Genomic DNA, 62,181 nt, shown 5'->3' on the forward strand with positions numbered 1-62,181 from the left:
TCCTCACTGAACCATTTGGGAGCCTTCTTAAAAGACTCCCTTCTAATGTGCCATGATAATTCAAAGTACTCAATAAACTTTACAGCTTCTATACTGAATCCTATGCCTTAAAATAGGGATAGGAAAATAGTGGCTCCCATATAGCTGAATTACAAGTTTCAGCCTCCTTCACTAGAGGCAATGTTGATAGGGAAGCAAGAGGATAACAACAATGGAAAGGCTACAGGGTTCTTATCCCCAAGCCAAGTAAAATCCTAGATTTGAAACCCATGATGGACAAGCATAGAGATGCATGTATTACTTTAGACAACTAGGGATGGATGTCATTTATGCCTGGTCTCATGAGTTCTTCTAGATTCAGGACAGTGGAAGGCACTGAAAAGCTAGTATAAAATGTTCTGTAGGATTGTTCATGTATCTGTAGTTATCCTAATTAATTACTGAGTGATTGTCATTATATTTACCTCTCTCTTCCCACATGACCATCTGGAATTTCTTCTGAATATTTCTATCATTTACTTTAAAGGTGAATCCTGTTTATACAGTTTAGCTAGAGTTATCAGTGCAATGATATAATTACTATTCAAAATAAGCTATCCAGAGTTTATGTGGGTTTATAACCATATTTTTCTTAGCTTTTTTTTTTTGCTGGTAGCACAGGATAAATTTCCACATTTCATCTACTTTTTCACATAAACCAGAAATTAGAATTCAAGATGAGGCCTTCAAGAGGTAGCATTTGCAATAAGGTAAATTTGAAGCAGACTTATGCCAGTTTCAAGAATTTCCCCCCACTTTTATTTACTGATGACACAAAAGTTTCCTTCTCCTTCTCCTCCTTCTCCCTCCTCTTCTTTTTGAATAAAACTTGAGTCTTTTGGCTTTCTTTACCCATTTGAAGAACTAGCCAGCCAGCCAAGTTGTTACCTAATAGCTGAATTCTGAGCCCTTCTTCTAAAGAGAGGCAGTTCTGTGCAGACAGATATATTGGTTTATCATATTATTTATATAGACACAGGAAAATATATGTTCAAACAATTTGCTTAGACCCCCTTATTGAAGAAATTCAGAAAAATATGACAAATGCCAAAAGAAGAAAATTGTATTTTTGATAGTCTGTTTAGTTAGCTGCTATATATAAACAACATATCCATCATTAATGTTTAATCCTTTAATTCATTAAAATACAAGGATGCATGAACAATATAAAAATCCCGAATCTCTTTTATATCATGTAAACTAAAAATTCACTGATAAATATCCACATAAAAGGCAGGAAACCAAATGAGACATAATGAACTGCTGTCATAAAATCTCTTCTTTTGTGACTTTTATTCACTCCCAAATCTTTGGAAGAGTAGAGTTTATCTTTAGCTTAGAGGAGTATTTGAGCTACATATGGTGAATGAGTACTTGCTATAGCAGCCAGCAGTGGCAAGTCATTGGATTCAATCCTAGAAATGAAAATGAGAAAGTGTTAATATTTAAGCTACATAAGTTATTTAAGCATTCTATACATATTCACCTTCTTGAACATTATGAGTGTTTTTTCTTTAAAAAATTACGTTTATATTTTTATTGATCTGGGATCGTAAATATAAAGAAGATATTCACATTTAAATGTTCTAAAGCGGGGAACTCCAACTCCCGGTCCACGGTCTGTTGGGAACCAGGCCACACAAGTGGCTGGTGTGCAAAACCATCCCCTCCCCCTCCGTCCCTGCCGCTGCTGGTCTGTGGAGCTGGAAAGGTTGGGGACCACTGTTCTAAGGCTTTTCAAATTATATCTCTGTACCAGTAATAGAGTAGAGAACACATACTGGGGAAGAAGTCAAATTGACCCATTAAACCAAGAACAGACATCTTGCAGCCCACTCCCAGACCACTGATTCTGTTTATGATTCTGTTGCCAAATTGTTGTTTTTAAAGTGCTTAGGAATTAAACACACAGGAAGCGATCACAATAATTGTATTCAATTAACTTATTATTAAAAGTCTAACTAAATTAAAAATAAATCAAGTTTAGGATTTATGTACGGAGGAAGACTTCATGCTGATGATAGAAAATATTGTTGATGTGGCCCGATACTGGGCTAATATCATTTAGTTTTAACCCTATTTATATTACATACTTTTTACACATGCTTTTATAATCTATTTTATATCTATTTTATTTTCTCAACATTGAAGATTATATATCTACAATTTGACAGTGTTTCTGACATGAATAAAGCATTTATACTGGCACCACTCACTTTTTTATGGGGGGTGGTGGAGGTGGCCTTTTGGGATACTATATAAAGGTCAAGTAAATATTGGGCTTCCAAGTAAGGACTGATGGCAGGTTAAGCATTCCTATGGGAAATGCCATAAGTGGGAACGGCATTGTGGTCGAATTGCCAGGCAGGTTCTGGTGGACAAAAATCTCTTCAGAGGAAGGAGAGATCATTGGAACAATCTATTTGTACTCTGAAAGAGCTGCTCCGGGTGAGGAGACCACAGGAATTCAGCTGCTTATGGTCCATAGCAAGTTGAGCAGCTTGGGAGTCGAGGGATTTACAATGTGTTCTTAAGTGCTGTGCAGCCTCAATAGAATTTGACTGGCAAAAGTCTTTCTTAACCACTTTTAAACTTAATTACTTGATAACCTAAGAAAAATATTCCAAACAGCAGTGAAGATCAAAGATACATGGTGAATGTATTTTTTTTAGATTTGAAGAAAGGGAAAAAAAATATTTTAAATAATTGTAACTTAAAAGCAAAAAACTTAGCAAAACTGGGATGCATTTTTTTTAAAGAGATAAAGGGGACGGTGTAACCCCCCCACAAAAGAAATAACTTTTTGTGGTGAAAATGCTTTTGAAAATAGCAATAGCAATTAACTTAACAGACTGGACCTTTGTGGGAATGCCGATAGGTTATTAAGGACAGTACGTCCTCAATTTATGACCACAATTGGAACCAGAGTTTTGGTTATTGAACAAAGCGGTCATTAAATGAGACAGCCACATGACCGCTTTACTAAATGACTGCAAGAGTCGTTAAGGAGGCAGAGTAAAAGAGCTGCCTGCTAAAAGAGGGAAGGCAGCTTTCTTCTGTGTGCAGAAGGACCTCTTCTGGTGGGCTGCAGAAATGAAGCTCAGATTTTTGGGATTCAAGCTTTGTTTCTGCAGCCCCCTGGAGAGGTATCCCTTGCCTGTGTGTGGAAAGGAACATGCGCACTGGGCTGGAGAAACAAAACTCAGCTCTTCACAATCCCTGCTCCATTTCTGCAAGAACTGCAGGAATTCCTCTCCTCTCCTCTTCATCTGCAGCAGGAAATTCAAGTGCTGGGCTGGGAAAAAACAAGCAGGGTTCCTGAAAATCTGAGTGTCAGACTGGCCACAGTTCACTCCCTAGGAAAGAATGACCCTTGACTTCATAGATGTTGCAGAAAAGGTACTTTTACTAGAGATACTGAGTGCAGCGTGAGGCAAGCTCCAAAGAAAAACCACGCAAAAAGGGGCATCACATATAATGAAAGCAATCACCAACGTCCAAAGCCCTCCCCCCTGGCCAGAGTAGCCCAATACAGTCCTGGCCCGATGTTTTGTGAACCTGGTGCCTCAGGTGCCGCAGCAAACTCCTTTCCCAGGGCTGGCATCCTTAAGGGCAGGCAGATGGCTCGGTTTGGCACCTCTGGTTCCTGTTAGTGTCCATACTCCCCAAATTCTCACAGCATTCTTTCACGCCTCCAGCGCTCTGCCCGTTCCAAATGTCCCCTCTCCCCTGGTTATGGCAGTTGCTAACAAGCTTCAAAGAAAGCGAAGTCAGGCATCTGACACTGAGCTTCTTTTCTGTAGCCTGACAAAGGATTTCTGCTACCACCACCCTCAATACGTGGAGGGGAAGGAAAATTCTTTGGCAGGTGGCAGCAGCTTGCAATCTTCCCTGCCAGAAGGGAAACCTGAAGATCAATTCTTGATCCTCTATTGCACTGAAAATATTGTTAGTAACCATGATTAAAATTATTCCTCTAAGATGGTCTTAGGACAATGAAAAGAACATCCTGCCCTTTTAATTATTCAGAAATAAAAATGCAGCAATTATTACTTCAGTCAGAAATATAATGCTATCTGATGAATATTACACTACACCTACATCTCCTGACATGCTTAAAACAAGATTTCCTGATCTTAAAGACAGAAATAATTAAAATTGATACATTTCCCCTTCTCGATCCATTTTTTAATTTATATATTTTAATTGGTTATACCTATTGCCTTGCATGAACAGTATTGATCAATTACAAATGAAGTAATGGGACCCTCCAGTGGTCATGAGCTTTCAGATTAATAGTCTGTGATCTAATTATTTGTTTTTTTGATGTTTTGTCAGCAATTGTGCTGGCATCTTCAGAGGTGAAAGTCACCTGTTCTGTAGTGGACTTGTTGGCAATTCACAGGCAACTCCTTCCTCAATTCAATATTGACAGAGTGATCTACATATGAGAGAGTCCTTGAGAGCATCTGCCTTTTAAAACTTCATTTTATTCAGAAAGTAAAGGAGGACCAGAAATTTCATTTAATATAACAGCCCAGTTTGATTTCCAGATGGTCAATGCAACTTATACAGATATATAACCTAACCTTAGGTTTTAACTTTAGCAGTACTCACCCCAATACCACTCCAAGCTCTTTCACATGAACTCTTGTTTGTCCTCGCAAATATTTAGATAGCATTGTGCTTTTATGGTACATTTCCTGTAGGCGATCCTCAAGGTGCATTATACACTGTAAATGGAACGGGAAACCCAGAGATAAAATCAAATAGTTTATAATAAAGTCTGCAACTTATAAATATAAAAATACTTTGTTGAGGCCACACTAAAGTTCAGTATTTTATTGATTTAGAGGAACAAGCTTCTAATGAAGCCAAGACTAATCAAGCACTGCCTAAGCATCCTAAGAATATGACCACTCACATGCTCCATCATGTGAGGGCTCCTTCTTTTCAATCTTGTCATTTAATGGGACCGAGGAATGATTGCCCCATTCTCTAGAATGATCTCTCCCCTGTTCTCCCCACACACACACACATACAACAGGCCCCAATACTTCTAGTCTTTAGGGAAGTCATTAAGATCTAGTTCTTCCCCCAAGCATTCAGGGCCAATTGAATGAGAGTCCCTCCTTTTGGTTGTTCTGTTATGTGCTTGTCACCATTTTATCTTTATATACTGTAATGGCTTATTGTTACATAGTGGGTTTTTTCTTTTTGATCTATTGTTTTTTTTATGCTTTATGCTATCCAGAGTCACATTGTTATGAATGTATGTGTATGTTTGTATTTAGGACAATATTCAGTGGCTGAAACTATTTTCCTTTCATTTGGTAGCTCATAAGATATAAAAGATGTGGCCACCACAGGGCTAATGTCAGAAAAGTTCCTGAAGAACAGTTATCAGTTCTTCAACAATTGCCAAGGTGAACCTTTAGATTAACATAATGAACATGTAGGAAAAGAAAGCATTAGTCACCACAGTGCCTCATCTAAGTCTGAAAATCAGTGCAGAAATACATGCAGTTCAAAAACCTGGAGCACATCTTATCTTTTCTCTTTATCTATATTTATTGTACACGCACGTTTGTAAATGAGTACTTACAAAGTCAGCAGAAAGATTAAGCTTGTAAAGTTGTAAAACAGACTGCAATAAAGATGATACTAGGCTGGAGACAAGGACATCTTTGCCTAGTTTTATACTGTCAGTCATCTTTTTCTGGCTAGTAGCCACCTGAACTGTCCATTTATCAGCATCTGCTATAATGTAAACAGCTTCTGCTATAGATTCATCTAGTACAGGATGCTGTAAAACACACATAACAAAACAAAGTGAAGCAAGACATTTTATTTATGTATTGTTAAAAAAATTATATAGCTGCCATTATGTCAAAATCTGGAGGCTCCTGTTTTCAGAAAAAATGCCTGTATTAAGGGTCATTTTGAATTCAAACTTAAGAATAAAACCTACATTCTATCTAGCATAATAGAAGAAATATTTGGCAGCCTGTAAATATACTTAATTAGTCAGCTGTTATCTACTGTTTCTGGAAAGAATGTGCTCATAGCCAAATGAAGTGATAAGCTTGAGAGTAATTTATTCAATGATAAACCTCTATCGCCTAATAATAGATTAATATAGAAATATGCTTTTAAAATTAGATTATTTTTTCAGATATATTTTGTGCTAGAAGGTTTGTTTCAGTGCACAGATTAGATGCAGATATGAACAGATTCCGTTTAATTACACAGGGCTGGAAATCTACATGGATATGTAGTGATTTCTGGACAGTACAGAGAGGGTAAATGCAGAACATACAGCTACACAGATTAGAAAGAGGCGCAACTGAAAGCATGCTTTCTAGGCAAAAAGGAATTTTTCATTTTCTAGCTGCTCCAATTAGAAAAGTGAGGGATAGGAAGCCAGCTACATTGCCACAAACCAGTCACGACAACATTAGCCTAAATTAATATACACTTTGACTTCAAATAATTCACATTCTGATTCACTTAAACTAAATCTCAATTAATTTTAGTTAGACTAAACTGCAAACTTTAAAAAGCAGGTTTGGATTATAAAGGGAATCAGTGGTGCCTTTCTTCACTTGATCCAGTTCAATGTACTTCTAGGCGCAGAGAAAGTTGTTCCAAAAAGTTTGGAATCAAGGAGTTTCTTGATACTTTCCTAGAGAATTTTGTACAGAGATGCATTCTGCATTATAACTCTTAATATGACCGAATTAATATATTATCACTTAATATGACTGAAAGGCAAGGCAGACATGCTACATCTTCTAGGAGAATTCCTCCTCCAAATTAAATTTTGGAATCTGAAAGAAGTTGATCTTCATTATTTGTTGCCAGTTATAAGGCAGATACCTTTGCAAGGTCACAAAGAAGGGCCTGAAGGCAAGTGACTTTACTAGTTTGTTTCCAGCCTAAAAATATTCTTTCTTTCTCAGAGATGAAGATTTTATTTTGACTATAATTGATAAAAGTAACTTGCAGACCTATTCTATATCAGGTGGTTGAATAATGTAATCAATATTTTATTTATTCATTCCTGAAATTTATAGACTGCTCAATACATCACAATTCTGGTGGATTACAAAATAAAATGACACAAACAATATACGTACATTTAGTAGACCATAAACAGAGTGGATCTGAAATCTACTCTAACCCAAGGTCTGAAGGAACAGCCAGGCTTTAAGAAAACATTTAAATAAGGTCAGGATGAGAGCCATAAAAATCTCATGAGAAATGATGTTCCATAGTCATGGCAGAGTTGGCACCCGGAGCATGCCAACTATGTCAGAAGGTATGGCATGGATAAGAACTATTGACGAAAGGCAGTCCTTCAAAAAACAAGGCTTATGCCACGAAGGACTTTAAGGTGATAATCAGCACCTTGAATTTTGTTAATTGAATTGAACCAGTGCACTTCAAAAATCAGAGGTGTTACATGAGCATACCATGGTATAGTTATAAGTGCCTATGCTTGCTGCATTCCAAACTGCCGCAGCTTCTGTGTGATCTTTAAGCCTTATGTAGAGTGAATTATAAGATTAACTATAAGATTTACAATTATAATGAAATGACTGCAAGAAAACAAGCAAGCTGAGAGAGCACCAAGGACTCTTGAATCGTAAGAGCCCAATTATGATGTAATCAGAATGTAAGTATTCTTCTATCTACAAATAGCAAAAATTACAATTAATGTTACTAATGAAACAAAACTAGTAAGTTTTCCCTTCATGTTCTAAACATTACTCTTAAAGCTTTCCATAGAAATGGACAGACTTACATTTATGGCGTGATTCAACTCAGCTGATAAATGTTGCTTAAGTTGTTCATCAGAACTTATTCCATGCAGCACTAGATCAGGCATATAAGAGGTACAATAGCCCCCCAAAAGTGACCTTCCAAAATGTATCATGCTTTGAGTACTAACTGTGCAAAATCTGAAAATCAAGAATTTACTGTTTACTGAAAACATCTCAGGGTCCTACAAAAAATAATCAGTATGTGCAGTTATACTGGCAAGACTGTAACATGATCTGAATGGATGACATTATGATCTGCTTTGTTTTTCAAGGTTACAGCTCAAGAATGGTGAAGAAATACCATTCACTCTGATATATAAACTTCTATATTACTGAATCTTTCTCACAGAAAACTGAACACAATTGAATAGAATTCTAATGACTTAAACAATGTCTCCAAAGTTCAGTCAGATCCAGCCTACATGGATCACTGTAACAGTATGTGTATATACAACAGTAAGTAATTCCATTATATAATTAGATTTAATCATAGAAGTAAATTCAAAGATATGTATCTTTCATGTGAGAACACGGTTACTTGCTAATTACCTGAAAGGTTCATCCTTTACTATCTTCTTTTCAGAAGAAACTAATGATTAAACAAATTTCACACAATGCATAATGCATCCCATTACAATTACATATTTTAAAATATACCTCAGTTTCTGAGTTAGTAACAGTACAATTTCTCTATCTATCTTCAGAGCCTGTTAAACAGGCCATAAATCCAGGAAATGTATCCTCATTTTTATAGTAAAAAATTTTAACGATCATTTGAGACTATTAACAAAAAATGGAAAAATGTAATATAAAAACATGTACTTGAAACATATTTAGGAAAGGTTATGTCTTATCAATGTAGTGAAACACTCCCCCCCATATACACATATATGAACATGCACAATTATAAACATACAGAATAAACTTATATTAGTATTTTTTTGGGGTCAAACAAATTACATTCAGACAGCAAATTTTATACATGGTATATAGGTAGTCCTCGATTTATAACAGTTCATTTAGTGACCACTTGAAGTTACAACGGCTCTAAAAAAATTATGTATGACCGTTTTTCACATTTATGATCACTGCAGCATCCCCAAGGTCATGTGATCAAAATTCAGATGCTTGGCAAACTGACTAATATTTATGACGGTTGCAGTGTCCCGGAGTCATGTGATCACCTTTTGTGACCTTCTGACAAGCAAAGTCAATGGGGAAGCCAGATTCGCTTAACAACCATGTTACTAACTTAACAGTTGCAGTGATTCACTTAACAACCATGGCAAGAAAGTAAATACAATGGGGCCAAACTCACTTAAAAATGTCTCAATTTACAACTAAAATTTGGGGCTCAATTGTGGTCATACATTGAGGACTACCTGTAATAATAAATTAAAACAATTTTTAAAATTACTTAATAAATATTATTTTAATAACAAAAACAAGTAATCCTGAGTGCATATCGGTAAACTATATATACTTCCTAATAATTTGATGTGAGGATCATTACATTGGCTTGCAAAGCCTTTCCAGATTGGGCTGATTATGATGAGCGTCCTTGGGGTAAAACTGAGTTTTGGTTACACTACAGCCTACTAGTCAAAATGTACTAAACTGACTAATACTGGTCTTACCATTATGTGGAAGGGCTGCATGTGGCATAGACAAAGAAGACTGGTCTACACTTTCAGTTACTACAAAGTATTTTGTGATAACCTCAATGACCAAAGCCATGACGTTGATACCAATAACATCTGGTGAATTTCATTGCATTTGGAAGAATGGATCGTGAAAAATTAGTAACATATGGGAATTAACAAATGAAATGCAAGAAGGAAAAACAAGTATAAATTTTCATGTAGTGTATGGGAATAAAATAAAATTTAATGAAAAAGAATTAAGGTAGAACTTGAGTAATAGAGTTGATAAATACATGAAGGGAAAAGATGGTGTAGATTTAATTGTATATGAAAAATTTAAATGTATGTCAGAAAACATAAATGGACATTCTGGCCATCATAGGTAGGTATGAAAATAGGAAATCATAGATAACCTTGCTGAAATAAGTGCAAATAACTATGTATAGGAGTGAACTCTGCTTACTCTGTTATGAGGCAGTGATGGTTAGATGTCAGGAGAAACATAAGTCAGTTGAATGTAGAGAGAAAAGGGTACCTAGACAATGTGTGTGATAATAAAAGAGATAGTCAAGAATACTTGGGAGCTAAATGTATGTGGATCAAACATAAAAGTGAGTGATCAGTAAAAAAAAAAGGATGTTGATCTGTTTTGGACATATACTATAGATGGAATGAACATATGAACAAATATATGAAAGAAAACTAAATGTGTCAAGAGGAAACAGAAAGAAGTGAATAACTGGATAAAGAAAAGGCAATGTTTTAATCTGTATAAGGACTTACTGAAAGTAAAGACACAGAATATGGTGAATTATATTAGTATAAAACAGTCTCAGCAATATTATTTTATTTTTGTTCCTGTCTTTGATTTCTTTGGCTTACTAATTGTTCCTTCTTTTTTGCACTTGATACAAACGTTTCTTCTCCAGAAAGGAAATAACAGGATGGAGCAGCATGTATGTAAAAGTAACAATAATAAGCATACAGCTTCTCATGTTATTAACATTGGTATATATTAAAAACTGTTAGTATGTTACTCAAGTAAATACACCTTTCCACAGCTTAAGATTGAAGTTTAAGATTCCATTGTTCTGGCTAAGAATCAGTTGAAGATGATAAAAAAAACAGGTTACATCTTATTACCCATGCATCTCAAAACGGTGCAAGAAACAAAAACTAAAACAGCCCTCAGAGGTTCTGGTTATTATTTTTTTCTTTACCTTGGCAAAGCAAGTTCCACTTCTAAAAATTCTTCAGGTCTACAGTTAACAACAGTGATTGACTGCTCGTCTGGAATGTACATGCAACCTTCATCATCACTGTCCCCAAGAGCGCTATCAGAACTTTCGTTTCTAGGAATGTTCTCCTCCGTTCTACAATGGAATTTGCTTTCGACATCCCCACAGGGGATTTTCTTGGTAACTGCTTGGCCAGACCTCTGTACATCAGTAGAACCTCCTGAATCATAGTCAAGAGAATTTCTCTCAAAGTTTTCACAGCTTGTATTATAAACTTGATCTGGTTTTCCCAGGTTTACCATTCTGTCAAGAATGACAGATTGTGGAACTGACAGCAGCCAAGGTGCCCCTGACATTTGTGTTTCACTAACTTTCTGGCTAGTGCAGGTTTTAAGACAGAAGTCAGATTTCTCTTGTGAGACCCTAGATGTTATATGTAATGGACTTGATAGAGTACATAGAGATTTAGTTTTACTTCTGCGTTTCTCCAGAGTTTTGTTTATTTCCATTCTTTGGGTTTCAGAATCAGATTCTGGTGAGGTGGAGCTTCCAATTTGGAAGGTAACTTTCTCCAGTTGAGAATACACCTGGGCAATCTTCTTGGAATGTGGAACAGCTGTCAGGTTTTGAAAAAACTGCCCTGTAACACTGTGCTGCTTGTCCTCGTTCATTCTTGCAGTTAAATCCTCTAATAAACCATGCCTTCCACATGCAGTTTCTGAATTAACTGAAGTTTTCCCTTTCTTAATTTCCCCTACAATTCCTTTTGGGGAGCTAACTCTGGAGAAGCAAGGGGATGCTTCAGAACTGCACTTGGCATTCAGCCTCTCATGCTTGCCCTTGAAGCAGGCAGATTCAAAGCAGCGTTCATGTTCTGCAGCAACATCAGCACCACCACCACCATTCTTTCGAGGCAGGACAGGAGGTACAAGAGCAGGTTCATTTTGAACTGTGACAACTACATAATCAGATTCTTCAACTTCTCCCTTTTCTAGAGTCTTTATGATTTTCCTTCCATTCACAGCTTGCTCTCCTTTGCCAAGCTGCCCATTCCAGAACAGATGATTCTCTTGCAACTCAGAGCACCGTAAGAAATAAGTAAGGACATAGAGAATGCGCTGAACAAAATCCTTACGTTTTCCAACAATTACTGTCCTTGCCATTCTGACTGGTGAACCTACAGCACCATATAAATCACCTAAATAAACACAGTGAGCAAAGAAAAAATAATTATTAATTAAAAAATTAATATACATCAAAGGCCAAGGCCAAATATCTAATCTATTTGTTTAACCTAACTATAGAAAGAACAAAATCATTAAGATATTATTACTTCATCTTAAATGATAAACCACACCTCAGTAAAATGATCCACTTTAGTAACTCAATTTTATTATATTTATTTCAGTAGAGGAAGATTAACACTCAACTGAATTTAATTTTCTAAAAGTACTTTTTGTCAAATTATGCAAAGAACTGCATATCTCACAGTTATGGCAACAAGATGAGACAGCTAAAATCAATTGTCAGCAAAGCTATTATGGTAGCAATTTCTAACTGCTACTAAAACATAATCTTCTGATTTAAATACTAATAGCATATCTGTGAAATTGAGTTCTGGAAGATCTGAACAAGTTTATCTAGAAATGTTGAAGATGAAATATATTTGATATCCATTTACTTTAGATAATTTATGATCAAGCTACATAATTTTAGACTATTTACAGAAAAAAGCTGAAGTCTTGTCAGGTATAGTGATTGGATGTTCCACTGTTTAATTTTTGCACAGAAACATCCTTTTATTCTACTTTTATAAGTATAAAAATTAAATGCCTAGTCCAGATTGGGAGAGGGGTAATTAAATAATGTGACTTCCATTTAGGATCCAGAATGATCTAATGTATGTCACAATGCTTTTACTGGGCTCTGAGATAAATTATTAATACAAATCATGGCACTTATGTGATTCAGATTATGTCTCTCATGAAAATATGTTTTTTGCATTTATGTTTCATTAATAAGGATGTCAAAAGAGAATTAAACCCAATTTTGTAGTGTGCAAGCTATTTAGTAACCACTAAAGAGCATGCATCATGATAGCAACAATCTGACTCACAAGACAAACCTACTTTTATAATTTTCTAATTGGAAGGAACAAGCCATTATATTTGATACTAGATATTTGAATTTTGTTTACAAAAAAAAAAGTCTGGAAAAGTGATTTATAATTGTTCAGTGGATTTCTGAATGATCTTCTGGAATATCACTCATAATAATCACTTATTACAGGTACATGCATTATCTACTTTAAAGGCATTTATTTATTTATTATTAAATTTATTGGCCTTCCATCTTACCACAGGGTAACTCTTGATTATCAAACCAAAAAGACAATCTTTCAATTAAGAAATTGATTAAAAGCCCTGAATGTATGTTTGCATGTTTTTATGGCTGATTCTATTTATTTTTAATGTTGCCTTCTGTCATGAACATTTCATGGATTTCTAACTGCGGAAAATCCCACAGGATTTGGTGCCATTACAAATTAAAATAAATCAACATTTGTGCATATGAGCACATTTCTGTCTGGGAAAAGAAATCTTCCATGCCTAAAGAGTCATCTTGATTTTAGATATAAAGTTTTGTACTGACCAAGTTGTGCCCAAAGTGGATTGTACGGATGTGATTTTGCCAGCATGTTCACAGATGGTGAGGCATGTTTCTCAGAGAAAACACTGATGGAGAGATGATCAACTGGCATCACAGTAGGGACCCAGGCCAAGTGATAGGTTAACACTGCTGTTAACAGAGCAGCAAAAAACCTATAAAAATAAGAAGCAGAAACAAAATTATATCTCTGCAATAAACCACCCGTTCAAACTAGAGGAGTAACACAAAACAATATTACTCACTGGTTTTTGCTGCTCTGTTCTATCAAAATAGCAAATTCCTTGAGAAAGTGTTGGCATAACAGGTCCTTTTCTGAAGCACAGGCCATCATAGTAAGCCACATAGGTTCTGCAATCCTTGGAACTGTGTATAAATTCCATATTGTAGTTCTACCAAAAGAAAAGGATCTTGTTAGCTTAAACAAGAGGACATGGTTCAAATATAAAAGTATTTTGCCTGCTGTTCTTCCTCTTGATCTATTCACTCTTCCTTTGTATATGTATTTTGCAATGTATCATCATTCATTCTCTCTGTATAACCAAAACACCTCAATATACTTCTTTCATACCAGCCACTCACTTTTCAAGATTTATATTTACCGGTATGTCTTAATTTGACTGAAGCTTGACATTCTTGCCAAATGAATGACATTCTTGTCAAATTCTTGCTTTTCTTTCAACTCTAGTAGCTTCCCACATTATACAAGATATATATTTTGTGCTCAGCAGGGTAGAGACCCAGATTGATCTAGTGGTTTTGGAGCTCTAGCAATGCAAGTTTGAATGCTCTATCTACCACAAAAAGCAGTTGCATAATGGAAAAAATAGGCAGTGCTGTGGATATTGCACAGTGCTCCTGAAGAAAATGTGGCATATAAATTGTTAAGGGTAATTAGTGACCTGTGACCCACTGGATCATAGTTTCAGAGACATTTTCTTGGCAAATTCCTCAACACTGGCAGAGTTTCTAATATACTGCCTTTGCTGCAAAAGTTTATAAAAATTCAGGGAGATATTCAGAGAAGTATCTCCCTGGAAAATAGCCCACATTAAACTATATAGCATGGTCAAAAATCAGGAATTGACCATAAGAAATGTTTTATGAAAGTTTGTATTGTGTGATGAAATGTTTTATGATAATATTTAGGTCATAAAACATTGTATAAAATTTGCCTGGATTTTGGACACATACTGTAAGTTATCCATTTGAGGAACTTTGATTCAAAAATTGTTTCTTTATAATGCACCATTTTGCCCAGTTAAAAGTTACCCACACACAAACAGGAGAGTTTTAGTAGTATATAGATTTGTATTAAAAACTAGCTGTACCTGGCCATGCGTTGCTGTGGCTCAGTCTGGTTAAATGGAAAAGAAAGAGTTTTTACCTGTCACAAGTGTGACATCTATATAATAGTAGGTATATAAAAACACGCACATATTCAAATGCAACGTTGTGTCAAAATTTCAAAGCAATCGGTGAAGAGCTTTCGGAGATTTAAGATTTTGAACAAACGAACATTTACGGTACATTTTTATTTATATAGATTACATTTACACTAGTAACAATTAATACAATGGAAAAAAAATAAAAAATTAGAATGTGCAGAAAATAAAAAACAGAAAAAAGAAAAAAGAATACAGTAAAGAAAAAGAAATATAAAAAGTGACCTTTCTCCTTCATTACAAGTATAAACAATTTTAATAACTTATCACCTTCTCTTTAAATACAGCAAATGATCTTTTCTTCCCATGTCCCATCTATGATCTATAAATAAATCCTTAAAACCTCGTTTTAGTCCTGATCATCTAAAGACCATTAAAGATTACCAAAGAGAATAACATATCTACTTAAATCTTGATTAAATAATCCAATTTTATATTCCTTCCTTTTACTTCTAATTATCTTGATCTTTAGTTCCTTAAAACTATTTATTTAAATATGTCCTAGAACTTGGTTTTTCACTTTTTCTCTGTCCCGTCTCACAAAGAAGAGGGAGTCAAGCTATTCTCCAAGGCGCCTGAAGGCAGGACGAGAAGCAATGGGTGGAAACTGATCAAGGAGAGAAGCAACTTAGAACTAAGGAGAAACTTCCTGACAGTTAGAACAATTAACCAATGGAACAACCTGCTTCCAGAAGCGGTGAATGCTCCAACACTGGAAGTTTTTAAGAAGAGACTGGACAGCCATTTGTCTGAAATGGTGTAGGGTTCCTGCCTGAGCAGGGGGTTGGACTCGATGACCTCCAAGGTCCCTTCCAACTTTATTATTATTATTATTATTATTATTATTATTATTATTATTATTATTATTATTATTATTATTATTATTATTATTATTATTATTAATTATTATTATTAATTATTATTATTAATTATTATTATTATTATTAAATGCTTCAAAATTTCTAACAAGCCTCTTTTGGAAATTCAATGTACAAAAATTATCCAGGTCATTATCTTGGTTTGTTATTTATATATCCCTTTTAATTATAAAAAACATCAGTCACTGCACTGCAACATTTTTTTACATGTCATTCTTATGCACTGCAACATTTTTTTACATGTCATTCTTATAGCTTGACATTTTCAAATCAGTTTCGATCTTGTCAGGTAAAATTTGTTCCTCTTCCACAATATCTTTTAATCAAAGTCTTATCTCAGACACTCTTAAAGTTAACTTCTGGATCCACTATTCACAAATATTCTTCAATATTCTTCACTCTGTAATTGTAAATTGAGTTTGAATGTTCTCCTTTAATTGTAATTTTTAATTCTCTCTAGTTTCCAATTTTTATCTTTAATTTTTTTAAAAATCAAAACAAAAACATTTTCCTATGGAAAGGATACTTTATAATTAATTCCAAAATCTTATTTCAAATTTATCTGAAATCTTAGTCCATTTGTAACTTTCTAAAATCAAAATCACTATTTTGTTTTTTATCCCAATTTTTTTAACTTGTGAAAACTTGCAGTTAAAACTTCTTTCATTAAAGATTGAAGAAAACTCATTGTCAAACTTGTTGATCCAAAGGTTCCTAACAGCTAAAAAGCAGTTAAAAAGCAATTTCTGAAAGTGACTAGAAAAGTATGCAAATTTAATGTCTTTTCAAAGGTGAAGACCACAGTTTGAGCTACCGTAGATGGCTATTTTCCTTGACTCCCAGAGCACTAACTCCACTGGAGACTGCGGTCTTGCGGAAGCAGCTGTCTGGAACACTGTGAACTCAAGTCCTCTCCTTGTCTGGAGAAGAATTATCAAAGACCCAGTCTACTTGCAAGCTCTTCATTCAACTGCAGTCATCAGCTCTGCTTTTCATTTTCAATCCATCATTTGTTTCCTGAAAGTTTCAGGAACATATCTGTGGAGATTCTCAGTCATCCAAGTCATAGTTATCTCAAAGGTGCTTTTTTTCTTCAAAAAGAAATTGGACTGGATTGTTTTTTCCTTGGGGAAGAAGAAAAAAATGTTTCGCTTCTCATCCAAGAAGCTTCATCATCACCCCCCCCCCCCATCAGAACTGACAAAGCTTCTTGGGTGAGAAGCTAAATGTTTTCTTCTTTGTCCTCAAGAAAAAAAAACAGTCCAGTTGCCTTTTGAAGAAAAAAGCACCTTTGAGATTTCAGGAAGGTGGCATATAAATCTAACCAGCAGTGTGATAACTTGAAAAGTTACAATTACCCAGCTGCAAGTTACTATTATTAAACATGCTACTGAAGAATTCCTAATCAACTATTTAGTCACAAATACTACTGGGCTCTATTTTATACAACTGTGTACTATTTATTTCTGGGACCATAATGGCCTAACCAATGGCTTAGAGCATGCATCTTGGGAAATTCTGGAAGGTGAAGTCCACACATCCTAAAGTTGCCAAATTTGAAAAACAATGGCTTAAAATACCGTATATAAAGTAAAAAAAATGTTGACAGTGATCCCCTGACACTGAAGCATTTATCATAGTATAAATACATAATGGAGATACTTATTATAACCAACCAACCAACCAACATATATTTAAAGAACAGCAGCTTTAAATCTTACTTTAAAAAATTCTATCCAATAAAAATAGGAGCATCTGACAGACTCTAAAAAAGCTAAACAGAATTGGACCTCACTAATACCTGGATGGGAAACCATTACAAAATCCCAGGTATATTGGTAAGTAATACTCAAAAGTGGCAATGGCAAACGACTTCTGTACTGCCACAAAGTAAACGGCATGGAAATATCCATGAAGTTATGAGGGTTGAAGTCAACAAGGCAGATTGTTTTTTTAAAAAAACTATTCTATCCTGATATATTATAAAGTTATGGATACTCTGCTATAGGTAAAGGCAGTGGCATGCTGATATTTAATAATCAGTTCTGGTAATTCCATTGCTACTGTACCATTTGTTGCCAAAAAAATATATTGCATGCTAGATATTGGGGGTCAGCTTTGCTTTTAATGCCTAAAACTTTAACAATCAGCTCTCATAAGCCAATACTCCAGAATACCACTGAATAAAAGATTATGTTTCTGAACTGCAGGTATATGTTGTGTGTGTTTCAGGAACAAAAATGACATCACCATCCCATAAATCACTATCCACAAATGATCTTTTGCCTCTTTCAGAAAGTAATGTTGCATATAAGATCATTTCTAGCATAAGTTAGCCTGAAGGATTTGAAGAAAAAGAGAAGGGGGAGGTCAACAAATAAAAGAAGGAATTCTCTATTTATTATCAACTTATTACAGAAATCAAGTTTGAAATATTTTCATCCTTAGTACCTGCACTGTGAATGTTTAGTTTCAAGTGAAGGAGATTCAAACAATCTTCATTAAAATCTACACAAATATATAGTTAGTCCTCGACTTACAACAGTTCATTTAGTGACTGTTTGAAGTTATAACAGCATTAAAAAAAATGACATGACCATTTTTCACATTTATGAATGTTACAGCATCCCCAGGGTCATGTGATCAAAATTCAGACTCTTGGCAGCTGGCATGTATTTATGACGATGGCAGCATCCCGGGGTCATGTGATCATCTTTTGTGACCTTTTGACAAGCAAAGTCAATGGGGAGTCCTGATTCACTTTACAACCATGTTACTAAGTTAACAACTGCAGTGATTCACTTAACAACTGTGGCAAGAAAGGCCATAAAATGGAGCAAAATTCATTTAACAACTGTCTCGCTTAGCAACAGAAATTTTGGTTTCAATTGTGGTCATAAGTCGAGAACTATCTATAGATTAGTGCAAGGACAAGAGTAAAAAAAAGAACAGGATCTGAGTTGTGAAATAGATTAATCTTAAGAACAGATACGTATCTTGTCCATCCCAATAAAATTTGATGTAACAATAACTCACCTAAATTCATCCAGTGCATCCATAATACGGCTAATGTAAACTTGCACTCTTTGGTTTGTTTCTGTTATTTTTCTACATGTAATCATAGCCTTAGGGGGAAAAATAAGAATGGGTTAAAAATAAATGCAAAGGTGGTTCTTTCTGGATGTCTATTGAGACATCAAACCTGAGATACAAGTTTTTACACTTTCTTCCTTCTGGTATTTGCCTACAAAGAAAAGAATTCTAGAGCAGGTGCGTGCAACCTAAACCTTCAGCTAAAATGATTTTTTTAAAAAATTCTAGAGCTCTTTTGAAGCAGAAAGTATCCAAAACTACAGAAGTAGGCTACCCCCCCCAAATGAAAACAAAACTAGAAAATTTCAGCCCCACCCACAAGTATGATACAGGCTCAACTAATCTGCATCGTTCCCTTAACCCTCTCAGTACAGCCCTTAGAACCTTCCCCTCCCGTAAAAAAGAAAAAGAAAAAAGAAAAAAAAAGGCAAGTAAAACATTTGCCACCTAAAAGTGGACAGTCAGGTAGATGCATTGAAAAGTCTGTTCAGGAAGCACTACCACAAGTCATGCACTCAAATAAAAAGGCTTTAAATAAACCTAAGTGGAAGGGAACACAATAGGACTTATTTAAAAATGAGGAGGAATGCTGGGTACAAATTAAACCTCCTTCAGATTTATCACCGATATATTGTATCAAAGCACAGGATAGGGGTATGTCACCAGCCCAGCCCACTGTCCTATTTTTTAATGGCTACAGGTACAATGCACCCATCTAGAACAAATGTTTTGTAAAGCTATAAATTTCTAATCTAGAAATTTGCTTGCATAGGAAACATATTGAGGGAAATGCATGTACAGTTAATTCTACATGCAAACCCTTCTGTCAGTTATTTGGACTATATTCACAGCATTCAGGAAGTACAGGAAAAATAGATACTGAAATTCTTAGAAAGATAATAGTTTTTGGTAATTCAGCATGTAAACTTCTGAAGAAGATTGAGTTACAAAATTTCTAGAGATAACCTAATATGTTATCTCTCATTCTTACTCACTTAGAGGTTGTAAGCACAGAAACTAAATTTGTTCACTGCTTTACCATTTCAATTGCCCTTTTCAGCTTGCCCATATGTGATTCAAATAAGGGGAAATGAGAGAAGAAGAAATCCTGGAAATTTCTCTGGGCCTCTTCTTTCTCAGGAAGGGTGAAAATGATGCTGATGGCAATTTTCTTCCTTCGAATCAGTGCAGGATTGAGGCCACAGCTTTCATCTGCCATGCTGAACGTTTCTTCAATTGACCTATTGGAGAAGAAAGTTGCACTATATGTTCAGCTGCTAGCAAACGCCTTAAGTGTTTTAATTGATGCATAATAAGGTGATACACTCAAGAATTCCATTCAGTCAAACAGAACTGGGTCTTGATAAGCCATTATTTGTCTTAGACATGATTCATTCAATAAAGACTAATCAATAAAGAAAAATCATAAAGGCTAGGGTTCCACATATAGTAAGCCAAAACCAAACAAATCACAGAGTGAGCTTAGAGAAACATGAACCTAGCTGGAACTATCTCAGCCCTGTGAACATTTCAGTCAATTTCAACATTTCAGTTTATCTCATTTTCTTTTCAATATCCTTCACAAAAATGTATTTTCCTCTTCTTAAAAGCAGTGAAGAAATGGTAATCTGATCCCCATTCCTTGTCTAATGAATGGTCAATAAGGAAAAAAAGAATGGGGCACCTAGGACTGAAAGGACAGCTGATGCCACCTGCACTTATTCTGTAAATAAACAACCTTTCTTAAGATAGGAATACAATTTAGATGTTTAGACCAAGTTCAGAAACAAAGGAGGATATTTTTTCCCTTTCATTTTTTTAGAAGACTTACCTGTTAGCTCATACAAACTATTAGTTATTATCCTGAGATTACAAAAAAGCATTTTATAGCAAAAATCATTTTATTGATTTTATTTTATTATGATTGCCCTGATGTCTGTACTGAGTGTAGATAAAAATCATTTTAATACTTTTGCAATATATATAATTGAATATATAATTATAATACCGAAACCAATGAGACTATACAGTACATATTGAAATGACTGGTATTATTAAAAAATACAGTGTAATCACAATTTACTAAGACCATCAGCATACTATGATTTCCTTAAGGCCCTAATACTAAAACATTACTGCATTTTATATTTTTATGGAGAGGTATGTCTACCAAATTCCTCTCAACCAGTTATTCAGTATTTTGTGTGTTTGAGAGACTTACTAAAATAATCAATCCCATAGATTACTACCCTTTTCTTCTCTTTCATTAGGGATGAATGACACAACAATAAACCTGAAAATAATATCAAGAGACTATGAGCAGCTCTGCAAGAAAGTTAAGTATTAGGAGCACAAGTGGTGTTTTCATCTCTACTTCTAACAAAAGGTCAACATCAATGAGGTAATAAAGAATTTTAGAAACAAACCACTGGCTTAAGGGATGGTGCCACCAAAAGAATTTTGGATTCCTAGACCATGGTCTGCATTACCTACATAAAGGATTTCTAGCAAGAGATGGGTTGCACCTCACCAGAACCGGAAAGAATGTATTTGGAAAACTACTGGCTCAGCTTATCTGAAGGGTTTTAAACTAAATCTGAGGGGGGAGGGTGACTAATGTTTGGGATCTTTAGAACCTAATCCCAAACATAAATCCCCAGAGAACCAATCAAACAAGGAAGTAGTGAGTGATGGGAAGGGAGAAAAACTCAGATATAAAACAGGAGATGTAGGAAGCATACCCAGGGTCAGCCATAAAGGACTCAGATGCCTATACACAAATGCTCAAAGTCTGAGGAACAAATAGGGTGAATTTGAAATACTGGTACATGAGGGCAGGTATAGTATACTGTAGTTGCCATTATCGAAACTTGATGGGATGATATGACTGGAATGTACTGCTGGAAAGATATAAACTGTTCAAAAGAGACAGACCTAACAAATGAAGAGAGGGAGTTGCATTATATGTAAAAGATCACTATACAATTACAGAAATGCATAAAACCAAGGAGGAAAGCCTTTTTGAATGCATATGGGTTAATGTAAAAGGAAAAAAGAATGACATTGCCATAGGTGTATACTATAGGCCACCCAAACAAGCAGAAGAAATAGATGAACTTTTTGCTAATCAGTTAACAAATGTATGTAGGAAACCTACCACAGTAGTAATGGGGGACTTTAGCTACCCTGACATCAACTGCGAGATAAACTCTGCATCAAGTGGGAGATCAAACATGTTCCTTATGATCATAGCTGACAATGTTGTTATCCAAAAGGTAGAAGAGAACTAGAGGGTTAGCTATACTGGACTTAATTCTTACTAAAGAGAAGAAATGATAGAAGGAGTTGAAGTTGCAGGAACTTTGGAGGATAGTGACCATGTCACATTGGACTTCAATATAATGCAGACATAACAATAATCAAACTAGTGTTTTAGACTTTTAAAAAGCTGATTTCAATAAACTTATAGAGAGCTTGGGAAGGATTCAATATATGAAAATCTTAAAGGGGAGAACAACTAAAGAAACTTGGAAAACTCTGAAAAATATTATTATAAAAGCGCAATCCAGCACAATTCTTCTGAAAAAGAAATATAGGAAATCCAAGAAGAAATCAGGATGATTGCACAAAGAACTATCTGATAAATTGAAAGACAAAAAGGATAAGTATAAAAAATGGAAAGAGGGACACATTACTAAGGCAGAATACTAGCATACAGCATATAGTCCGAATTTGCAAAGATGGAGTCAGGAAAGCTAAGGCTCAGAGTGAACTGACTTGCAATAAATGTCAAAAATAATAAAAAGTTTCTTTCAACGTAAAAAAACAAAAAGTCAAGGAAATAATTGGTCCACTAATGGGAGAAGATGGCAAGAAACTGATGAGCATCAGGGAGAAAGCACTGCTGCTTAATTCGTTCTTTGCATCTGTCTTCACACAAAGCAAAAATAGCCCAACCTACCAAAAATAGAACCGTAAAATGCAGACTAGGTATACAAATTAAAATAGGCAAGAAAATAGTAAGAGAACACCTGTCTACTTTAGACAAGTTCAAATCACCAGAATCAGATGGATTACATCCCAGAGTTCTAAAGGAGCTGGCAGACATGATCTCAGAATGACTGAACCCTATCTTTCAAACATCATGCAGCACAGAGGAACTAACAGAGGACTGGAAAAGAGCTGATGTAGTTCCCATCCTCAAAAAAAAAAAGGGGGGGAACAGATCCAGGAAACTACAGACCAATCAGCCTGACATCAATACTTGGGAAGATCCTGAAAAGATAATCAAGCAACAGATCTGCAAAAAACTAGAAGCAAGCAAAGTTATAACCAGAAGCTAACATGGGTTTGTCAAAAATAGATTATGCCAAATAAATCTTATTTCATTCTTTGACAAAATGACTAAATTTGTGGATCAGAGAAATACTGTGGACATAGTATATTGGATTTCGTAAAGCATTTGACAAAGTAGACAACACCTTGAAAAATGTGGGATAGACAGCAACATCACTAAATGGATTTGTAACCGGTTGACAAATCACACTCAACGGTACTATATTTACATGGAGGGAAGTAAGCAGTGGGTACCACAAGGCTCCGTCTTAGGCCCAGTACTCTTCAATATCTTCATAAATGACTTAGATGAGGGAATAGAAGGGGAACTAATTAAATTTGCAGATGACACTAAACTGGCAGGAATAGCCAATACCCCAGAAGATAAGCTCAAGTTGCAGAAGGATCTCAACAGACTTGACCACTAGGCCCTATCTAACAAAATGAAATTCAATTGAGAGGAAAGTAAGGTTTTACATTTAGACAAAAAAACTTCCAAATATACAGGTACAGAATAGGTGAAACTTAACTCAATAGCAGTAACTATGAGAGGGATCTTGGAGTTCTAATGGACAATCACTTAAATATGAGCCAGTAGTGTACTACAGCAGCCAAAAAAGCCAATGCAATCCTAGGCTGCATTAACAGAGGGATAGAATCAAGATCATGTGAAGTGTTAGTACCACTTTATAACGCCTTAGTAAGACCACATTTGGAATACTACATCCAGTTTTGATCACCACAATATAAAAAAAGATGTTGAGATTCTGGAAAGAGTGCAGAGAAGAACAACAAAGATGATTAGGGGGTGAAGGCTAAAACATATGAAGAAAAGGTTGCAGGAATTGGCTATGTCTAATCTAGTAAAAAAAAAAAAGATAGAGATGACAAGATAGCAGTGTTCCAATATTTGAGGAGCTGCCACAAAGAGAGGGTCAATCTATTTTCCAAAGCACCTGAAGACAGGACAAGAAATAATGGATGGAAACTAATCAAGGAGAGAAGCAACCTGGAATTAAGGAGAAACTTCCTAACAGTGACAAGGTTACCCAGTGGAACAGTTTGCCTCCAGAAGTTGTGGGTCTTCCACCATTGGAGGCTTTTAAGAAGAGAGTGGACAGCCACTTGTCTGGAATGGCATAGGGTCTCCTATTTGAGCAGGGTGTTGGACTAAAAGACCTCCAAGGTCCCTTCCAACTCTGCTATTCTGCTATGTTAATCAGAAATTCCTGATGGGATGATAAAAACAGAGATAAGACTCTTAAGCTTTGAATAAGGGATTTGAAATAAATTGATCTAAAATGAACACAATTCTAGCTGAACAAGTGAAATGACTACAGAGAATATTGGCAATATCACCCCATTTTAATTAAGTTATTTTTTGTTGAGTTTTTCCACTAACTCATAGAAGATTCCAAGATAGTGTTTGCATCTCAATACATGATTCAACTAATGACAGGCTAACATATTTCAAATGAGGGTTGAGTTTACCAGGAATATAATAGCAGAAACTTCATAGCAATTGGGTGTTAATAATTACACATGAAGCATATGAAGCACATTTCACTAAATGTGGAGGTTTCTTCTAATATTCAGGAAGCAATTAGTGGTATTTCTTCCCATTAGATTATTCATAGAGCTATAGGGTTGGAAAATAGATCTTTAGAGGTCTTGTAATCTAATTACCTGCTAGAATCTCATTGCATCCCAGACAAATGACTGTTCAACCTTTTCTTAAAAACCTTCAGTGATGGAGCATCCACGGTTCCAGGATGGAGACTATAGCTCTTATGACTAGCAAGTCTGAATCCTCTTCTACAAAGCTCCACCCAAGTTGATGGTTTGTTAACTTCTTATGTATTGCATTCCTTATTTATCTTGAAACCCGGCTAATTTCCACTGTGTCAGTTAAGCATTACTAATTAGTTCAAGGCAGAACAATTTACTAGGTCACTTAAAGTTCTATTAATTAAAAGGTTCTGTTATTTATTGCACCCACTCAAGTATCTTTATAACCAGAGCCTTTCAATCACTGTCAACATATTTATTTGTAGCATCTTGTGCTCAGAGGTTCAGTAACCCTAAATCTGGATAGTGAGAAAACTTGCTGAAAGACCAAAAAGCACTGACCCTATCTTGTTTAAATGGAGCTCTTCTGTTACCAAGTAGTGCAATTCCTTAACAACAGAAAGGCAGCTTTACACTACTGAACTATGGTCCTTTGCCATAAACAAGATGAACATAAAATTTTCATCCTTTCTTCTGCCCCTCCCTTCTTCCAGGGTGGATGGCTCTTTAGAGTATTTTTGCATATTTTAGCCAATATATGTGAACTTTCATGTAAACCCATTTAATTAGAGACATGAAAAGGAAAATTAAAAGTATGGTAACTATTGTGCTGGTTTATATCAGTCCAACATTGAGACCTATTTATTTTTTTTAGACTGCAAATATAAACTACATACATCTGTATTACAAGAAGAATGTTTATGTTAACCTACCTTCTAGGTGTAGGTGTAATGCCATTTTCCAAGCTTGTGGTTTGACTTCGAAGCCAGCGGCGCTGGTAACTAGAGGAGGAGCTAGGAGATGGTAATGGAGTCATCAAAAGACTACTCAGAGATGCTGTCAACAAAGCAAAAATGTCAGTAATTTTGTCAGAATGTAATTTCTTCTGAACTTGAAGGTGGCCGAGCCATGTTTCTATTATAGATAGCCAATAGAATTTTTATTTTATAGACTGAACATAAGAGATAGAAAGAGAGAATTGAATACTTATCTATAAAGGCAGTTCTTTATGTGGATCCTGTGAATTTATGCATATAAATTAGGCAACATGGATTAAACATTCAGGAAATATAGCAATAGTTTCTGAAAAAAATGAAGGTCTATTAAAGAAAATAGCCAATATTATTTCCTGATGTAAATGAAAACTAGGGATTGACCTGGGAAGGGAGGAAATATTTTTGCTGAAGGAGAGATATCTCTTGACATAGCACTGAAGCTATCTTAGAATCTAGCAAGCAGATAGGTGTAGCTTAGACCAAAATTCAAAGCAGTAACTTTAGAAAACATCAAAAAGAATCCAGAGGTTATAGAAGACCATATACCTTGAAAACAATAGAGTAGGACCTGAACTATTGGTTTGGGGAGCATATCAAGGACAACAATGCTGCCCTGAAAACAGCAATGGAAATAGGGCAGAAAACCCTTTCCATTTCAAATACACACACCTGATGTATTTGTTGAACTGAAACCACAAGTAGTTCTGAAATGAAGCACAACAGCTACAGACTTCAAGTGCAGTCTGTTGAGTAAAAGTTATGAACCCTATCCAGTCTTATTGCTAAACAAAATATCCTCGCAAAAGGATATTAATCTTAGCTTCTTGAAAAACCAGTAGTACAGAACCATATGTGGTGAAGCAAGTTAATGGAGAAATTGTAACTTTAGGTACTGAACTAGCTGCTGAACTAGAAATAAGTTGTTTCTATCTGAAAGATGTCCTCTGGTAAATGAAAGAGAGAAGCCTTCTCCTAGAAAGAAAGACTGATAGTGAGCTCCTGAAGAATGAAGTTCATATCCAAGTGTCTAATCTGCAACTCTATGTGCTGATTCAGAGTACTGTTGATGATGAGAACCAGATTGTGATGTTTCAGTTATAATAGTGTTCCAGGCTTGGTGCTGAAATAACAGAGATATTCCTCTTCTTTTACTCTATGTCTCTCAATGCAATAAGAAGTTAATAGCACCCAGCCTTTTCTTTGTGGGTGGAGAGGATTTTGATCAGTATTTAAAAAAAGCAAATACTGTAAGTCTCATAGCAGTCCTGGAATATAATCTCAAATTTAGAATTAGAGAGCTACAATGGCTTTAAAGACAGCTGTCTTTAGAGCTTGTTGCCAGAATGGTTTGCAAACAGGAAGAATGGCTAGAGCAAGTCTGCTTCATAAATGGCTAAATGGCACATTCAGAAATTAAAATTTGTTCCTACAAGGTAGGCATTTGCAAATGGGACTCTTTAAGATCCAGGGTGAAGGCCCAATTCCTGCAACAAGGGGAAAAAACACGACTCCTTGCAGATCCAGAAATCTTAATAACAACAGAAATGATTATAAAAGGAAAAGGAATAGTAGCCACAAGAGATCTAATATTAAAAGAAAGAAAGAAATGGAAATAAGAGAATCATGACCATGTAATTCTGGGAACTAGAGTAAATGAGTAACAATTAAACCTATATGCATTGCAGCAAGAAGGGAAGATTACTATAAATAACAACGTAAAGTCTCATTTTGTCTTATGTTGCCAATATTCTAATATGCTTATAGCACTAAGAACCTGAAGGTGGCATAATGATGACATTTACATTTATCTTAAAATCAATAAACTGTGAATAGTAGAAAATCAAGACTGGCAAGTCTCAACAATGAGCTTGGAAAATATCTAACAGCGGACATCACACACAAAAAAAGATCAAGATACTTTTTGATCTATACTAACAACAAAGTGACAAGCAAGTAATTCCTATTTCTAAATACACTATCAGTATTCAAAGGAAGAATGTATGAATTTCATCTCAAAATTAAATCTGAATCTACTGAGTGATATTTCATTACAGTATTTGATTACACTTCTGAAAGGAACAAAGAAAAGGATAACCACCTGATCGAGCAATGCCACTGTCTCTGTCTTCATTTTGACCTCTACTCGGCATGTCAACAGGAGTGCTGTGTGCTGAATTAAAAATATCAAAGTTAAAGCATATATCCAAGTTATCTTTTCAAAAGGTAAATCCTACTAGCAGTTGGATTCAAAAGTACTATTTTTAAAGCTCCAGAACTTTAAAATAAAATAGATAGGACTGGTCTATTAAGTAGCAAATAATATACTGAAACTAATTTACAACAGTAGGAAGTGTCATTTGAAATATCACATTTATTATGTTCACAGGGTTGAAGTGAGAAGTTCTTTGTGCTTGGTTGTTTGCTTGCAGATGTTTCATTACCCGACTAGGTAACATAATCAGTGCTAGTGGGCGTGGGAGTAGCTCCTTGTTTATGTTTATCTACACTGGCAGGGCAAGCTATTGTATATAGAAAATTAGTCTATAGGTTTGTAAGTCTTGATACTCAGAAAGCATCAAAGGCTCCAGAGAATTACTAATTTCAATGCCTATGCTGCCTCAAAGTTCTGTGAAGTAATAAGGGGGTGTTCACTACCAGTGAATTTCAAATTTCAAAATTGCTTTGACAGTGTAATCCATGAAAATTGCAAATACAAGGGTCCCCTAGATATATTTTCATGGAACGAACCTTAAGCATGGGAACCTGGCTACTAGTCATGGTAGCAATATATTGCCTTTAGGTTTCTCTCACAATAGATAAGACAGTGCACTTACTGTATGTTATCCACAGAGTCTACACTTTGATATTTGTGGTTAGCTACTGGAAGGGTAGTCTTTGGTTTGATCCAGCAAAACTAAAAGATGTATCTTCCTCATCATCAACCACATTTTAGAAAAACAAATGCTGGCCACTTTCAGGATTTACAAAGTTTCTAAAAGTTCATAGTTAGAATCAATTACTTTGTTCAATTTATCAATTTATCTGCATGGAATACTGTTTAGAAGGAATATGTCACTTTACACTGTTCTACAAATGCTTTAATGTGGTGTTTTTAATAAATTCTCTAGAAATTCTCACATTTTAACAAAAGTTGCAAGGTTGAAAAATATAATTAAAATTGAAAACAAATTCTTAGGGCATTATAGCACTTAGCAGAATTAAGATATTTATTGAAGCAAAGCCTTTCATGTATGGGTTCACATATAACCTTTTATTTATAAACTACAAAAATGTACATGTTTAGGGAAAATTATTTAAATTAAATCCAACATTTTAGATACTATAGAATGTTAGCACATTTGCACTCTGTAATTATCTATTTTCAAAAAGCTTCTGGTTTAATAATCAATGTTAGCAGAGCAGCAAGTTGCAACACCACATGAAATAAATAAATAAATATAAATTGATATTAAAGAGATTACTAGATTTAGAGAGCATATAAGATTTGTGATCTTTCTAAGATTAAGTCACACACTTTTATAATTTGTCCACTTCCAAAATATTATTCCTTTATTAAATTCATTTGAGCTCATTGGGTGATTTTTTTAGTTGAAGCAAGGAAGTGGGAATCACAGAAAAAGTGTGGCAAATAAATACGCTAGTATTTATTGTATGTGCAAGAAAGAATAACTTCAAAAAAATAACCTGGAAAAAACAATTCTCAAAACTGGAAAAACACAATTTTTAGCATCAGATAAGTGCTATTTCACTGAAAAATACTATTGATGAAGGAATTCAATTAATGTAGCCCAATATTTTAAGATGTCTATCATTAGAGGCAGCTTTTGCAATTTTATTCAATAATAAAAATGAGGACCAATTGTGTCATTCTACTTATAGAGTTATTGATCCCACGGGAACAGATATTACAGCATCTCAAAGTGTAGATAGGTACATCATGCTGTACTCAACATTGCACACAAACCTGCAAAGAAAGCACTCCGGATGAGCCAAAAAGCCCCTCCTTCAAGTATACCATGAAGCAACATGGTGCTACATGGTGGTAACACACCTGAAGTGGGCAATATGAGAAATATACAGTTAAAGAATCAGAGAAGCCTGAAATGTGAAGAACCAACCAAAGGATATGATCTATGCAGTTACCCCTGCACATCAGCTAATTTTAATTTGATATATTTACCTAGAGTACTTCCATTCTGACACTGGCCCAAGCCATTTGAATGCAAATTCAGCCTTGATTGATCTTGACCGATGTATTCAAAACTACCTTGCAAGCTTGAAAAAGAAAAGGCCATTCAAGAAAGGTATTAAACTTTCAACAAAACTTAAATTGCTAAAGAGAATTTTTCACTACTAATATTAATTATAAAAATTGATGATTTTGCAAGATTTCTACTTTATTACCTTCAGGTAATCTATAAATTTTCTTTTATATGAAAAATGGAAATAAAAATTAAGCAATTGCATCAATTATATGCAAAAGTCTCTTAACGGTAATCAAACTTAGTATTCTCACTTGTAAAACATTCTCTATTGTAAAACATGGGCTAAATCCTCTCAGTGTATTATTGAGCCACATGGAGTGGCATTGTTGCTTGATGGAAATTAAAAAAAACTACCTAAGCAAAGAATGCAGTGATTGATTTTGGCTCTATCACAGCCATATAAATATGCCAAAGTTACATCTTTTTCCCCCTACCTGTTTCTTTTGGATTCAGCTGACCTAATTATATTTTTGTTTCTCTTATCTGAGGGAACTATAATGGAAAATAAATTCTCACAGTCATGTTGCATTAGAATAGCCTATTTCTCAAATAATATTAGAAAATGTTGTGATAAGCAGTATTCCCTAAGTTATCAAGCTATGAGGCAAGAAGCTTAAAGTGCACAAGAATAATGTAAGTAGCTTTGTTGATACAATCCACAACTTTAACCTTTAAAGCAACAGAACACAAAACTATTCCAATCATTAATTGTTGAAGTTACAGCAAAAAATCTTCCAGTGGACAATGCTAGTACCGGTATGCATCTCAAATCCTATGCCTGGAACCAATTATATTATTCCTAGACAACACAACATTTCTGTCAGGCAAAAGGACAGGTTTCCTCTTGGTGTATTTCTCAGGAGGCAGAGAGAAACAGTGGCAGCCCCTGTCTCTTTCTTCCTGAAGCTCTCCTTCTCCTGAAGTTCAATTTGCTGCAGTCATGAGTCAAGAGTAGATTGTTTCTTCTTTCAGACTGTTTCATGCCGCTCCACACACAGAGAAAGGATCTGCTTCTTTCTCTCTATAAAAACACAATCTGTCTGAGGTGAGGATTCATAAGAAAGCCTCAGCAGGATGGCCATATCTGGGCAACATATGAGATTTTAAAGGAGAACAGTTCAAAGGTGTACGAAAACCATCAATTAAAATTAGGAAGAGTTCGCACTATGTGGGAGAATGAAAATATGTCCGCCCAGTCTCTCCCCCTCTTCACGTCCTTGTCTTCCAATGACTCCTACTACTTTGCAAGGCGAGTCTGTGATGAGGGGGAGATTTAGAATTCTGATGACAGGATTCTAGGCTGAATGGGGATTTGCAGCCGGGCAGAAAAATTCTACAGCATTTACTGTTATCCACTCTCAGATAATTTGTTGAATAATACTCTGTATTTTTTAAGGATGAAAATATTAAAGAAATTTTAATGTGTTGAACATAGGTAGTCCTCAATTTACAACAGTTCATTTAGTGATGGTTCAAAGTTACTGTAACAAAGGCACTGTGACATGACCATTTTTCATGCTGAAAACCATTGCAGCATCCCCATGGTCATGTGATCAAAATTCGGATTCGTGGCAATTGATTCATATTTATGACTGTTGCAATGTCCTGGGGTCACATGATCACCTTTTGCGACCTTTTTACAAGCAAAGTCAATGGGGAAGCAAGCAAGTTCGTAAAATGGGCCAAAATTCACTTAACAAATGTTTTGCCTAGCAACAGAAATTTGGGGCTCAATTGTGGTCATAAGTCGAGGATACCTGTGCAGTGTATTTGGACATGTTTTGCAACTTGGCAAGAAAAATTTTGCCTTTCCTGGAATTTTAAAGTTTAAATTATTACATTTTAAAATTTATACTAATTCAATTGTTTAGTTTAACCCCTCTTTTCTTTTGTTCCTTAGCTTAGCATTCTGTTTCAATGTTGTTTTTAGCCAAAGCTTTTTGTATGTGCTTTGTTTAACTATTCTAATCTTGTAAATTCAGCTTTGGATATTTGCATATCTATTTCCTTTGTGCTGGTTAATGAACACAGTAAAGTCTTGCAATTTTATTCTTTCACTGGGCAATCTCTTCATCAATGTATAGCTGCTTTAATTTACCACATTCCATAATGACATAGTGAATGGTTAATGTATTTATTTTAATTTATTTGATTCTGTGGCCAACTATAATATGGTAATTAGAAAAAATAACTAAATATACAAACCTATAAAAATATAAAAATATAAAAACTATCAATAAAACTACACTAAAATAAAAATTAACCATAGTCAGCAGCAGACTTGATCACTAGATGAGATTCAACGCAACCACTATAGAAGCTCTCACTATTATCAGACCCCTAGGCACAATGGAAACCATGACTTGGGGTCCTAAAGGCTAGGTGGATCAGGGTTAATGCAAGAGCTACACAATTCTTTTTAGGTAGGAATTTTTTCAGTTGTACTTTTTTGGTAGTGGAGTTATAGTATAGAGGATTTCAATCATTATGAAATTCCTTTCCCTGAAGAAAATTAGAAAAAATATCTACTTAATTTCTTTATCCACAAATTTGGTGAAGAATTTGAAAGTCCATTTCTCCTGACCCCATTGTCTACATATAAGGGGAAATATGATAAGAAAGGAGTATGAAATATGTTCAGCACCTTCAGTAATTTATAAAAATAATAAAGGTGGGATTAAAATAAATTAAAATAAAACATTTTGTTCCCTTCTGTAGATCTCTATATTCCAATGTATATTCCAATTCCAATCAAGTCAGTTAATATGTCATTTTAATCCTGGCCTAAATTTAGAGATTTTACATTATTACAAGTGTTATGGTTCTGCAGAGGAGTTTTGTTCTTCCTATATATTGTTGATCTTTATTCTTATAAACAAAATTACAGTCTACTTTATTACGAACTAGTTTTGACTGTTACTTTTACAAATAATATAAACTGAACTTCCAAAGATTTTTTCTTATAGTTAAGAATCTGAAATGAAACAGAAAATAAAGATCGCCTTACCTATTCGTACTTCCAAAGAAGCTGCCTACTCTAGCAGAAAACACTTTACTCATCATAAGTTGTGGAGGAGAGCTGAAAGGTTAAACAATGCCATGAGTCAATAATTCCAAATACAATTCCAACTCTCATATAATAACACGGAACTGGAGACACCAGCTCACCGTATGTAGTGAATTTTCAGTGTTGAGCCTTTGTAACTCATTGCTACTGAACCAAACATCATCTCACCCAGCATGTTGACATCAGAAGCAGGCCTGACATACTACAAATAAAGAAGACAAGGGGTATACATGTGTCTAATTACTTTCATAAACTGTCATATTCTAATTCTACATTAACTCAGCTTTACTCTACAAGCACATATTATTGCATTCCAGAAGAAGCAAATGCAAAGTGGAAGGATTTGCTGAAGACTCCCCGAGTTCTGCTGGATAGTCACCACCATTGGCAGATAAAGTAAGAAACATATCATATTCCATAACTATGAGCTTCATTTATTTAAGACTTTTTTTCTTTCTGATGGAATATATATACTTGTTGTCACATCGGAAATTAAGACATATATTTATGCAAAAATACATTTAATCTTTTATACTGCAATCCCAAATATAACAATTCATATATATTTTACTCCTGCACCCATGCAAATTATAAAGCTCTTTTTTGCTAATATGGCCTTCTGGCAATAGGTAGAAATTCAATGTAAAGATTAATTTTCAGTTCATGCAAATTGGATTTGTATACAGATTTCAGCTGAGACATTCAGGTTACCTGATATTTAGGAATATCTTCCTTGCCAGGTACTCTGCTGTTCACCGAAGGGCTATGGGGGTAAGCTGTGTTAATACCACTGTTTCTTTGGCAGCACCCACCATCTGTTTTTCCAGAGGTATCCTAAGGGATTGAATAAATACTAAAGATAAATCAGGTACCAAATTGTGTTGGGGAGGGGGAGGAGGATAATTAGAACATTTGAAATTTGAAAGAAACTTCTGCTTACTTATAATGGTTATGAGAGAATGACCTTAGGAAATGAGGAATGGGATACTGCTTAGGAAACAATTAGACAAGATAGAGGGGAGTCCCCAGTAGCTTAATGGTCAGAGAAAGAAACTTAGGAAAGATATGCCCTAATTGATCAGGTGGTTAAAAGTGGTAGCAGGATATTTGACTAGCAAGATTCTGTTAATGTAGCCTTAAAAGTACAATTAGAACACCTCGTTGTGTTTTCTGTCTTATGTACCTGGGAGGACTGACGTTACTCTTATAAATGATTGTCATACAAACCCTTGTCTATTCATTAGTCATGGCAGATATCATTAATAATAAAATGCCCACCTACAGAACAAGTGAAGTTGTAGTAATCAGTGCTCAGTCATTGCAGGGTGTAAATATGGCTGCCCACTGTCGCAGCATTTATTCTTTTATACAGTTTTACAAGCAGCAAAAGTTTAACATGGCATCAGCATAGTAACAGCATTTCTATTGGTGAAACCCCTTGCCAATCATTAAGAATATAGAAGCCAGAGGCCCAGAACAGGGAACAGTTGGCTGTAACATCCTGTTGGTGTAAGCTAGCTGATATCAGGCAGGTGAGGGCATTGTACCAGCCTGGGATATTTTCCCACATTGCCATGGTGATATGTAGGGAAGAGATAATGTAGAGAGAAAAAGCACGCAGGCGTTGGAAGAGCAGTTTTCTGCATACGGCCTCTACCTGGCCCCCACCTCTACATGAAGTCACTTTTTTTTAACCTCCCAAGCCACCCCCACCCCACCCCACTGATCAAGTGAAGTAACTTTCTGCTAACCACTTCAGTCCCCCAGGAATCTTTTCAATATCCAGCTTGCCTTTGTGTTTTCATGAGCAGGTGGGCCTGCTTTCAAACAAAGCACTGGAGTGCATATTTATTCTCTAAGAATGCACCTGGGACCATGTCTGAACCAGAAGAACTTCTATAAATAAAGATGCTACAAGTTGTTCTTTTGCAACATGCCACCTCCAAATGTGCTTTTTTAATAAAACGAACTTTAAAAAAATTAGTGAGGGGAATAGAAAGCCTAGTGGATACCAAGGTGTTCATTGACAGCCTAATATTGATAGGGATTTCAGAACATCAAATCCAACTTCTACAAGTACTAGTCACTTCAGCAGTATTTTGCCGAACGTACCAACTGTAAGGAACCACTTCAATCCACATCTTAAGAAAGCAGAACTCTTGGAAACGGTCTCTTCCAACAGGAACTTTTATTAAGAGAAATTGATAGCAGGCATGATAGACAGGATCTGAGGGATTTCCTTACAAATCGATGTTTTAAAGTGTCCCTAAGCAACCCCTACCCCACAGTTCTTCCGGGCGATTCAGACCGGCAGATTTCTAGGTGTTAAATCCAGGAAAAATAACATCAATCCGGCTCCGTTGGGCATGATCATTCAACAGCTCCTCACACCTTATTTTGATGATGGATAATTAAACCAGATCCCGGAGGCTGCATCTTTTCACCCCCCTTTTTCCTAGCTGGCCGGTAAGGAGGAGAAGTTCAGAGGGGCATAGGATAAAAGGCAAATGGTTACATTGTGATGGTTAGCAAATCCAAAAGCGAATAAGCAAAAGGTTACTTTGTAGTGAATAGAGGAAGTGAAAGTAATAAAACCCGCATGCATACCCCCCTCCCCCTTAGGAGTATGGCAAGATCCAGGAGAGGGTAAGAATTGGTTTTATATCAGAGAAGATAGATAGAAAGGAAATATAACTGGATTCTGACACCAACACTGAAAAATAAAAATGAGTTGCTTGCAATTTTTTCTTACCCAGAGTATATGAACTGGGCCTTGCTGAATTTAATATTGGTCAAACCAAGCACAGGTAGTCCTCGAGTTACGAATGGAATGGATTTGTAGGAGTGAATCTCATACCTTGAATGTGATCACTCCCATCCACTACCTTGAATGTGATCACTCCCATCCACTAATTTAATGCGTGGGCGAATGCACGGCTCGTTAAGTGAACATGAGGTATCTCAGGGTGGGGAATATCATGGGAGGCCTAGTGATGGAACAGGCCACCTGCTTCAGACAACCCAAGGCCATCCCCAACCCACTGAAATACCTAACTATCTCTCCACTGGGGTCCCCACAATTGCTCTACCCCCCCATCCTGCCGCGCTGGGTCACTTACCTTGTGAAGATGTGTCTCCTCTCCAGCCTGTTTCTTTGTCTGCTCCCGTGAGAACAGAGGAAGAGCAGGACGAGTGCACTCCACTCGGCTTCTCTGGCTCACCGAGCTGCCGCCCACTTCTGGAGTGGCAGGCAGTCTCGATGAGTCTCCTCCAAAGGCTTCCAGGCTCAGTGTGGAAAAGCGTTTCCACACTGAAGGGAGGTTTGGGGCAACAAAATCACATTGCTTCAAACCTCCTGTTGGTGTACAAACACTTTTCATGCAGAGCCTGGAAGCTTCTGGATGCCTGATCTTGCGGGAAGTCAGGCATCCATTCTCTGCAAAAGTGGATGAGTGCCTAAGCACAAGATCATGGCCCCCAGAAGCTTTCAGCCTCTGGCCAAAAAGTGTTTATCCTGGAAGATGCCTCTGCTGCCCAGAACAGACTTCGGAAGCCACATGGCTGCTATCCCCGACCTCCGTTCTGGGCAGCAGAGACATGGAGGAGGCATCAGACGCCCAGAACGGACCTCCGAAGCCACGCGGCTAACGCCCCCAACCCCCATGCAGCCACTGCGCCTGACCTCTGTTCTAGGCGGAAGAGGCATGGAGGCCTCTGATGACCTGAACAGACCTCCAGAGCCACATGGCCACTGCCCCCAACCTGTTCTGTCCCAACATCCACGAATACTGCTCAACCACTTACTCATGAGGAAAAGCCCCTTTGCATGGAAAAAGGCAGGACTTGATAAGATAAACCCCTTTTATTTTGACACAGCTTTTATGGAACAAAACTCCAACCAGTCCTTTAGCTGTTGAAACAAACGATCAGTCTCTGAGTTCTCAGCTGGAATGTTCAAGGTTTAAGTCACTCAAACACACAGAAATCCGAAAAACCTGAGGCAAGAAATCCAACGACAGTAGCACAAAGCTGTAGCATGAATGGTTGCCATTGGCAACCAGCCCCTCCCACGCCTCTCCTCTTTATAGTCCAGCTAGGGCGTGGTTTCTTAGAATCTTTTACTTTTCCTGAAGGACCGCCCCACTGCCCTCCACTGTCCTGCACGCCTTTCCTCCATGCGCATCCATGCATCTGGAACAGGCCCCAGCTGTTCCTCCTCTTCGCTCAGTTCAGGCCCCCAATCCAGCTGTCTCTCTGCTTGAGCATGAGTAGATGGGCCCGTTGTCACATCTAGCTCTGAGTCTTCATGCTCCTCAGAGCCTTCCACAGACTCCGATGTGACCCCAGGCAACCTTTCCCCCTCATCCGATTCATCTGACTTGGCTGCCGGATCTGCTGCCAGGCAAGGACTCACAACACTATCCCTCACCACAGGACCTTCCCCCGTATCTGACGGGCCGGATGTGGCCATGAAGGGAATTGTTTTTGGAACACTGTCACCAAGGCAGGAGCATACATGTCCTCCCAAGTGAACTCCTCCATTCCATAGCCGTTCCACTCAATCAAATATTGGAATCGGCCTTCCAACCAACGGGAATCTCAAATACTGGCGACCTCATACTCAGGAGTGCTGTCTCTGTCCTGCTGTTCTGGTGGGGGACGTTCCGATTGGCGGAGCAGACACATTGGTTGTTCTGAGACCAAGAGGGAGCAAGATCGGATACACCCGTAACAAACGTGGCAATATTAACCGATAAGCAACCAGATTAATGATGGTTTCAATAGGGAAAGGGCCTAGGTACAGGTGGTCCAATTTCTTGGCAGGCCAGTCTGATGGAAGGTGCCTGGTTGACAGCCATACCCGATCTCCCATAGCTAACGCAGGTGTATCTCGCCATGACTGATTGCAACTTTATTGTAATCCACCTTGGCCTTATCTAATTGCTGTCACACCAATTGATGGATAGCCTGTAACTCAGTCAGATATTCGATAGCTCTGGGAACTGGCATGTCGAGCTGCGAGAAGGGAAAAAATCAGGGATGATACCCCACATTGGCCAGGAACGGTGTCATACATATGGAAATGTGCTGTGAATTGTTAAAAGCAAACTCGGCTACTGCAAGATAGTCTGCCCAATTGTCCTGTTGCTGATTCATGGAACAGCGCAAATATTGTTCTAGGATTCTGATTACTTTCTCGGTCTCGTCATCCGTTTGCGGATGATGCGCCAACAGGCAGATTTGTATGTCTAGGTCTTCATCAGCCCTTTCCAGAAACGGGCCTTAAATTGAACCCCTCTATCCGAAATGACTCTATCAGGGAAGCTGTGCAGCCAGAAAACATGCTGGATGAACATGCGAGTGGTGGTGCGGGCTGACAGCAAGCCACGGCAAGGAATGAAATGTGCCATCTTGGTCAGCATATCCACCAGCACAAACACCACTGTGAAGCCAGAAGACGGGGGCAAGTCTGTCAAGAAGTCTATGGACACTGCTCCCCAGTGTCTCTCGGGTGTTGATAAGGGCTGAAGTAGACCTGGTGGGGGCCCCGTTGCTGATTTGGCCTGCCTACACCATACATAAGACATGACGTAGGCCTGGACGTCATGCATACTCGGGGCCACCAGAATGTCTTGTAAAGACCAAAATGCCCCGCTGCAGGATTATGACATTGTTTGAGAATAAGTCCTCTGAGCGGCCCTGCTGAAACATAGAGCCAATCGCAATATTTCAGGAGTCCATCCATGACGGTCCATGGGGAGTCTAACCCCAACTCCTCCCTTCATTGAGCCACCCACGCGTTGTGCTGTTGTGCCTCCTGAATCTGATCCCATAAATCTAGTGGCTCCCAAACTGCAGAGAAAGACTCTACGGGCAGAACCGCCCTGGGCAGAAGCTTGTCTTCCGTACGGGAGTATTCTGGTTTCCTTGAAAGAGTATTCGCTCTTTGGTTGCGACCGCTTGGTATGAATGTAATGCGGAAATTGAAACTCACGAAGAAGATAAACCACCAAATCTGTTGTTGGTTCAATTTCCGGGCGGTCTGCTAACTTTCCAGATTCTTATGGTTTGTCCAGACTTCCAATTTGATGGTGAGCCCCTTCCAAATGATGTCTCCGGGCCTCAAACGCCACCTTAATGGCCAATAGCTCCTTCTCCCAGATGGTGTAGTTGCAGAGGCCTGGAGGCCTCCAATACCCAGAACGGACTCCAGAACCATGCAGCCACTGACCCTGACCTCCATTCTGGGTGGCAGAGGCATGGAGGAGGCCTCCAATGACCAGAATAGACGGCCGCTGCCCCCAACCTCCATTCTGGGCGGCAGAGGCCTGGAGGACAATGTCAGCCCCCATGTGCTCGCTGCCTCCTGTGCTGGCCACAACCACTCCCTGGGTTTATTTTTGGGGTAGGGCTTATATTAGGCACACCCTAAAAAACAGGCTAAGGCTTATTTTCTGGGTGGGTCTTATTTTCAGGGAAACACAGTAGAAGGCATTTTAAAGATTTGTATCAGAATAATATGATGTTGAAGAACAGAACTGAAATCCAGGCTATAAATGTACTGTTCAAGAAAAAATATAATGAAAAGAGAACCATAAAACAATTCTGAGATTTCAAAAAGGTAAAGTTTGAAGGTATACGTGGTATAACTGGAGAATACTTATGTTGTTTTGGAGTGGCTGTGAAACTTCTTTATCATAGTCATTTCCCCCCGACAATTGGAACAATACTATTATTGTTCCCTAATGTAAAAGTAGTAATAACAAGGCTGGATGCAAAAAACAGTAGGGGCATTTAATTTGTTAAATGTCTTAGGGAAATTGGTACAACTCTAATTTAAAAGGTACAATTTGAGAAATAAGAATGAATAATATTTGGGAATTTTGGCTTAATGCTAAGCAGATTGGGAATTCCAAATTTTGGATGGTCACTGAGATACATACAAATTTGCAAAAAAACCCACACCTACATTTGTAGATTTAGAGAAAGAGTCCAATACTATAAAAAAGCTTGAATCACGAAATATTTTGCTTGAATATGGTTGTTTGCTGAATGTGAGAAGACAATATATGATGGAAGTAAAACATGCATGATACTAAATGAAATGTTCAGTAAATAATTCACCATTGGAACAGGAAAAAGACAGAGATGTGTGATGTCTTCTTGGTGTTAGATATGTTAATAGGGTTGTGAATATGTTTGCCTTTTGTCTTGTCAGTGATGCCAAGGTTTTGATCAAGAACCTGAACGATTTATAGTGAATATTAGACAGATTATATTTTATTTTATTACAATTGAATATTAATGCATTTATACTATTAATAAAAGATATGCAGATGATACCACTTTAATGGCAGAAAGTGAAGAGGAATTAAAGAGCCTCTTGATGCGGGTAAAGAAGGAGGCTTGAAGTTGGCTTGAAACTCAACATTAAGAAAACCAAGATCATGGCATCTGGCCCTCTCAATTCCTGGCAAATAGATGGGAAAAAATGGAGGTAGTGACAGATTTTATCTTCCTGGGCTCCAAGATCACCACAGATGGGGACTGCAGCCAAGAAATTAAAAGATGCTTGCTCCTGGGGAGGAAAGCTATGGCAAATCTAGACAGCATACTAAAAAGCAGAGACATCACCCTGCCAACAAAAGTACATATAGTCAAGGCCATGGTTTTCCCAGTTGTAATGCACGGCTGTGAAAGTTGGACCATAAGAAAGGCTGAGCGTCAAAGAATTGAGGCCTTTGAACTATGGTGCTGGAGAAGACTCCTGCGAGTCCCCTGGACTGCAAGGCCATCAAACTGGTCAGTCCTAGAAGAGATTAACCCTGACTGCTCTTTAGAAGGCCAGATCCTGAAGTTGAAACTCAAGTACTTTGGCCACCTAATGAGAAGGAAGGACTCACTGGAGAAGAGACTAATGCTGGGAAAGAGAATGAGGTGGCTGGATGGAGTCACTGAAGCAGTAGGCGTGAGCTTAAATGGACTCCAGAAGATGGTAGAGGACAGGAAGGCCTGGAGGAACATTGTCCATGGGGTCGCGATGGGTCAGACATGACTTCGCAACTAACAACAACTATTAATAAAGCAAAACCTCTAGGAATAGCAATAGCACTTAAGACTTATATACCGCTTCACAGTACTTTAGTCTCTCTAAGCGTTTACAGAGTCATCCCAAACAATCTGGCTCCTTATTTTACCAATCTCGGAAGGATGGAAGGCTGAGTCAGCCTTGAGCTGGTGAGACTCGAACTGTCAAATTGCTGGCTGTTGGCAATTGGCAGAGTTAGCCTGCAATACTGTATTCTCACCACTGCACCACCATGGTTCATACAAGTTCTCTAACAAGAACTATGTACCACAAACTAAAGATAATATGATTTAATTTTAAGTTTGCTGTCAGTTTTTTAAAACATATACATACTTTAATTTATCTTTATTCTGTAACATTTTTTCTAATTCTACATTATTTGTTCTAATTTCATATTTAAGTTTTACTAAGGGCGGGTTTAATTTCTCTGATAAACGTTGATAGATCAGATACAATAAAAGATTACTTAAAATTGCAAAATAATTTTTATCATATAAAAAAATAATAAAAACTTACCTGAAACTGTTTCTCATCAGTCTTTCGGACAGCTGTAGAATCAAACAAGACTTGTCTGCCCCGTCTTTCACAATCTTGATACACTATCAAGCGGATTTCATTTAGATCAAACCCAGAACAGGACCAGCTATGAGTTTTTAGTACAAAAAAAAATGAAGAGAATTATGCAAGAAGTTTTTCCCCTAGCAAATCCATCAGTCTGCAGTGAAAAGAGTTACTCTAAGGAATGTGAATTCAGAGATCTAGTTAACAGTAGAGAAGAAGATAACACAACAATGCCATCAAATATTGCAAAGAAATTGCAAAAATATCCAAGAGTTACATCTCAGATGCTACAAGCCTCAGTTAGCATGTTAAATGTTGAAATTCATGACTGTACAATTAGAAAACGACTGAACAAGTATGGTTTGTTTGGAGGGTTGTCAGGAGAAAGCCTCTTCTCTCTAAAAAGAACATGGCAGCATGGCTTAGGTTTGCAAAGTTGCATTTTAACAAATCACAAGACTTCTGGAACACTTTCCTTTGGACTGACGAGACCAAAGTGAAGATGTTTTCCCATAATGCACAGTGTCACGTTTGGTATCAGCACAAACATCTCATACCAACTGTCAAGCACAGTAATGGAAGAATAATGATTTGGGCTTCTTTTGAAGCCACAGGACCTGGGCACCTTGGAGTCATTGAGTCAACCATGAACTCCTCTGTATACCAAAATATTCTAGAGTCAAATGTGAGGCCATTTGTCCAACAGCGAAAGATTGACCAACATTGGGTCGTGCAAGAGGATCCCAGCCACACCAGCAAATTTACCACAGAATGATTGAAAAAGAAAAGAATCAAGGTGTTTCAATGGCCCAGTCAAAGTCCAGACCTCAACCTGATTGAAATGCTGTGGCAGGTCCTCAACAGAGCTATGCATAAACGAATGCCCACAAACCTCAATGAACTGAAACAATGTGGTAAATAAGAGAGGGCCAAAATTTCTCCCCAACGATATGAGGGAGTTATAAAATCATACCAAAAAATTGATTACTTCAAGTTATTGCTGCTAAAGGTGGTTCTACATGCTATTGAATCATAAGGTACACTTAGTTTTTCACACATGGCTTCTCCATTTTGGTCTTTTTGTAAAATAAATGATAACATAGTGAAGTATGTCAAGTGTTGTTGTTCATCTGACGTATTTATGTACTTTTAAGAACTGCTAAGGACCAGATGGTCTTTTTCACATGACTGTACCTATATCAGACAAAGAGAATGTGCTACAGCATCTTCAATTCTTCATTGCAACTTGTATTTTATTCTATTTTGTAAGTATTTCTATTCCACTAAACAATGGTCATACAAAGAATTTAAAATAGGTATGCAATAATCATCTAGTTATTTTGAGTGAAAGCTACTAGAATTTCTGAGAGTTGCTAGATGATTTGAACGATAGAATCCTTAAACTAGTGATCAGGAATTATGTAAAACAATAAAAACACTACAGTTAGGTTACTTATTTAGAGCTTTCAAAATATCATTCAAAATATTTTATCATCATAGGATAATATATTTATTAGAACAATCTGTGAACAAAATGTGATTTACATTTTAATGCAGATTTAGCAAATCAACAACCTCTAAACCTGGAAATTTTAAAAACACATTCTTTGTTATTTCTGCTTTTGAATGTTTGTTCCTGAGCAAACAGTGAATATGTATAGATTTTCATACAAGCAAACACAAACTGATGCAGAAATGGAATGGAATAAATTAAAGATTAAAAAACATGCAACTGAATGCAATATATTCAACATAAATTGCACAATAATTTAATATTAAAAAAAACCTTTCAGTGCTGAAAAGAATAATCACAGATGATTGCCTAAAAAAGAACATGTGTGATAATAGAAATGCAAAAAAGTGAAACTGCCTCCCAGCCCACTCAAAGCCAGTTTTACATTAAGCTTTCATACCTTTTAGATAGTTCTCCAGTAAACCTCTTTGAAAATTTGGAACTCTTTTCTGCCACAACTGATTTAATTGCCTTATCCACTCTTGGTGTTGAAAAGCTATTCACTAGTGAAGTAGGGCAACAATGACTTGATTTCTGCGCCTGGTTGCCTGTACTGTTAGATGATTTTGATGTACCTCCACACATTTTCAATTCACAGACATGCTGTTATAGGCATGATTTCTTCAAAATAACGATTTTATATTTAAGTATCCACAGAGATTACTGTGTAATAAGCTACTGATGAAAGAAATGTCAGACAAAAATTGGCTAGCACTGATTTGGCCTTTTTAAGAAAAAAAAATCACAGCTGAATATCTTCTGCAGTCAGTATTACTTCTTTAGATAAAATTTAACCATTTACTATTAAAAGTTATAGCAATAACTTCTTTAAAAACATAGAATAACTTGCTTGTTCTTATAAATGCTGCCAGTTTTCTTGCTAGCAAAGAAGAACTCTGATAGTCATGCTTCCTGGTTTGTTTCTGTAACTAGCAATTATTATTTGATCACAAGACCTAACCAGATGGCCTTCAACAGAAAGGTAGCTGCTTTCTCACTGACTCTTCAGTTGCAAACTTGTTTTAAAACAGGAGGCAACACCCTCTTAATGGTCTCATGTGAGCAAATGTCATCTGACAGCTCTTAGCAACCTTGTGTCTCAGCACCATCTCTTCAAGGTAAACAGGAACCTGCCACCAATGCTACAGGTTATCTGTAAGAAATGATTAACACAAAAAAGAGACCTTCTGCCGTATTCAGACTTTTAGCTCTAATGCGATTAACATTAGCAACTTGTTTACTATCAGTAACAAAGAACAATCTGAATACAGTAAGAAGAACTCAAAAATTGTTCTGTTTCATTTTATTAGTTCTGAAGAGGTGTAAGGAAAGACTAACCATTTACACTTAAATGATCTTAAAAACAAACGTTCAAGTAAACATGAGTTATGAAATTTAGAACAATTGCTCGTTTCTGGGTCACACATACACACATGAATGGAATGCAAATTAAAACACAAGGGTATTTGCAATGGGGGGAGTCCATTAGCTGGGAATGAGTACAAATGAAAAGCAGTGTGGCACTAACATGAGGCAAGCTCTGCCACCTTTGTACCTGTGGCATATCCTGTGTATGTACAAAAGAGAAGAGCCTGCATTGCAACAGGTCAATGTTGCTTTCATATTTTGATAAAAAGTGTTTGATTCTCCAAGTATCTATGTCAGCAATACATCAAAAATGTGAACAGATTTGTTCAGTAACTGCCTCTGCCCACCACAACTATAACACTGTTAATTGGTGAATAAGGACAGTCACAATGCTTTTGAAAAATAATTAAACATTTAATCTCAACAAAAAATATGACTTTCTGCACAATGCAAATCACAGTGTATACCAAAGTGTTATATTAGAATTAGCAACTGTCTTATTTAATGACCATTTGCAGTTGTGATGATGATGAAAAATAACTTTATTATCAGTCCTCACTAAACAGACTTTGTAAGTCTGTAAGACAAGAGAAAGCTGAAGTAAGATCATAAGCACAGACATGGTTTCACTTAGCAACTGTTTTGCTTAACGAAGTTGCTGGTCCTGATTATTGTTGCTAAATGAGAACTATCTGTATTTAGATGACCTGCATAACCATCCTACAAGACAGCTACTTTAAAACAAAAATTACTCCAAATAGGAAGAACCAACAAGTGCAGGAAAGCTACTGAAGAATATGCTAGTCCCAAACTATGTTATGATTAAGGCTATATGTGATATTCAAATGCACCCAACTAGTTTCTTCAAATACAGGTAAAATTAATTGCTAGCTTTGTGTTCTGTTCTAAGAATAAAAGTTGAGAATCTAGGGAGGATTCACCAAATGAAAGCTAAGTCTAAAGCTGAAAAACAAAGTACACTAGTTCAGCACATCACAGTACTGAGGGGAATAGATTAACAGCACGAGATCACAACAAGAAGGTCTAGGCCAGGGGTGTCAAACTCACAACGTCACGTGACGTGTGGCGACATATCGTGACTTTTTTTGCATTGCCGGCAATGGGGTGGGCGCAGTCTTGCCATGACGCATCCGGCCTGTGGGACGGCAATTTGACACCCCTGGTCTAGGCAATCAAGGAAAAGTTTGGACAAAGCTGCACACAAAAGAAGACTTCAGTTGTTAGCAACCCTGTAGTAGGCAAGTCTTTATGCTGACAGAGTTTTCCTAGAAACTCTACTGTTACTAACTCAATTAGAAAATGGAGAATTTGTTTATCTTGCAAGCCCTGTGTTTCAGGCATAGGTTATTTGCTCTCCTCTTCTCTGGCCCTGATACACTCCATTCATTCATTCTACCATGAATCCAGCAGTTTCTTTTCAACTCTTCTCAGATTCTTTATCATCTCATTTTCTCTGACATGAAAATGGTAATTTTAAACTCTGATTCCAAAATCTCTAATGGATGTTGAACAGTCTCTATAATATATGTATAAGTTGAATAAAAAAATACTGTGAGATAAATCAAATTCAATTTTACAATCTATAAGTTTGAAAAACTGCACCATCAGAAGTCAACTGATCTAAAATACTAATATTACAAGAGGCCGTTTACCTCCCAAATAGATTTATTGGCTTTTTTAAAACTGATGTTTATCTATAACATGAACATTTCATGAATAATGAGATAGATGATAGATGACTGGTAGGTAAGGAAACAGGGATGTTATAAAATAGATTCCATTGTCTGCCATGATTTTGATGGGGTCAAGTAGTAACTTTCAAGGTGAGCCCAGAAAGAATTTGAATTCTGAAATGTCTTGTCCTAATCAGTAACCTAAATTAAAATGAATTCTTAACTATTGGCTTGTAAGCATATAAATTTAAAGCAATTTTTCCAACAACTGTGGTGTATGCAATGAAAAACCTTTAATAATGCACATGGCATAGAATTATTTAACAATATATAAATTCACTAGAAATTATGTAAAATAATGTAAATTAGTTTTGAGGTTAAATAGTTAGTTGAAACAACTTTGTGGGAATAAAAATACCCCAAAATCAGAACCCAAACTATATTCCAAATACTTAAGCAAGTCCAAATTATTAGCAATTCTAGGAAGATCAAGTCTAATTCATTCCAATTTTTATTTATTCATTTATTAAACAGATTTATATACAATGAGGGAAAAAATTATTTGAACCCCTGATGATTTTGTACATTTGCCCACTGACAAAGAAATGATCAGTCTATACAGTGGCTGTCCAATTCACACACAGTGACAATTTATACAGTATTGTAACCTGAACTAATATGAAACTTTATCACTATCTCAAACAAGAATGTTTGTGAAAATGAATTTCTGGTTTATCTACAAAATATGTAGATGATACATTTTATAGATGCCTTCCTTAAAGCCCTTTAATATTTTCAGTATTCAAGAGTTTCTAAAGCTATGTTAAAAAGGAAAAACAGTAAATTTTGACATGTTTAAAAATATCAGTTCAACCAATGAGAAAGCATATTATTTGTAATTAAACATAATTCAAGGATAAAATAAAATATATTAATAGATATATTAAATGCTGGGAAAACCAATCAGGTTCCATATCAGAGACCTCCAAGAAGCTACATCAAAAGGATTCCAAATATTCTGAGTTAAAGCAAATTCATCAAATGAAAATATTTTATCCAGAATTTTGATGGCCTCATGTAAATTTAGTCTAAAAGTTGGAATCACTGTTCCATTATTATCTACCAATTGTTGGGTACTTATTAGTACCTACATTAATCAATGAAATTTCCCTATAAATTGGATACATTGTAGATCAAGTTTAGAAAGGACTGTAACTGAAACTGGGGAGGTAACTGGAAGAATCTTCAGTGGATAAACATAATAAAATAGGAGATAATATATATGAGCTAATCAACAAGGCTAGGAGATTTCCCCAATTTCATAATTCAATTGGTCATAATTTCTTGGAAAAGGAGGTGTTATGAGATTAATCATTTAGCCTTATGATTGCTGTAGTACACTCACTATTTTAAAAAAATCATCTGTGGATGAGCAACTGAGACAATACAATTTGGTATAATTTTTTTTAAAAAAACAATAGCAATAATAGATTTATAATCTGTACATAGTTTCCTAAACTTATCATGAATTAAGGATGCAGTATTATATTGATTTATCACAAATATACATGTTTACATATATTACATTTATAGAAATCATGTATTAGGGATGATATATTGTAAAAGTGCATCAGGCGAAGTGTGTATAACAATATTTACATAAATTGCATAGGATAGTTGTGAAAAATACTTAATATATATCTGTATAAGTGTAGTTTGGATTAAAAAACATGATTTACTGAGAAATTAGAAAGAACACTGTATTGTATTTTTGCATGCAATACTGACATGAAAACGATTTCCACAAATCTATCCATTGCTGCTTTCCCATACAAAACAGTCATATACAGATTTAAGGATTAGCACAACTTTCAGAAATATATATTTGTTAATATTAGTGTTTTAAGTCTGCTGCATCAAAATTAATGTTTTGTTATACATAAGGACCAATCAATTTATTTCTATGTAAGAAATACGTAGTTGTTAACCTCAGTCCATGATATGTATCTGATAAAGTGAACTCTAAGGCACAAATGTTTTGGCAATACACCGGTCAGTTTTCAATCCTTAGAAACAGGCTATGAATTCTACAATTAATGAAAACAAATTTATATTTCACTATATATAAAAATTTTAGAACTATTTTGCTAATATTTTAAAGATTACACGGCTTCAATATAAAAGTTTCAATTTTTTCTTGTAAACATATGAAGATCTGGAGACACATAAAAGTGGTCTTCCTTGCCATAAGAGCACAGAGTATATAGTCACTGTGCCATTTGACTTTCTGCTTATTCTTCACGTTTCTATAGACACAATTTTTTTCAATAAAGCAGATGCCAGCATCTGAGACAAATGAAGGACCCTGTTTCTTTCAGATGATTCCTCATTTCATATATATGGCCAGCTAAGCACAAAGTGCTCAGCAGAATGCATGTCAGGATATATCCAACTGAAAGTTTTTTGCCTGTCATTGAAACCTGGCTAGGTTTTGCCATTTTTGCTCTGACCCCCTCTTTTTTCATTCCTGAGTCCATGACCTTGCCTGTGTATTTCAAACAATAATAATAATAATGCCACATTCTGCATTGGTTAGATTTCAAACGTCTTTCCTGGGACAGTACAATGACGAGGGAAAACATCCTGTATCTCTAACTGTACATGATGCAAATTCCATTTCTGTTTTTCATTACAGGCTGATGTCAGCACCTAACCTCTGTGCTACATCTGGAATATCACAGATCAATCTTCCAGAACACACCTAGAATTAGCATCCTGAAAAATGTGCTTGCTAATTTTTTGGCTTGTAGTTCATGGTTTTTATATCCTTCTTCAGGGAGAGTCACTACAAATTCAATCCATCACTATGTCACAGACATCAGAATCATGGTAATTTCTATTGCAGTTGACTTTAATAAAAAAAAAATTGTACAATGGCCAGTTCAACTGAAACTCTTGTTTCATCATCTTTCAAGTGACATATGTAAAATAATAATAATAATAAAGTTGGAAGGGACCTTGGAGGTCATCAAGTCCAACCCTCTGCTCAGGCAGGAAACCCTATACCATTTCGGACAAATGGCTGTCCAGTTTCTTCTTAAAAACTTCCAGTGTTGGAGCATTCACCGCTTCTGGAGGCAGGTNGTTTTTAAAAAGTAATTTTAATGGGAACACAGCAATCAATATTTGGCTTTTAATTAGGTTTTAGTGGGGTTATTTTGTGTATTTTTGTATGATTTTCTTTGTATCCTGTATATTGTATTTGTGTTTTTAATATGCTGTGAACCGCCCTGAGTCCTACGGGAGAAGGGCGGTATACAAATTAAATTAACCTTAACCTTAAATTAACCTTAATTAAAAATAGTTCCAAGCACACCTTGGTACAAAACTTAAAAGAACGTATACTACAATTCAGACAATATCTCATGAACTATCTGCTAAGCAAAAGAATCCAAACAGTGATCCATAATCCAAATAAATAATGGTTGCTGGCTATATGGTTGCTGTTACTATGGGTGAAAACAGATATTATAATGTAATTAAAAGAGGAGAAGCCATGGAAATTTAGCCATGAATTAGAACATGTATTTTGTTTCAATCTTTTCGGGTTTGAATTTGACATTAACCATACCACAATGCTTATCTTTTGGGGGACTGGCTAAGATTGACTAAGTGCTACCAACCTGCTGTGGCCTAGGATATACTGATCCTGTGAAATACATTAAACTGCAACATAATTAATATTTTGTTTCCCTGTTCTGAAAGAAGTTGTCCATTTGAATGACAGTTTTCAAAATACAAAACTCTAATTTAGCCTTATCCAAACAGGTACCTTCAAAAGTGACGACTGAGGGGTTATATGAATTGAAATGCAGTAATTCTGGAGAGTGTCTGGCTGGTGAAGATAGCTCAAAGTTACAACACCCCTTTTATAGCTGCATTCCTAAATACACTTAAGGTGCATTGTGTGATGGAATTTTAGGACTTCCAACTAAAATCTGTGCTGCAAAAAGAGATGTCCATCAATATATGTAAGTATCCACACACATAGGAATTTTATATTCCATGACCCCAAAAGGACAAGAATGTTTCAGATCTATTAACTCCAATATTTCCTACTGATAAAATGGGAATAATACCATATTAAACTTGTTAAGGGGATTTTTTTGAATATTTCAGATAACTTCCTGCAAACCCCCCCCCCCCCCATTTTAGTAGGAAAGGCCAATTCAAAAGTATAACCAACAGAACCAAATCCCAATGCTAAGTCTACTGTGCTCACTCCAAAGAATTCATTAACATATTTCAAAACAAAACCAAGTCTATTGATGACGCCAAACCTATTTACTTTTAGTCATACTGTTTACCCTGGTGTTTTTAATTTCCCTCATAATTATATACATTTTCTTATGGCCACTTGTCCACACTCATGTCTTTCTCAAACTAGAATTTATCACATTGCCCTTACTTTATCTATTTTCTAAAGGAAAAAAGAAAGTTTTACAATTTTAATATATTTAGAGCAAGTGTTTTATACACCAAATATCTTAAGATTAAAAACAAGCTGGTTTGTCTTAAGCCACAATTTAATTGTGATTTCATTGTAAGACACATTGGCTGTATTGGTTGAATCTGCATATTATAATAAGCAAAAAAACACATTAAGAACTAATGTGATGTGCAAAACCAGCCTCAGCATTGCCTAAATTGCAATAAAATTCATTTACAGCTTTCTTTTCTTTTACTGGCAATGAACAATTGCCAAATACTTAACGAAGTGTTCTCTCACATATGGTTTTATTTTACATGGATAGAATCTCTAAGCATGGCAACATAGCCTGAAGAGTAATTTGCAATCAACTGCCAAATGAATGAGCTCATTTACTGAAGCCAGTGTTACTGTTAACAGCTACTGAGATAATGCACAATAGTAATAAAACATCCATTTAACTGAAAATGCTACAAAGAACCGGAATGAAGTATTCAAGCTAAAGTTATTTAGTGATTGAGCCTGTCCTCTCTTGAGCTGTTTTTTTTTACAGAAAAGTTTTATTTCAAGCAAACTTATTATAGAGTCTTTCAAAAGTATTTTGAGATTTTACTTCCCTTATTTATTTTTTCAGGTTTATAAGCCACTTTAATTGCAACCTATCCAAATCAAATATTAAAATAGTAAATTACACAAATACATAAAGTTATTAATCCTACTGAACTGAACACAGTAATCACAAACTGCAAGGAACAACTACTTAATTCCCTGAAGGCTTCTTGGAATAACCAGGTCTTAATAGCCTTCCTAAATCCTAATAAAATCCAACCTGCATTATTTTGATAAGAATTCTGTTCTGTAGGCTGAGGCAGCAATGGAGGCAGCTGCCAGATGATGCCAGCCCAAACAATCAGAATAGAGCTGGAAGGGATCTTGGAGGTCTTCTAGTCCAACCCCCTGCTCAAGCAGGAGACCCTATACCATTTCAGACAGGTGGCTGTCCACTCTTTTCTTAAAAACCTCCAATAATGGAGTACCCACAACTTCTGAAGGCAAGCTGTCCACTGATTAATTGTCCTCACTGTTAGGAAGTTTCTCCTTAATTCCAGGTTGTTTCTCTCCTTTGTTTCCATCCATTGTTTCTTGTCTTAGGTAGAACAGATCAGGAAACTGATTCCACAGGAAGACTAGAACTATACTTCATTGAAATAGTCTAAAACATGGGTGTCAAACTTGCTGCATCACATGACGTGTTGTGATGTATTGTGACTTTTTTCTCATTGCCAGAGCTGGGGTGGGCAGAGCCTCCACATGATGCAATCGGCCCATGGGCCGGCAGTTTGACACCCCTGGTCTAAAAAACCAGAATCTTGAAAGTCTGATTATGCTTTTCCTCCCCTCTCTTTTATACAGGTAGTGCTCAACTTAGGACCGGTCGCTTAATGATCATTTGAAATTATGACAGACTCCTCAAAAGCTACTTACAACTCATTTTTTTAAAGTTACAACAGCTACAAACAAATACACACACACATCCATGTCCAAATCATGGGTTTACTTTTGCTAAAAATGAATTGGAAAGCCTATTGTGCGGTCGTAATGAACATATTGCTAATGTTTACAAAAAGTTATTGAATTTAAATCTGGAAAATGAACAAGTAAAACATTGTATGATTCAGTGGGCAAGGAATTTTGAGTATAATGCTTGAACAATGGGAAAATATGTGGAATAAAGGGTTAACATTTACATTAAATTATAATCTAAAAGTAAATTTTTACAAGATGATGTACCATTGGTACTTAACACCAGACAAGTTATCAAAAATGTACAATGGTACTTCAAATTAATGTTGGAAATGTAAAGAGGGGACTTTTTACCGCTTATGGTGGATGTGTGATAAAACAAGAAAATATTGGAGTAGGATTCATATGTTAATACAGAAAATTATTAAACTAAATATAGAAAGAAAACCAGAGACTTTTCTCTTGGGGCTAAAGACCTGGAAAAAATGGAACTTTGATGTTATATATCTTGACAGCAGCAAGATTACTCTACGCTCAGAAATGGAAGACTACATCGATTCCCACAACGGAGGAATAGTTACAAAACCTGATGGAGCTAGCAGAGATGGCTAAACTGACTGTACTGATTAAAGAAAAGAATATGAATACTTTTATGGCCACGTGAAAACTGCTTCTAGATTTTGTGCTTGAAGTGGAAAAAAGTGAAATTTTGATTTTGGGCTTTATCAATTAGATAGATTTGATGTTATTGAAATGGCTAGTTTATAATATTTTGTAAAACTAAAAAGCTGACATTTGAAGTTGATACTCTATTGCAGGGCTTTTCAACCAGTGGTACGGGTACCACCTGTGGTACATTGGCACCTGGCAGATGGTACGTGAGCATCCTAGAAAAGTGGTAGCGGGGGAGGGGAATGAGCTGAACCGGTGGCAGCACCGCACAAGCCTGAGCGAGAGACGGCTGGAGCTGCAGGGCTGTCAGGGCTCAGCGGAAGTGCCAGGATCAGTGCCAGGATCAGGCTGGAGTTCGGCGCTGATCCTGGCACTTCCGCTGAGCCCAGAAGAAGCACCGATCAGCTGGAATGTTGCAGCATCTCCAGGGTCTTGTGATTTACATTCAGAGGCTTGGCAACTGATTCATATTTATGACGGTCACAGTGTCCCAGGGTCATGTGAAGTGACCAAAACCTGCTGCAACCATCCAGCAGACGGGGGGAATAAAAACCAAACACCCACCCCACCCCCACTGCCAATCCTCAACAGAAATGCTCACAACAATGAAAACCTCAGACAAGCGGGTGGGCAGGCAGGTGTCTTGCTCGGCTGTGGCTTGGGGGCACTTTTTTCGGTGCCATTGTAACTTCGAACAGTCACTAAGTGAACTGTTGTAAGTCGAGGACTACCTGTACTTTATCACTTTTTTCCTTTTTTTTTTTTTTTGGTCATCAAGTTTTTGACACCTTGCTAGGCGACTGGTGGTACTTGGATGTTGCCGTATCCTAAAAGTGGTACAATGGGTGAAAAAGTTGAAAAGCCCTGCTCTATTGCACCAAAGGAAGTCGGAAGTCAATGCCTTTTTTTCCCTCCCTTACCTCACTTCTCTACTCTCCTTTCCCTTCCCCATCTTTTCCGCTATTTGCTTTTGTATTTCCATTGTATTGTATATTATAAACTAATAAAACTTTCTAATAAAAAATATAAAATAACAGAATCTTGAAAATCTGATTATGCTTTTCCTCCCCTCTCTTTTATACAGGTAGTGCTCAACTTAGGACCCGTCGTTTAATGACCATTTGAAATTATGACAGACTCCTCAAAAGCTACTTACAACTCATTTTTAAAGTTACAACAGCTACACACACACACACACACACACACACATATATATCCATGTCTAAATTTTGGATGCTAGGCAATTAGCTCACTTTACAGCCATTTGCAGCATTCCATAATCACATGACAATTTGCATTTTTTTTAACCAGTTACTGGTGCTTACTTTCAATTTCTAGCAAAAGAAGGCCAATTGGGGAAAATTGATTTACTTAGCGATTGCTGCAAAAATGTTTTAAAAATGTCACGGTGCAAGCATGGCTGGATGGGAGGTGGGTGCTGTGGACTGCAGGAGGGTGCAAAGGTAGCTGCTATGACATGACACAAGTATCAACACGATTGCCATTACAATCTATATGTGTTGTTCTGTGCCTGACTTATGTTTTTTTTTCTTTCTCCCCCCTCCCCCGCAGATCAGAGTGACTGAAAAGAGGGATTACAAGAAAGTAAGCTGTTAGCTCTTCTGCACATTGAAAGCAATGTGATCATGCTGGCAGCCCAGGGATGGGAGTCACAGACACACTACTCAAATAGCTTACAGTACACTGTTGAATCTCCAATCTGTCTGACCTGTGAGGGGGAGGGAACAGAGAGAATGGAGAGAAAGAGATTTCAAAAGAGTAAGAGGTTTGATTGGTTTGTTCAGTTACACACCAAGAGCAATGTGATTGTGCTGGCAGCAGACAAGCGTCAGGAAAAGGAGTTATACTTTGCAGTTACATAGTTCAGAGTTACATAGTCTGCAGTTATAACAGTGATAAAAAACTAACTTCATGACTAATCTTCATATTTATGACCTCTGCAGGTCTATAAAGCAAAGCAAAGCTGAAGTAAAATCAGAAGCACAGTTGTGGTTTCACTTAGCAACTGCTTCACTTAAGGACTGAATTTCCATTTCTAATTATGGTTGTTAAAGGTGGACTATATGAACAAATCTGGTTATTTGTTTGATTCTTTGATAGGCAAGACTGCTGTGACTATTCATGGCCCTTAGTACAGGTAGCCTCAATGAAAGACCACTTGTTCAGCGACCAGTTTTGATTGCGCTGAATGAGGGAACTTACAACCGGTCTTTGTAGCTGCTGCAGCATCTTTGTGGTCATATGATCATGATTCAAGTACTTAGCAATTCACTTGCAATTATGAAGCTGCAGTGTGCCACAGTTTTATAATCACCATTTGTGACATTCACTGCTGGTTTCCAAAGCGCAAATTCAACCTGGCATCATAAAACAACCATTTACAGACTAGCTGACACAATGTCACAATGGAAATTACGTAACCACAGAGTGTTGCAACCATGCAGGATTCACTCAACATCATCAGTGAGCTCTGCTGCAACTGCCATTGTGAGTCGGCACAGTGACATATCTCATTTTAGACTATGTTGCTTAGCGACAGAGTTGCCAGACTCAATTATTATAGTTAAGTGATGACTACCTATAATTGGTTCTACTTTAATATTTAGATTCCTAGTCTATAAATGATTGTATTAAGATGCCCAATTTTTAATTCTGATTTACTCTACTTTACAATGTTATTTTGCACTTTATCTGCTTTAATCCAAGTTACAGATCTGGTGAGTTATATGCCGCTAAGGGTTGGCTGATTAGCATGGTATACTGTATATGCCCTGTAAATAATAAAATAGGGATGCCATGATATTAGAAGCACATGAACTGCCATTAGTATGTATTAAAAGCAAAAGTTTTTCAAATGCTCCAATGTGAAATTTTAGATGTTAAAAATATGTGTTGATTATGACTGACAAACCTTCTCCTTCATTACTTTCCATAGTTTTTGTTGGCATGCTCATCAGTGATCAATCCATGTAACTTAGGTGGTCTTTGAAATTAAATACCTGAAGATGTATGAATTACAATAAGGTCATGAAGTCTACATTACACAAAGCAGAGTTAACTTGAAGCATTTATATACCTGTAATTGTAAAGATATGTTCCTTCTGTCAACCTCTTCATTTGATATTAAAAGACATTCTATTTTAATTGAGGATATGTAAGATGTTCATGAAAAATCTGAATAAAATCTGAAATGGCAAATTGAAGAATTAAATATTTTATTTGCTAAGCATATTGCATAGTCAAAAACTTGAAATGTAGAGTATATTTGGATCATCTCGTTCTGTTTCCAATATTTTTAGGAATATTAGCAAACTACAGTGGAAAAAATCTGGTTATGTGCTTTACAATACCAAACAAAGTAAAGTCAGTGTCTGTCAACGTTTCTTTAAGAGTATAGAATAGATAATCCATACTTTCCAAGTTTTATATCTGGCAATCTATACCACAACTAGCTGGACTGGTTTGTTTACCAAGTTATAACGAACTAAAGGAATGTATGTTGTTATGCCCTGCCCTTCCCTTCCTTTCACCATAAGCAAAAATATATATTAGCTACATGGCAATATAGGCACACCAAAAGAAAAAGGTATATTAGCTAAGAACCTAAGAAGACCGAAAACTTACAAAGAAAAACATATACCGGTACACCCTTTTTGAAATTGGCTTAAATCCATTTTCTCACTTTAAAAACTGATACTGAGAATCAAAGGAATAGCTTGTATAAGTAGTCATGTGTGAAATGTCACAGTTCAAAAAGACTATTGTAAACGTACAAAAAATGTTTGGCCCCTTTCACTCAACGGGTTGAGGACTTGATTGCACTTGCACCTATGAGCAGACTGCCTATGGATGTAGACTTTGTATGGATAAATATAATGAAATATAGGATTTATACAAAATGCAGTACGATTTTTTTAAAAGTTAGGCATATGTATTAGAAATAGGTATTTGAATAATAACTGCATTATATAACTAAAGAATTGTAACTATGTGCTGCTAAAATTATACCTTTTTCCTTTGTATTTTTTTCACTTTTAAAGCATTTTCTATATATTTTTTTCTTTGACAAAGTATTTTTATCTTTATGTTTTTTCCAGGTTTTTTGTTATTTTAAAATGCAATAAAGTACAAAATAATTTGTAAAAGGATATTGTAAAGCTATAATAGATGCAGAAAAGAACAAACAAAAGTAGCTCTTTAGAGTAGCTAAAGTAATTCTTTATAAAAAAAAATCATATAGCAAAACAAGCTATTAACAGGACAAAGAATTCTCTAGACAGAAAGTTGAATAACAATAACAACAAAAGTATTAAAGTCATGCAAGACATAGATAATATTTATACTGAGATGTTTTATCATGTTAGATAAAACATATTAGAATTTGAATCATTCATTAAAGTTAAATATGCGAAGATTTAAGATACATAGATACATTATGCATACAATAATTAAGTTTGAGACTAGATCCCCAGATGTGGTAATGTCACTACTATAATTTCAATAGTTTAAAAAGGGAATTAAGAAAATCTGTAGATGGGTATTTGTTACCTTTAGAACAAAAGACAGTAGCTGCAGGCTAAAAAGTAACAAAAATATTTTTCATCTACTTATGAGCTTCCCAGATGCATCCTATCTGTCATGGAATATAGAATACAGAGCCAGACAGATCAAAATGACAGATTCTGGCAAACGGATCACAAGACAATCACAAAGAATGGAATAGGATGTCATGTGAAAGTGTGCTGTCTACACATGTGATGTCATCACTCTGGCCTTGACTACTTTTTTTCACAAAGGAAATGAATAGCCAAATTCTGAACCATTTATTTAGCAAATACAAAGGAAAGGGAAACAACAGAGACAAATATCTGAAAAGCATAGGTTAACAAAAATGATAAGTTTGATTTGCATGTATGACCAGAATTCTAGTTCTTTATGAACAAGCAAGCATGTCAGTTATGCCTACCTGACTGCTTCTGCCAATGAAAGCAACTGAATAAACTATGCAATTCTTGTCATTATCTCCGAATCAGGAGCCCTGGCTTGTATTCTTTTTAACAAAGATCAAACATTAGAATTTGTTCTTAGCTCACCTCAGCTAAGACCCAAATTTAATATCTTGGCTTGCACATTACAAACAAACCATGAAAGCCAGCTTTCTCAATTGTTCATCCATTTCAACTTGCAAGAAGACCCTGCAGACATGTCAAACTCGCAACGTCACATGACGTCGCGCGACGTATCAGAGCTTTTTCCTCATTGCCAGCAATGGGATGGGCCCGGTTTCGTTGTGACGCGTCCGGCCCGTGGGCCGGCAGTTTGACCCCTGCCAGAACAAGGCTGCTGAATTTGCAACAACATTCTTGTTTGCTCATTCAAAATGGTAGTTTATCGTGACATGAATTGAGCTACAATATGAAAACAATAGTCAACTTAACTGTTTAAACTTATTATACATTTTAGAAACTGTTTATATTCTAAAAACAGAAATACCTTTATAACAGAAGTTACAATAAAGATTGAGTAGTTCATTCTCCTATTCCTAAAATGCACAAAGCTATACCACACAAAACTTCAGCCTCCAAAAGCTATTGTGTGAAAAGTGATGGCAACTCCAGTATGGATTCCATATGTTATTCAATGAACATACAGTACATGGACGGCATTATACTTTAATGTTAGACTATTTGGACTATATAATTTCTAATAGACAGGCTAACTTCCAGCATCTAAAATGCGTTCTTTTTATTAGTGCATCCAGTACAACTCTAATTAGGGAACTGACTACTTACTTTCGAACTTGTGTTCAATATAAGAATCCAGTCCTTTTAAACAGAAATACTCATCTGATCGTCCCATGCTTTTTTCACAGCAATCTAGTTAAGTAGGAAAAAAAGTTCCTTTGTTTCTGCTATGTTAGACTATTGGGAACATCACATAGCCCCACTCATCTATTTTCTTCCTACTTCTGGTTTATGCACCCCTTGTTTACTGCTTTGCCCTTAAATCCAATACTACATAGTTCTTGTATGAGCGCATATAAGGAGAATATAGACTTATGCCACATATCTTTATTATAGGCTAGAAGACAAAAACTGAATTATGCTGTTTCTTTTTTATATTTGATATTCCATTTGTTTCATGAGTTTGTGTATGCATATTTATACAGAAGGAAAAAATCAATTATTTGTCTATCTTTAGCATGTTAGTTCCAGTAAGTATAGCATTCCACAAGTGTGATATAAAATTACAGACTTCTTACTATTATCTAGTGTTATCCATCACTCTCACAGGCCATTTTTATCCCACACCCATCCCTATTTTCATTTATTGGACCTAAGACCAATAAAGACTTTCACAGTACAACTGCATTTAGATGTCCATGTCTCTAAGAGAATAAAAATAGGGTGCTATTATGGATGTAATATAATTACATATAAAATACAATAGTACGGTAATTGCCAGCCTGCCTAATTCAGATATTCTTGAATGTTTCTAGATTGTTCAAATATACCAATAGTAAACAGAATTAAGACTCAATGCATTCAAAAGCATCTTACTTTTACATTCAAGGAACATATAGTAGAAGATAAAAACAGATGACAGAGCCAGAAAATTTAAAATTTTAAAAATATCACAAAATAAAACATGCACATATATTTATAAGAAATGAATCAGGAAGTACATTTTATCATTTTTTCAAAAATAACTTTATATAAGCCTGCATTTCTCACTATTCATTGAAGCTACAACTTTAAGCATAATTGCATAGGAGAACAGTCTAGTAACCACAGTGGGACGTATATTTATAAAGGTATAAAGGAATGGTTGTAAAACACAGTAATCATGTAGCAGTACTACCACAAGAAAATTATAACCTTATCCCATATTTCAAGGAGTCCAGAGAGAATCACATGTTCTTTCTCTGCTGTCCCTCTCCTTTGCTTTTTCATTTCAAGGATGAGGAAAGCTGGGAAGTAGGATAAAGTCTCATGTTTGTTCATCACATCACACTGCTTTGAATCAGGCCAGCCATCCTCATCCTGTTGTCTTCCAGATGTACTGAGCTCCCATCATCCCCAGACAGAATATCTATTGTTGAGGTTCACTGGGAATGATCAAGTGATTATCCATATTTTGAGAGGAGTGTTCCAGATTGGAAAAAATTATATTAGATATATTTTCTGAAGTTCACTGTAGAACAAACTCAATAAAAAGCACAATCGTATGTATATCTATTAAGCAATCTTATTGAATTAAGACTTCTCTATGTATTATGACAGTTTAAGTACTTTAAAGGACAAGTGATGCCCTAACAGTGGTCATTCCAAAGAGAAAATTCTAACTCCCCAAATTATCCATGAGACCATATACTACAGTTACTGAACATGTGCAACATGTTTTAACCATTTAGGAGTCATTACAAAGAAAAAATCCTAAACCAACCAAATTTTTCTTGGTTTAGTACTCTACTCCCTTAAACCAAAACGACCATCAGGAAATTACAGTATGCAAGATATCTTTCTCTTTTTGGGGTTAGGATTTAGACTAATTTATCAAAACACAAATTGCACTTTTAATAATAAAAGTAAGACTCTGAAGAACATGGTCTACAGAGAATAAAAAGAACTAGAAATGAGAAAACGTAATCTCTACGCGCTCCTGGGTCTCACGTTTTGGGCAGTGGATGTTCTATCAGAATGACCAACGCACCAAGGAAGACTCAAGATAACAACTGCATTTCCTCACCTGAAGGTTGAGCATTCCTTGGACAGTCTAAAAGGGGAAAAGGTTGAGTCGCCACTACTAAGCCGGCCACCGCCCCTTTTGTTAAACAGCTTCTGGAGCAGCGTCGGAGCCATGCTACTGCGCTTCCTCCTGAGCTGAGCGGAGTATGGGAATGGAATCAGGACACACCAGCGACAAGTCACTCAACCGGCCACGATCAAGAGTTTCTATCTCTGAAGCGTCAGTAGTAGCCCCCATGCCAGCTTCAAGCTGGACATCCAGACTTCCGCTAAGCCGAGCTTAATTCATTCTCTCTCGGAGCAGCGCAGCCGCCTCCCTCTTTTCCTAGACTGGCATTAATGGAGCCTATCAGTCATATGACTGGGGAAAAAAGCTGAAAGTGTTTGTTCAGTCTCACGCGTACCGCACATACAGCGCCCCCCATCTTCGGCCATTGGCTGCGATTTCAGAGCTCGGCATTTCAATCTTGCAATCTTTCCGAACGCACAACGCCCATCCTGTGTTTGTCACTGGGATTCTAAGCTTTGCTAATGCTAAATAGTAAATTATATTTCTCAAGCTTTTAAAACTTTTCAACTCCCACTCCTTCCTATTAACCTATATTTAAGCTCCAGACCCTAATGTTTGACAGAGGTAAAAAAAAATCCACCTTTGATACTCTATGTGATTAATAATTGTATACATTTCAGTCTAATCTCCCTCGTTTGCAGTTTTCCAAGTCAAAAGTCTTACATATTATAGAAAGTAGTAGATCTTACAGAATTTTATAGAATTCTTTATTATAGAAAGTAGAAAGTAGTCAAACTGCCCCAATCATTTTGATTGCTGTCTTCTGCACTTTTCACACTTTAGTTCTAATACATGTTTTCTAAAAAACTTTATGCCAATCAGGGCTCTATACAGCAGGAGTCCCCAACCTTCGGTCCGTGGACCAGTACTGAGCGGGGGGGGAGGCGTGTTTCCTGTATTGGCTAATGTATTTTTGTTTGTTTAAGTTGTATCCTTTTATTGGGGTGAAGGGGGTTTCTCATCACCAGCAACAGGGCTGCACAAACAAGTAAAGCCCCATCCGTGAGATGCAGGCAGCACACAAAATCACGCACCCTCTGGTCTGCAGAAAAGCCTCTCTCCACAGAACCAGTCCCTGGTGTCCAAAAGGTTGGGGACCTATGCTATGCAGTATTCTTGATGCATTTGTATCATAAATTTGTATAATTAGTGTTAGCACTTTTATTTTCAAACACTTCCCAAATGATCCCTACCATCCAATTTGCCTTTTTCTTAGGTTCAGTACACCAAGTACATCTTCTCTGACTTATTACCTATGACCTCAAAATGTTTTTCCAGACTGGTTACCCCGCAGCTCATCCTCCATCAATGTCTATGAGATCTGATTCCCCCCCCCCAACGCGCATCACTT

The 62,181-nt window shown here is 36.4% G+C and overlaps 1 protein-coding gene across 1 annotated transcript; it reads right to left on the bottom strand.

Moving 5' to 3' along the window:
- Nucleotides 1–1,159: 1,159 nt before the first annotated feature.
- FNIP2 (folliculin interacting protein 2) lies at nt 1,160–43,829 on the bottom strand. The gene is made up of 17 exons (XM_029283810.1): nt 43,645–43,829; nt 41,687–41,813; nt 33,793–33,915; nt 33,183–33,283; nt 33,022–33,093; nt 29,930–30,024; nt 27,827–27,898; nt 25,666–25,789; nt 19,869–20,070; nt 18,773–18,861; nt 13,659–13,805; nt 13,399–13,568; nt 10,729–11,944; nt 7,847–8,003; nt 5,645–5,845; nt 4,657–4,772; nt 1,160–1,454 (listed from the first exon to the last, which is right to left on the bottom strand). The coding sequence occupies exons 1-17, from the start codon at nt 43,827–43,829 to the stop codon at nt 1,376–1,378; spliced, it is 3,276 nt and encodes a 1,091-aa protein (XP_029139643.1). The 3' UTR covers nt 1,160–1,375.
- Nucleotides 43,830–62,181: the final 18,352 nt, after the last annotated feature.

This window comes from Protobothrops mucrosquamatus, unplaced genomic scaffold (genome assembly GCF_001527695.2).
Source record: "Protobothrops mucrosquamatus isolate PMUCROS unplaced genomic scaffold, P.Mucros_1.0 scaffold238, whole genome shotgun sequence".
Taxonomy (NCBI): domain Eukaryota; kingdom Metazoa; phylum Chordata; class Lepidosauria; order Squamata; family Viperidae; genus Protobothrops; species Protobothrops mucrosquamatus.

Bases quoted from the DNA above. Each gene is read 5' to 3' on its own strand.
- FNIP2 (XM_029283810.1), bottom strand. From the start codon at position 43,829: ATGTGTGGAGGTACATCAAAATCATCTAACAGTACAGGCAACCAGGCG. The intron at 13,806-18,772 runs GTGAGTTATTGT...TTCTTTTGGTAG, and splicing joins GATGCACTGGATGAATTTAG to AACTACAATATGGAATTTAT. The intron at 11,945-13,398 runs GTCAGTACAAAA...GTGTTTATTTAG, and splicing joins TCCACTTTGGGCACAACTTG to GTGATTTATATGGTGCTGTA.